The sequence below is a fragment of the Elephantulus edwardii genome, unplaced genomic scaffold (genome assembly GCF_000299155.1).
Source record: "Elephantulus edwardii isolate Elephantulus edwardi_28Jun2011 unplaced genomic scaffold, EleEdw1.0 scaffold00063, whole genome shotgun sequence".
Lineage (NCBI taxonomy): Eukaryota > Metazoa > Chordata > Mammalia > Macroscelidea > Macroscelididae > Elephantulus > Elephantulus edwardii.
Window position 1 is genome coordinate 6,658,646 of NW_006399813.1, and position 64,656 is coordinate 6,723,301.

At 43.1% G+C, this 64,656-nt stretch overlaps 1 protein-coding gene and 1 pseudogene across 1 annotated transcript; one reads left to right on the plus strand and one right to left on the minus strand.

Annotated features, from left to right (window-relative positions):
- The first annotated feature begins 29,482 nt into the window (after positions 1–29,482).
- On the plus strand, positions 29,483–38,334 carry IL19 (interleukin 19). Its single transcript, XM_006887994.1, has 4 exons — positions 29,483–29,626; positions 32,904–33,056; positions 34,339–34,413; positions 38,245–38,334. The coding sequence occupies exons 1-4, from the start codon at positions 29,483–29,485 to the stop codon at positions 38,332–38,334; spliced, it is 462 nt and encodes a 153-aa protein (XP_006888056.1).
- An 11,941-nt stretch (positions 38,335–50,275) lies between these two features.
- On the minus strand, positions 50,276–50,816 carry LOC102845698 (annotated as a pseudogene).
- Between the last annotated feature and the right edge of the window lie 13,840 nt (positions 50,817–64,656).

Genomic DNA, 64,656 nt, shown 5'->3' on the forward strand with positions numbered 1-64,656 from the left:
GCAGGAGGGGAAGGCCCTCTATGAGGTGGATTGATTCAGTGACTGGGATAATTGGGATGGGAGTGTCAGAGACAGTGCGATTGGCACAGCACAGAGCGGAGTTCAGGGCTGTTGTACATAGGGTCGCTATGAGTCGCAGGCGACTCAATGGCACATAACAACAACAACAGCCCACCCTGTAATGCACCTCTTATTCTACATTGTTGTCATATGTATAATATCTAATCATATATTTCTTTTAGATAGTTCTTCCCCTCATCTGATCTAATGTGTTCATTATTTATCCACTTTTCCCCGTTCCCCCCCCCATTTGTGCTATTTTATAACAGTGGTGTTTGCAGTAATTATCCTTTTGTGACAGATATTTCACTCAGCATTATGTCCTCCAGGCTCCCTCATGTTGTGTAACATTTATGAGTTCATTGTTTACTAATGCTGCGTAATATTCTATTGTATGGATGTACCATAGTTTTCCTGTCCATTCATTTGTTGATGGGCATTTAAGTTGCTTACATCTCTTTGCTATTGTGGATAACATAGCAATAAATATGAGTGTGCATACATTTTTTTGAGTCATGCTCTGGTTTCTTTAGGGTATACTTCTATTAGTGGAATTACTGAGTCAAATGGTACTTCTATTTTCAATTTCTTTAGAATGTACCAGGCCACCTTCCGTATTGGCTGTACTATTTTACATTCTTACCAGCAGTAAATAAAAGTTCCAATCTGTCCACAATCTCACCAGCAGTTATTGTTGGCCTGTTGAACTTTGCTATTGTTGCTGGGGCGATATGATATCCCTATCCCTAACCTTAATTTCAATCCCTTTTGCTTTGGCATTTTCCTCCTTTGTTTTAAGTTCTTGACACTGTAGTGGCAATTTTCAAAGTCTCTTCTGATATCCATTTTGGTTTTTTCTTTCTCCTCTGTCTTTGTAATGATATGTTGCTCTCTTCATGGATAATATCCTTGAGATCTTATCACAACTCATCTAGCCTTAGATCATTGGTGTTCAGTGCTTCAAACCTATTCTAAAAATGATTTTGAAATTCAGATGGAATAGATTCAAGATTGTATTTTGGTTCTCATGGACTTGTTTCAGTATTCTTCAGTTTCAAATTGAACTTGCACATGAGTAATTGATGGTCTGACCCACACAGTCCACCCCTGGTCAAGTGTTGACTGCTTCTTCAATGATTCCCTTGGATATACATTCAACACCCTTGGTACCAATAGTCAGGAAATCAGAAGACATGTTGCACTGAGGAAGTGTGCAGTTATGGACCTCTCCAAACTGAGGAGTAATGATGGATGTCAGGTTGAGGACAAGGTGCATCTGATTCAGGCCATGATCTTTCTGATCACTTGCTGTGCATTTGAAAGTGGGAAATGAATGAGGATGACAGAAGCAGAATTGATGCCTTTGAACTCTGGAGTTGAAGAAGAGTAATGAATATCCCATGGACTGCCAAAAGAACAAACGAATATAAGTGCAGCCAGAATGCTCTTTGCAGGCAAAGATAATAAAGCTTTGCCTCACATGGTTTGGGCATGTCTCCTTGGAGAGGGACATAATGTGTGAAAAGGCAGAGGGTCGGCAAAGGAGAGCAAGACCCTCAACCAGGTGGATCGACACAGTGACTGCCGTGAGGGTCTGTAGTGTGTCAGGACGTGTGAGGATGGCACAGGGGTCAGATCTGTTGTTCATAGGGTTTTTCTGAGTTTTATTCGAATCAATGGCACCTAACAACAACAACAGCAACAACAGCATCCCCTTGAATTTGAATGACTGTTTCTTATCTATGTGTAGTTTTCACATAAGCACAATTATGCGCTCTGAAACTCCCATTCTTCTCAATGTTATTAATAATAAACTCTACTACATGTAGTCAACAAAGCACAACTAAACATATTTCTGGTGTTTTCTGCCAAGATCCACAGGACATCATTAAAGATATCTCTGTGTATAGTAGAGTCAACAGGGAGCAAAGTTATGTAGGCTTCTTAGTCATAACTAAACAAACGGAGAGAATAAGTTACTGTTCCTGGGGCCTCAGAACCAGTGTCTTGGGGGACATCAAGGTCAAGTGGCTTAGCAGTGTCCATAAGAGAGTGTATCTTGCTTTGATGTGTAGCAATAGGTTTATTAAATGTTTGTGAGCAGCCGTGTGTTGTCTCTTGTGTACCATCGGGTCTGAAGCTGTCCTGGTGGGTTTTCGGAGGCAGTAAATTGCATGGGAGGAAACTGCCCATCTTTCTCCTCCTGAGCAGCTGGCGGATTCAAACCACTTACCTTTGTAGCGGCAGTACAGTTCCCAAGATGCAGTTATTTGTCTCTTCTTGTTCAAAATAAAGAAGAGGAAAGGAAAAAAAGATGCATAGAAACAGTTAATCTAAAGACTAATGGATCAGTCTCAACATTTGTGGCTTTGAGATCAGAGAGACTAAATGGTTCCTGGACACCATAGCTCACTACTCCAGATGGCATCATAATAGAAGGTTCTAGACAGAGTGTTTGATAAAATGTGGATGAAAAGACATAAAAATTGATAAGATTGAATGGAGACTAGTGGAACCCTTGAACCCATGACCAGACTGTGGCCCATAATCACTCTTTGAACATAGACTAAAATGTACACCTATGGCTTAACTTTTACCTAAACAGTAGACAGATTTCTAGATGGAGCATAACAGCAGTGAAGTGTTTACTCCTCTGAATAATCAGTCATTCAGGATCTGAAGGGCAGCATGTATCCAAGGGCAAAGCTCAGAAGGCAGGAAGGAATAGGAGAGAAGGATTAATAGAAACAAGAATCACAGGGAGGAAGTTGGTATAGTGAGCATTGTAATTAATACAATAAAACAAAAATGTATATGAATGATTGAATGGAATATCCATTTGCTCCATAAACTTTCACTAAAATCACAATAGAAACAGTAATAAAAAAAAGGAAACCCTATGGAGTGTGGTTCTGCTCTAACACCCAGGGAAGCACCATGAGTCACAATTGACTCAGCAGCAAGTAATTTATTTTTTTTAAAACCTCCTCTAATGAATTTTCCTTTTTATTTGTTTGTCTTTCTCAATAGACTTAGCAATTTGAGGGAAGGAGCTGCTAATTTTTTTTTCTTTCTGATCTTTGCATCGTGTCGGGTGTAGCATATAGATGTAGATCCACCGTCTCCTAAGTCGACGACTGATGAGATGGTAAAGCAGATCTTGTAGGTAGAATAGTGCTGTCAAAACGCAAGATAAAAGGAGGTGACCCCTCCGAGACTGCTATTGTTACATGACATCGAGTCAATTATGACTCATTGTGACCCTATGAACAATAGATCCAAGCCTTGCCCTATCCTGTACCAGCCACACCATCCCTGGCATGCTCAAGTTCATTGTCATGGTGAGTGCCTTTCAGCTTGAGAGGCTCATTTCTGTTACTATATGCAGCAGTGTTCTGCTCTTTTCCATAGAGTTTTCAAAGGCTTGTTATTTCAGAAGTACATGGCCAGGCCTGCTTCTTAGTCTGTCTTAATCCAGAAGCTCCATAGAAACCTGGCCACCAAGGGTGACTCTGCTGGTGTTTGAAATAGTGGCATAGCTTCCAGCATCACAGCAACATGCAGGCCGCCACAGGATGACAAACTGATGGGCATTAGTGGATACCAAGCTTAAATGTGTTCAGATATAACAAGTGCTTACAACAGTCCCTTGCACATGGTAAGTACTTTGCAAATGTTTGCTGCTATTATTATTACGTATATAGCTTGCAGAGCTAGAGCTGTCCTTGCCAAAGTTTCTTTTTCTCGTCCCATGCCACAGGTGCCTATCTTCCTCCTTGGACTTTGGGAATTCCCTGGGGTTAGAATTCCCGAAAGAAAAATGAGCTTTAAGAAGAAGTATGATGAAGCTAAACTCAGCCTGGGTGTGACGTTCTCTTGGCAAAGGCTTAATTAATCCCTGTTGCAGCCCATTGGTGTGTGTCCTGCTGTCTTCCATTGTGGCAGGTGGATGCATGTATTGCACCTGCCGACTGTTTGAGCTTCTCTAAGACCTGGCGGAGTTAAGGACACTTGTGCCAGGCTGCTCGGGGATCCTGCCATCTGGGCTCAGCATCTCCTTACCCTTTTACCATGACCCAGAAATTATTTGGAAAATAATGGAGGGAAAGCAAGCCTGCTGAAAGTAGAAGGAATTACACTTTAGAGAAGGTTTGGTCTAACTTTACCTCAGAGGAAGCCACGTTCTCCAAGTTCCCTCAGGTCCTGCTCCTGCCTGGCTGTCTCAGGTGACCTGGAGCTAAGAAGTCTCAGATTTCTCATCACACCCTTGCCCTTCCCTGCCTGGAATTTGAACACAGCAGTTTTAGCCTGAATTGTGATTAATATTTGGTGCTGGGAAAACCAGCGTTCTGGGCTAATCTTGAAGAAGGAAAAAAAATTGGAGAGGATGAAGGGAGAAAGGGACTTTCCAGGATTTCCCTAAAAGAATGAGGTAAGGCAGCATCCTGGGTGAGACGCTTAGGTGCCGTGAGGAAGTGGAGAAGGGTCAGTGAGGAAGTACCTGGGGACAGACCGGCTAGAAGGGAGAGCTGCACGGTCACACTGAGTAAACACAGCTGTGGGTAAAGTTAGGGCGAGGTTCCTGGAGGAACCCTGGCGTTTCTGGGACTACCTGGAGCAGAGTGGCATTCTGAGCTTCCATTTGTCCTCCTCTCCCACGGTCACTTCCTCTGGAAGGCCTGCCTTGTGCTGTGGACTGACCAGGTTGGCTCATCCCCGAATGTTCCCATGAGCAGTGATGCTAGAGCCCTCACTCCACTTGGGAGTCAGGATCTGTGGGCCCACGTAGCAGATTTTCACTTACTAGTCCTATGACCTTGTCCAAATAATCTTGCTCTACCTCAGTTTCCTCATTCTGTACAGTGTGGCTCAAGTACAGGACCTTCTCACTGTAAAGATTAAGCGTACTGGGAGAGACAGTTGGGAGGGGAGAAAAATGCAACAATGAATGAATGGACATCCAAAGTCTCTGTAAATTTTTATTGAAATTAATAATAATTAAAAAAAGATTTAGTGAAATAATCTCTCTAAAGTGCTTGGAACCCTTTGGTGATGCATATGGTTAATCTACTTGGGATCTAATCAAAAGGTTGTGGTTTGAGTCTGACCAGCAGTAGGTATATGATTCAAAGAAATAAGACCTGTAAGACATGCACGTACACATCTCTGTTCATTGCAGCATTATTTACAGAGAAAAGAGATGAAAACCCCAGGTGTTCATCAATGATGAATGATTAAAGAAACTATGGTACATTCATAGGGTGCTTTCATAAGGAATTGTACCGCAAACCCAAAGACACAGAGTTTGAATCCACCAGCTGCTACATCAGAGAAAGATAGGGAGTCTCCTCTGCAATTTAATGTCTTTGAAACCTCACTAGAGGGTCAGCTATGAGTAAGCTCCGAATTGAAAGTAAACAACATCTACAAACAATAGTACATCCACACAATGGAGTATTATGCAACATTAAATAAGGATAAAGGATTAATGAAACAATATGGATGAATCTAGAACAAATTATGCTAAGTGACACAAATCAGTCACTAGAAGACAATTACGGTATAAGACCACTATTATAAATGAAGAAAGGTTTACCCACAGCTATATCTTCTTAGATGGTTATCAGGGACAGAAAAGAGAAAGAGGAAGGGATAAGATTAGTAAATAGATGAGTTGGATGAAGGGAAAGGCAATATACAACAAGCTCTTGGTCAGATATTACAATTCTTTATACTAGTCAATTGTAATTAACACTAGAAAACAAAATGTGTATGAATGATTGGATGAAAAAAACAATATGAAAAAATTGTAAACATTCATTTAGAAATGAGGGGAGGGGCCTGTGATGACCCACTTTGAAAAATGAGCCTTTAGAAGCTCTGTAAGATCCCATTTCTACTCTAAAATAGGAGGGCTTGCTGTGAGTTGGAATCAGCTTGTGATGAGTTTGTAGGTGGTGACGTGTTTAGCAGAGTCCCGTGGTAAGGCCAGTCCTGGGAGTGGTGACTGGTTAGTGCTCTCTCTATTAAATGTGAGATCTTGGAGGGCTCTGGACTGTTTCTCTCCACTACTTTGTTCCCAGAACTCAGCAGCATGCCTGGCATGATGTAGAGGACAAGCAAGTGTTTGTTGAATGAACATATGTATAAGTGACAATGGTCGGCTTGGCTTAGGGCTCTTACAGGGGCTCCATTTCACTGTGTGGACCCTCTGAACATTTTTCTCTAGGATATACACCGAAAAAAGTCACACAGTAAAAAAATGACACCACGGTTATTCTTGGATAGAATGACTATGGGTGAACATTTTTCTTTTGCTTCTGGGGTTTTGGTTTTATATTTTTGTTTTTCTGTGTGTTTTCGTGGTTTTTCTATATCAAAGCAAACATTACTGTTTTAAAAGATAAAAGAAGAATGTGCTCTAAGCAAACATAATACTCTGTGTTGTCTGGAAGAAGGAAGCTATCCCTGGAGGAGAAGGATGAAAGGTAACATAAGGAACAGCTCTGCCCCTGTCCTCTCTCCTCTCAGCCTCCTCAGTCCTCCAGGGCCCTTTGGACATTATGGGTAGTTCCTGCTGAAGGAGTCCTCAAAGTACAGAGCCATGAGTTGATACTCGTGCTTTCCTTTACTTTAATATGGGTCCGATAGGAACAAATTTGAGTTCTAACAGGGGTTTCATGTCCTCAGTGGGAAGGAAATTTCTCCACCCTGAATCGTGTAGTGCCAGGAGACAGGTGGGTGTAGTAAGAAACTTCTTCCCTTAATAACCTCTCTGACGTGTCACCTTGTCTCGGTGGTTCATCTCTAGACACTTGAGGTTCTCAAGGTTGGGAGAGGGAGAACTAGCAGCTAGGATAAGGAGGGAGAAGATTCTTGAGGAGCGATCTGAAGTGAAAGCAAGAAACTGAGTTTCTAGTCTTACCCTCCTGATTGTGATCCTTCCAATCCTTCCAGTTTTGAGAAGTGGGATGAGAACACCTTCTCTCATTACTTAGAATTTGGAGTGTAAAACAGTACCGTATGCGACAGTGCTCTGGAGGACTAGTCGCATCTGCATGGTGGGAGTCAGTGAAGCGCAGGAAAGCACAGATTCTGCTCAGCAAGTTGTGTTTATGTTGCTTACATTATCAGGTTGAGAAACACTTCCTGAGTTTCAGTGTTAGCTAAGAGCCGTTGTTGTTTTGTACCGTAGAGTCAGAACCGACCCATAGCTGACCCTCCAGCGGGTTTTCAGAGGCAGTTTATTGCATGGGAGGATTGCCCATCCTTCTCCCATAGAGCACCTGGTGGCCTCAGACTGTATGTCTTCGGGATTGTGATGCAACTTCTTGCCACTAGGGCCACCAGTGCTCCCTAAGTGCCATTGTCGTTGTGTACTGTCGAGTTGGAACTGACTCATAGCTGACCCTCTGGTGGGTTTTCAGAGGCTGTTTATTGCATGGGAGGAGATTACCCATCCTTCTCCCACAGAGCAGATGGTGGCCTCGAACCTCATGCTTTCAGGATTGCAATGCAGCTTCTTGCCACTAGGCCATCAGGGCTCAGTTAGATATAATTGTCCGATTTTTCGTTTATTTCATCCTATAGAATATAATATAGCTTTGTATGACTTGTACAAGGTCAGACACAACCAGGAAGAAATACAGCCATCACTTAAACTCAGCTCTTCTCCTCTTGGTCTGTTTAAAGTGACTTACCCATTTTGCCCAAGAGTTTCCTGGCTTTAGGACTGAAATCCTTTGGTCCTGGGGAAAATAGGATGGTTGGTCACTCTTAAATCTAATGTTCATTTTAGAATTCAGCATCATTTGGCTTTGCCAGCCACGGTGAGGAGTCTTGCAGGAGTAAATCAGAGGTCTCCTCTCAATAGCACGTGCCTCTCTGAGGTGACTTGAGCTGCCTCTCAGGAGGTGCTTTTGTGATATGTGTATCCTGGCAGGTGGGAGGAGGGCAATAAATATGTGTCTAAGGAGTGCTACAAAGGTTTACATTTTTATCTTTCATGTATTGAGATGATAACATCGAAACAAGGGGTTAAGAAATAGCAGTCTGCATGATCTTTAGAAATATGGAGGACAATTAACAGAAGAGGCAGCTGGAAATGCAGAGTTGTTGCCTACCAGGCATTGGGCTTAAGGAGAACTTGCACAACTGACTCTTCATTTTTTGTTACGTGCCTTCCACTGCCATTTGACTGTTAAGATGATGTCCTTGGGAATCTTTGATTAAAACCAAAAACTTATAAGGGTGATGGAAAATTTGGGAAATGGATAATGACAATGGTTGCATAACTTGAAGAACATAATTAATGTGACTGAATTGTTTATGTTGAAAATGCTAGCCTTTCTTCCTAAGAAAGGAATGATTAGCCTCAACCCCGACGCCGAACCCTGAGAAGATGTCTGCAGGCACGTCTGGCACGAAAAAACTTAGATGGAAGGGCAGGCCAACAGTTTCCTTAGAACAATCTCACTGCTTCTGAGGATTCCCTCACTGGGGCAGGAATGGTTGAGCATTACAACCTCCCGTTAGGTAACTAGGTGCCCTGGTGGCCTAGTGGCAAGTAGCTGCGCTGCAATCCTGAAGACACAAGGTTCCAGACCACTAGCAGTTCTGCAGGAGAAGGATGGGCAGTCTCCTCCTGAGTGATTAACTGCCTGCTGGAGGGTCAGCTACGAGCAGGCACAGGCACAGAGAGATTAATTGAATTGTTCAAAGTCACACAGTCAGCAAGTGTTAAAGTTAAATCCAAAATCCAAGTTCTTCGAGGTTCTTAATTTAGGGTTCATGGATTCTGGATACATTTATAAACGAGCATCAGATGAAAAATGTGTGCTTGGTTGGTGAGAGGTGGAGATTTCATCAGTTTTTCTAAAAGGTACTAACCAGGCATCTTGGACTGAAATTCGTTTATGTTTAATTTTATTCTGTGTGTAAAACCTTGGTTATGCTACAAGGAGGTCTATGGTAAGGGCAAGCTACTCTGGCACTTAAAAGTGTATTTGTTTATTACTAAGCTTCAAGGCCATTAGAGAAAATGACGAGTTTTATGTTAATAACGTGTAGTTAACACGTTTACTTTGGATAGCATGCTGTTTCAATCCTCAACCTTAGCGTGCACATTCAGAGAAAAGGCTCATATAATTCAGATCTACAGCAGCTTAGGCTGCCTGCCTCCCAGATTTTCTGGATGTGCTTAGTTTGAAACATTGAGAGAGAAGCTTCCACAGTCTTAGGACCTGATCTCTCTGGTTCTTTCCTGGAAGGGCTTGACTTAAGGGATGATTGTTTTTGTTGTTAAGTGCCATCGACTTGTAGAAGACTCATAGCGACCCTATTAAAGAAAAACCTTAACACTTGTATAACTTTAATAGTTTCTCCAGGTCCATAGGATTTCCAGAGGCAACCTGTTTCGGAGGTGGATGCCACACTTGCTTCCAAGCTTGTTTTAATCAGGGAGCTCCCCAAACACTGCCCACCATGGATAACCATTATCACATTTGACACATGACTTAAGGGGTAAGGAAGAATACTATGTCTACAGCATGAATCCAAGTGCCCCTCCCACCAGGATGTTAGTATAAATTCAATACCAACAATTGCCAAATTCAGGCAAAACCCTTTCTAGGTGGCCAGAGGGAAATACTAGACAATCTCATGCTTCTAAGCACAAGGACTAAGAATGATAGAAAAAGAATCAATGCCTTTGAGCAGTGGTGCTGGAGAAGAGTACTGAATATACCATGGACTACGAGGAGAACAAACAGGTCCATCCCAGAGAGGTGAAACCGGGCTTGGAGGCAAGTATTCCAAAGCTTTGCCTGACATACTTTGAACATATTGCAAGAACGGACCAGTCCTTGGAGTGGAGTGTCATGTTTGGGAGGGTGGAGGGACAGTGCAAGAGAGGAAGACTCTGAAAGAGGTGGATTGATTGACTGGGGTAATGGGGGTAGGTATGTCAAAGATGATAAGGTTGGCTCAGGATAGAGCAGGGTTCAGGGCTGTTGTACATATAGGTTGTTATGAGTTGGAGTCTATTCGACAGCACATACCAATAACAACATCAACACGGCATGATCTGTAGAGAGTAGCACTGCTGAGCCAAAGGTGGCACTTCTCAGGCAGATCTGAGAAAGAAAGATGGACAGTTTCCTCCTGTGTCATTTACAGACTTGGAAACCTGCTAGAGTCAGCTATGAGTCGAAACCAACTCAACAGCAGTGAGGAAGGGAGTAAGATTTCCTGTCATACTCAAACGTTTATGAAGGCCTACTGCTGTATTTTGAGGATACGGTAATGAGCCAGACCTTTGAGATAAGACCTTTGCCACCATGGAATTTATATCCTTAGATTCACAAGGTGAAAGGCTGATTTAGCAAAGGAGCCATTTGGTTATGTGGAATGTGCTGTCTGATGGAGGAGACACGGTGTTTTCCTAGAGCTTCAGGTCTGAAGGGAGGGCAACCTTACAACAGCTCAAACAACCAAAAATGAAAATGAACAGAGCTCCAAAATAGCTGTACAAATGATCAAGGTGGGTGGGTGAGGAAGTGCAGCGCAGGCAGGAAGATAGGGATCCCTGGACAAATTGAGTGTTGCTTTAAATTTGAATCCAAAGCTGAAATTGCAGCCAATAGCTGGCTATTTTTCTGACAGAAACATTGAGTAAATATCTACCTGAAATGTGGGGAAAACTCAGGGATGAACAGCGTCTAGGAAAGGAAGTTAAAGCTACAATTCTGGCGTTTCCAGCAGACTGAGTTTCAACAACTGGAAGATAACCATGGGAGGATGTTGCTGGTGTGGTTTCCTCCACAGGAAGCAATGTGGATGCAAGATGTTGTCTTCATGCCTGACCTGCGCTGACACCTCAAGTGTCTCAGATTCGGTCAGCCCGTGCTCCACCACCCACTTACTGTAATTAATGCACTTGGCCAACAGCCTCCAGCTTCTTTCTCTCACAAGGACTTTGGAGGTGAGCCCTCCCCTGAAGATCCCTGCGAGAGCAGTGCTTCTAAAGGACTCAGTTTATTTTACTAAGAAGGGGGAAAACCACATTGGATTTCCACAGAATCCTCATTTCTCCTGGCATGCCTGGGCTTGTTGGTGGGGAAGGGAGGTCTCACCCTATCCTCTCTACCTTTTCTATTCTGCTTTTCCTTTGGCTGGAGGAAAGAGATGTCTTTGTTTCATTAGGAGGAAGACTAGAAATCAGAAGAGGTGATTGGGCCTGTGAATGGAGGGGGCATGAGATGGAGAACTTAAGGGTTTGAGCTTGTGTCTAACTTCCACTGCTGTCCAGCTGCGTGGCTTTGGGCAAAGCCTTCTCCCTGAGATTCATCTGAAGGCTAGTGGAGGTGATTTTCATGCCCAGTGCAGGTTAACAGTTAAAATGTAGGCTCTGGAATCCATCTCCCTAGAATTGTGCCCAGCTCTTCCACTTACTCCTTGAACGAGCTCGATGCTTAGCAGCTCTCATTTTTGTTTCTTCATCTGAAAGTAGACATCATAGTAGTGTCTGCCTCCTGCAGTAATAAGCTCAAGAAGATCCAGCGTCCATGCACACAGTGCTGGGCCTGGTAAGTGTGTTCAGTACCTCCAGAGTTGTTGAGTACTGACCTTTTTGAGTTAGAACTGACCCATCGCTGACCCTCCAGTGGATTTTCAGAGGCAGTTAATAGCAAGGGAGAAGATTGCCCACCCTTCTCCACAGAGCAGCTGACATGTTTGAACCGCTCACTTTCAGAAATGAAGCATAGGTTCTTACCACAGGGCCACCAGAGCTCCCAGTACCTTTTAACTTTTTTTTTTTAAACACTCTTAATAGTTTTATTAACAAATATGTAATGCATATATTGCTTACTGTATATGTGGGAGAAAGATGGACAGTCTCATTCTGTGCAATTAACTGCCTTTGAAAACCCACTGGAGGGTCAGCTATGGGTCAGTTCAACTGCAGTGTACAAATTTATGTTCACAGTTTGACATGACAGAATGTCATTACTGAATTCCCATTGGACTACAGAGTAGAAACAACGAAGGTACATTAAACATTCAGCAAGCAGGAGCAATGATTTTGTAAAGTATTAGCTAACTTGAAAGGGACTGGAGAGCATTATGCTGAGTGAACTAACTCAGTCCCACAAGGATAAATATTGTATAAAACCATTACTGTAGAAGGTGTATAAGGATCCAAGAAGGGTGGGAGAGGTGGAAGCAGAGGAATGTGGATGTGCAGGGGAAGGGGAGGGTTAATCATGGGGTTGTACAATTTGATGGGAAAGAATGAGGGAAATTGAAAGAAATTGTTCTTTAAAACAATGTATTAGAATTTTGTAGAAATTTTTTATAAAAAGCCCAAGAACATTCACATCTTTAGCGAGAAAGATTGCCGAAATGTATCAGTATTTGCAAGTATACTAACTCATGCTAAAATCCTTTATCCATTCAGTCTTATTAGCTTATAAAATATATTATACTTTATAAAAATTTCTGCATAGTTTCTATAAGTATTAAAGTACTACAAATGTAATAATCCTGCTACACTTACAGAGTTGGCTTAAGAGATGCTAAGCAATAAAGATTATTTTTTATCCTCTTATGCTAAGTCATGGGAGTTCTGGGGGCCTAGTGGCAAAAAGCTGTGCTGCAATCCCGAAGGCATGTGGTTTGAGGCTCTGTGGGAAAAGGACGGACAATCTCCTCCCGTGTGATTATCTGCCTCTGAAAACCCACTGGAGGGTCAGCTATGGGTCGGTTCCAACTCAATGGTACACAACAACAATATTAAGTACATAATAGCAAAAAAAGGTATTTACTTATAAAATATAGTATTGATGTAGCTCTCATTTGATGCATGTGCAATGGCTTTGTAAATGTATTAAAGGAGTTTGCAATCATTTCAGAATTTCAACTTCACATCTGACAGGAATTCCTTCAAGACACATTTCCAAATCAATCGCTATCAAACCTTACCCCTTTGGAGATTGTCTTTACAACAATCTAATAGGGAATGATGTGCAAATACAGTATCAGTTAGCTTTTACTGCTAGTTCAGATCTTCAAGTTTATAAGTTTTTAGTTCGTACCTGTGAGAAATGTAATGTACCAGAAGGAGAGGCACAGAAAACACTTGGGCCTCTGGTGGTCTAATCTGTAGGGAGTTACACTGCCAACCCATAGGCCCACCTTCTCTTTGAGAAAAGATAGGCAGTCCCCTTCCATGTGATTTTATGGTCTTGGAAAATCCACTGAAGGATCAGCAGTGAGCGTGACCCTAAAGCAAGGACAGTGAGAGTGAGAATCGTTCTGTTGTTCTGCTGGGTCTCCCAGGTGTGAGTGAGAGGTCAGGACCTGGGTTTCTTTCAATGACGCTTGTCTCCCTAGGCTGACCTGAGTGACATGGTGCCGCTCAAGAGGCACTATTGAGATCTGTTTACATTGGCCAGATGGAAGAAAGTGGTGACCAGATTAGAAAGGAGAGTTAGAAAAGGATTACACCTTTGTCTTCCAGTGTACTGAGATGCTCGATAGGTTACAAAACAAAGAGTTAAAAAATAGCAACCTGCATATTCTTTAAGAATATGGGAGAAAGAAGCAGAAGCAGCAGCTGAAAGTGGAAGGTTGTCACCAACCAGGATTTTGGAATGGGGAGAACTTGCACAACTGACTGTTGCTTTTCATCACATGCCTCGCGCTGCCATTTATTTGACTTTGAAGATGATGTCCTTGGGAATCCTTTGATTAAAAACAAAAACTAAGGATGTTGGAAAATTTTAGAACTGGATAATGATTATGGTTGCATAACTCCACAATGTAATTAATGTCACTAAATTGTTCATGGAGAAAATGCTGAAACCACAAATATTTATACACACACACATAATAAATTACTTTCTTAAATAATCTAAGAAATATTTTTCAACGTATTTTTTAAGTAAAAGCACCTCATAACACACTGTATGAATTGCAGGCCCCCATACTTGCGTCAAGCCCAGCAAGGATAGAAGGCCACAGATGGTCCAGGGTGAAGTTGTAGCATTGTTATTAGGTGCTCTGGAATTGACTGTGACTCACAGTAAGCCGAGACTACACCAGAACCTTGCTCTATTCTGCAGTCCCCACAGTCTCTGCCATGCTCAAGCCCAATGTTAAAGTCACCATGTCAGTACATCTTGAAGGATGTTGTCTTCTCTGCTGATCCTCTTACCTCTTCTAGAATGGTAACTTTTTTCAAGAACTGGTACCTCCTGATGACATGCTCAACGTGACAGAGAAGGAATTGATGCGTTTGAGCTGTGGTGTTGGAGACGAGTGCTGACCATCTAATGGACAGCCAGGAGAACAAACACCTATATCTTGGGGGTGCAATTGGAGTGCTCCTTGGAGGCAAGAATGATGAGGCTTCACCTCACATACTTTGGGCGTGTTGCTTAGAGGGGCTATTCCTTGGAGAGGGACATGATGCTGGGAAGGGTAGAGAGGTGATGGAGGAGAAGAAGACCCTCAGCCAGGTAGGTTGACAGGAAGACTGCCCCAACAGGCTCTAATGTGTCAGGAAGTGTGATGATGGCATAGGATAGAATGGGGTTCAGCTCTGTTATTCAGACTGTCGCTATGGATCATACTCGACTCAATGGCATCTAACAACAACAACAGGCTACTATGGGTGTTACTTGTGGATCCAAGTCAAAGGAAATCCTTGACAACTTTAATCTTTTTCGTCATCCTGTTGCTTATTCATCTAGCTACAAAGTTGGTTCCGCCCCAACCCCCATGGTTGAGATGTAATCCATGTTGAAGGCATCTTTGGTTGTCTTCGGACAGTTCTTGAAGTCTTCTTCACTTTTTTGGCAAGTAAGGTTTTGTCATCTGCATAGTCCAAGTTGATGATGAGTCTTGAACCAATTCTTATGCTGAATTCTATTTGTATATAGTTCAGCTTCTCTAATGATTTACCGAGTATACACACTGATTAGGTATGGAGTACAACTCTGTGCCACACTTTCCCTGATTTAAAACCATACGGTGTTCCTATGTTCTGTTCAGAAAACTGATTCTAGCCATAGATTTCACATAAGCACAGTTGAGTGTTCTGAGATTCCAGTTCTCAATGTTATCCATCATTTGTTATGATCCACACAGTCAAACACCATACCTTTGCATTTTCAGTAAAACACTATCATTTGGTATTCTTTGCTTTCAGGCCAACATCCATCTGACATCAGCAATGATAACCCTTTAACAGCTTTTTCTGAGTCCAGCTTAGATTTCTGACAGTCCCCTAACAATGCATTCTACATTTCAATAATTTCCACATTCTGTTGGATCATCTTTTTTTGAAAATGGAAACAAATATGACTCTCTTCTAGTCAGTACACCAGGTATTGGTACTCTTCCAGATTTCTTGATGTAGACTAGTTAGCATGTCCACGACTGGAACTCTTTGTTGAAATCAGTCTTCCATAGATTCCTGGGGTCTTGTTTTTTGCCAGTGCCTTCACTGATAGTTAGAATTCTTACTCCAGTATGAATAGTTCTTGACCATACACTACTACTTTCTGAGATGGTTCCGTGTCAACCAATTATTTTTGGTATAGTGACTCTGTATTCCTCCCATTTCCTTTTGATGCTTCCTGCATCATTCATATTGCAACTTGAGGCTTGAATTTATTCTTTAGTTCTTTCAACTTGAGAAATGCTGAGTGCATTCTTACCCTTTGGGCTATCTAACTTCATCTCTTTGTGCATATTTCATTATTCTTGAGCTGCCCTTGGAAATCCTCTATCCAGCTCTTTGATATTCGCCTGCTCCCCATTTTTTGCTTCTTTCCATTCTACTGCAAATTTCAGACTTTCTTCTGACACCCATGTGGTCTTCTTTCCTGTCATTACTGTGGTCTTTTGGTTTCTTCATGGATGATGTTGTCCAACTCACTTGGTTTTCAATCATTAGTGTCCACTTTTCTTGAGATGGTTTTTAAGATCATTTGGGATAGACTTAAGGTTCCATCTTGGTTCTTGTGGTCTTGTTATTTTCTTCACCTTCAGTTTGAGCTTTAATATAAATAATTGATGATTTGTTCCACAGTCAAAACCTCGCTGTCTTTTACCTGCTGATATTAACCTCACTATTAACCCCACTGGTTGTAGACAATCTTGTTCCTATTCAGCATTTCAGAGTTAATAGGGAACCAACTAACTTTGAAATGCTAAAATAAGTATACACCCTTCTCCATGCACATATACACCACATATATGGCAGAGGCAAGCCTCTTTTTATTGCATTTTGCAGATACTGTGGTTTTCAGAAATTGAAGGCTGTGACAACCATTTCTCTAGCCATATGCTTACTTGGTATTTGTGTATCATATTTTGGTAATCTCACAATATTTCCAACTTTTAATCAATGCTGTTGTTGACTCACTAGTGTAAACAACTTTTATATGCACTGGAAAACAGAAACACATGTGTGACTCACTTTATTGTGATTCTCACTTGATTACAGTCGCCTGCATCTGTACCTTTAATGTCTGCTTATGTATACTTATGTATACTGTGTATATGCTTATATAGATTTTTTTTTCTCAAGTCCTCCAGAGAGATCCTGGAAATGCCATCAATTCTTAGATTTTACAAGTCTCATGTCAGGTAACATTAGAGTGGCCACAGTATTTCTGAGGGCACATGACTAAGGAGTAGCCGTTGTGGGGATGCATTTGGATTTCAGCGGAGACCATACAGGTTCATTGTTTGTTATTACATGTGTAAAGTTAAGATACATCTAGTCTTCCTGGTGAGAAAATGACATCCAGAAATATTCTTCCTACTTACTGTGCCTACTCTTACCACTGGAAACATGTAGAGAATGGGAGAAAAACAAGGTTTGAAGTGCATGAAACAAGAAGCAAATCTGTTAGAAAATTCTTCCAGTTACCAGCTATATTATATTGTAAGCCAAAGATTAGGTTTTTATTAAAATCTAGGGGAAAAAATGGGAAGACTGACTTAATAATTTAATATCTATAATTATAAATATAAGTTTTTATCCACTGATGGAATCTCATGAAGAATTGTTTAGAAACCTAGGAACAAAGACCAGTTTTGATTATTCATCCAGAAAAAAAATACTGGTTTATCTATTTACTCTCGCTAGAGAAAATAATAGTTAAAAGCCATTATCATGCAAGAAATCCACAAAGATGTGTCAGGCAACCAATTAATAAAATTGTGAGGATATTCTTTTATATTTTGTGGTGTTTATTAGCTATTTAAAATTTGTCGTTTGTTGTGTTTTCTTTTCTCATTCCAAATAAATGTTAACTTTTGTCTCTAATGTCATACTTCTCATTTTGAATTATTTTCTTAAAAAGCACTCCACCCCATGTTGTGTGAATTGCAGACTCATAACAATGTGCATCTGGCCCAACTAAGGGAGAAATCGATACAGGGTTTATGTGAAGTTTCCAGATTTAGCAGATGAAAATACAGAAAACTCAGTTAATGCTGGATCACTAAAATAAAGTCCTCAGCTGACACAAAAGATTTGCGGTTGGCTGTTAACCTAAAGGCTAGTGGCTTGAATCGACCCAATGAAGATGGGAAAGAAAAGACCTGACAGTCAATTTCTGGTAAATGTTAAGAAATCCCAATAGAGCACTGGAATTTCCATTCTGTAACAGGTGGGGGTCGACATGAGTTGGAATAAACTCATGACAGATAACACTCGATGGTAGACACTAAAGTGGGTTGATCTGACATTCCTAGTTAATTGAGTGCCCTGTCCTCTGTGGGACTATGGAAGAAGCAGCAGTCAGTTTGAACAGAGTGGGGCGGGGGGAGAAAGTCTCCCAAAAGGAGTCTCATTGGAGCCATGTCTTAAATTGGGTCAACATTTGCAATGTTGAAAAGCAAGGAGACAACTGTCTAGAGTCGAGGAGGCAGTGACTTCCTGGCTTAGTCAAGAGAGATGAGGGTGGAGAGATGTAGGCAGGGCCTTTATGCTGACAGGTGCCATGAAGTGGGGAGGGGGCACTCATTATCCTGGAGGGCCTGGGGAGTCATGCTGAGAATTCAGGCTTGGGGGAGAAAGACTAGGTTTGTATTTTAAAAAGTCTAACTGCTGTTGGGAGAATCTTTGAGTTGGTGCGGATGGTTACTGCACTTGGCTGCTAGATGAAAATTTGGAGGTTTGCATCCACTCAGAGGTTCCTCAGAGGAAAGGCCTGGTTATTTATGTCTCCCTAAAATCAGCCACTGAAAACTCTGTAGAATGTAGTTTTATTATGAAACGTATGGTGACACTATGAGTTGGAGTCAACTTGATGGGAACTGGTTCTTCTGGAAGGATGTTGGGAGTAAGATTGAGTCAGTGATCCAGGTGAAAGATGGACACCACTTGGGCTGCTTCATACTTTCCTCTACCTGATCACTGGGCTTTTCATGGGATCTGAGTCACAGAACCCAGTAACAGGAGGTGCCAAACAGTATCTAAAACTGTAGATCAGCAGGCCATGAACAATAACCCTGTGGGGAAAACAGGAAAGTCAAGTCCAGGTTGATGAAATTAGATGCCTGAGGGGGATTTATTCTTCCAGCATGTTGTTGATTGTTGTTGAGTTGAGCACGACTCATAACGACCCTATGAAAAAAAGACCTGAAGCCTTTCTACTATTATAGTTTCTCAAAGTTCATAGTTTCAGAGGCATGCTGTTTAGGAAAAGGATGCCACTTCTGCATAGGAGTGGCCAATTTCAATCTCCTTAGGGCAGCTTGGCTTGGGAGAGTTCCATCACCTCTCTTGGCTCCTTGCTGCCCCACTGTCCTTGATTCTAAGGTGAGAAGGTAGGATGGGGTTAGGGAGGGCACTGGGCCAGAAGTCAGGAGATGGACATTCCTAACAGTTATCCCACTTCCTTGCTGTGTGACTGAAGGCTGATTGATTTATCCCATCATTTGCTTGGCATTGGCATGGCAAAACCGAACTGGAGGCTGGCTGCCATATCTTTTTTTTTTCTATAATTATATTTTATTAATTTTCATAAACATTTACAGAGATTTTGGGTTTCCATTCATTCACCACTGCACCATTCTCTCTACCCTCCTCCCAGTTTGTTCTTGTCCAAATGCCACAGTGCTTGTCAAAGCCAGTTCTGATTAATCTTCTTTGTTAGTGTGTCCTTTGCCATTCCCTATCACTCCTCCCTGAGAGAGACTTCACCCTGAGTCATAAGGAAAAGGGGATGGCGTATTCGCTTAGCTACTTCCTGCTGAAAAGGGACGCTGTGGGTTTCAGGGTGAAGATCTTCTCTCACTACTCTAAAGGGCCCCTTTGGCAGTAGGAAACACATAGACTATTATGGAGATTGATTTTGGAATTTAGATGCACTCTTATTGATTGTGCTTGGCCATACATGTTCATATACTTGAAGATGTATCATGGGGGTGTTGTAACCTAGAAGACACAAATTTGACTAACAAGTTATAAGTACATGAGTCAAAAATTATGGAAAAGTAAAAGAAAAGATTCTTTCATTGTTCCACAACCCCCCCCCCCCCCAGGTCCCCTCCACCATGCAGCCCTCGCTCTAGACTCCTGTGATGACTGGCTGCCATCTCTTTTGATTCTCAGTTTTAAATTCTATATAGAGGAGAAAGTTTTTAGGTTTAGAGTCTCCAGAACTGGATGATTGATTACTTTATTCAAAGTTATACACAGTGTCAAACAAATCAGGATCCATAATTACGAAGACGTTTCAATATTTACAGTCAATTTTTAAATGGCCTAGGGTTGGGAATTGCATTGCCATCCCAAAGGTGTGAAGTTCAAATCTACTAACAATGCCATGGGAGAAACATGGGCATTCTTCTCTCACGTGATTTACAGCCTCTGGACACTGTCAGAAGAGTTAGTTATGGGCTGGGTTGATTCAACAATAATGAGTCGAGTTTGGACTTTCCCAGGCAGTTCTGGTGGTGTGTAGTCCATATGGAGTCGAGCTGTTCCTCTCTGGTGGTTCGAATCCACTCGCAGCTCCACAGAAGATGACCTCTTCCCAATTCAATTTACGGCCTTGGAAATCCATGAAGTGTCGGCTATGAGTCAGTTCCGAATCTGTAGCAATGAATTTTGGTTTTTGTTGACTTCCCAATTGAAATACTAAACTATCCATACAATATTTCTTTCTTCAACAAGTATTTCTTCTGCTATTCTTTCCAGTGTCTTATAGTCTTCACAGAAAGGGCCCCGGTGGCACAATGTGTGAAATGCTGGGCTGCTAACCCATAGGGCGACTCTTAGAAACCACCTGGACTTGGGGGACAAAGATGAAATGATCTGCTCCAGGATTTACAACTGTGGAAACCCAATACAACAGTTCTCCTGTCCCACAGAGCTGCTGTGAGTTGGAAGTGACTTGGTGGCAGTGTGTCGGATTTGGTTTATAGTCTGCACAGAGCTTCCTAGGTGGTATTAATGGTTAGCGCTGGACTGCTAACATGATTGACCATCAAAGGAACGATCAGATCTGACTTGGAGAGGGTGAAGCTAGGCTTCCTTGCTCCTTGGAAGCAAGGATTTTGAAATTGTCTCACATACTTTGAACATATTCTTAGAAGGGACCAGTGCTTGGAGAATGACATATTTCTTGGAAGGGTAGAGGGTCAGCACAGAAGAGGAAGACCCTGGACGAGACAAACTGATACAGTGACTGTGGCCTTGGGGTCAAGTGTGCCAGAGACAGTGAGGTTGGCCCAGGACAGGGCATGGTTCAGAAACATTGATCAAAGGCTTGCTTTGAGTTGTAGTTAACTCAGTGGTATCTAACAACAACAATAAAAGCAACAGCAGAGGAATTGTGGGAGAAATGTCAGGGAATGTGATTCCTATGGAGCAGTTCTGTTCTGACACTCTTGGAGTTGTGCCAAGTGGGAACAGAGAAAGTTTGGTTCTTGGGCTTTTTGAAATCCTCACAGCAGTTGTTGCTTTCTAGAACTTACTGAAAGCCATTGTATTGGACCTAATGTACTTTATCCAGGTCACTCAGAACATTATTCAGCTGTGTGGAGCCTCACTCCTTTAGAATGCAGTGGGAAAGATGCCTTTGGACCTTGTGCAATGCCATAGCTGATATTGTTACTCAAGTCCGTGCATTTAGGAGTGGGCAAGCTCAACTCTTATGGAGAAGAAATTGGCCTGGCACTGCTGTGAACAATTATTTTTTTTTCTCCCTTGTCTTTCTTTCTTTCATTACTGTTGAAGATGTACAAAGCAAAACATACACAAATTCAGTCTTTTCTATTTGTATAAATTCGGTGACACTGATTAAATAATTTGATTATATCATCTGAGTATTATCATTGTGCGACCATTTGTCTTGTCCTTTTCTGAATTGTTCCTTCTCCGTTAATACAGAATTGATGCCTTTGAGCTGTGGTGTTGGAGAAGAGCACATTCCATTGGCAGCCCAGAAAACAGATATGTCTTGGAGATGGTGCAGCGTAGTGCCCTCTGGGGACAAGAATGATGAGACTTCACCTCACATCCTTTGGGCATGTTGCTAGAAGGTGCTATTGCTTGGAGAAGAACATGATGCTAGAAAGGGTGGAGGGTCGGCGAAGTAGAGAAAGACCCTCAACCAGGTGGATTGGCACAGTGACTGCTGCAGTGTGTCAGGAAGTGTGAGGATGGTGCAGGATAGAACTGGGTTCAGATCTTTTGTTCATAGGGTCACTATGGGTTGTACTTGACTCAATGGCACCTAACAACAACAACAACAACCTTGACATTCACATAAACTCACTGCTCCCTAAGGCTCTTCCCTAATTTTTAGAGTTGCTGCCGTCATTTTTGTCATATGTAAATAGTTCTTTAAAAAGTATAATGCTGTAAGCATACTTTTCTCCCCGTTGTTTAGCAAAACTATATCCGGGTTTTTAAGACTAATTTATGGGACAGCAGTAGTGTCATAGTTATTCTAACTCCCTTGACTCCAGACACTGTGGAGATTATTAGACTTTGAGATTCTGTTCTTCTTCATTCCTTCTCTTCCCCCCTCCCCTGCCCTTTTGGTTGGGATTCTTCTGTAGAGGCTTGAATCAAAATGTATGAACGATATTTTTGTTTGTTTTTTTAAAAAATGATTCTTGATATTGGAATAGATCAAGAGGCCAGGGACTGGGAGATATGAGAGCTGTATCCCCCAAGTATTGAACTTGGAGCCTTCCTCATCCTGTTCTTTCTGGTCTCCCTTCACATTTTTCAGATTTCCTATTTAATAGTGGGGAAAATTGAGCTCTCACATCCCAGTGGTGGGTCAACTGGTTGATGAAGCCCTGCCTTCTTAGACATTACTCAGAGTTTAGAGACGAACTTAGTCTGGCTGCAGTACTGCCTTGATCAAATCAAGTTAGGTTGTAGTCTTGGGAGGGAGAAAAATTCCATTTCAAGCTACACTGTTAGCATTTGCATGAAGTGCTAAGGAGGCAGAGCTTAGGGTGAAGAAAACTAATTTCTTATTGTTTCCCCTTCCTTATGTTTCTTCTTATTATTGTTGTTGTTATGTGCTGTCGAGTCACCTGCGACTCATAGCAACCCTATGTACAACAGCCCTAAAACCTGCTCTATGCTGAGCCAATCTTATTGTCTCTAACACACCTACCCCCATTACTCCAGTCACTGAATCAGTCCATCTCATTGAGGTTCTTCCTATCCTGTGCCGTCCCTCCACTCTCCCAAGCATGATGTCCCTCTCCAAGGACTTGTCCCTCCTTGCAACATGTCCAAAGTATGTCAGATGGGGCTTCAGAATCTTTGCCTCCAAGGAGCAGCCTAGCTTCACCCTCTCCGGGACAAACCTGTTCTTTCTCTTAGCAGCCCATGGTATATTCAATACTCTCTCTAGCACCACAGCTCAAAGGCCTCAACTCTCCTTCTATCCTCTCTAGTCATTGTCCAACTCTCTGATGCATAGCAAGTGATTGCAAAGACCATGGCCTGTATCAGGCACACCTTAGTCTCCAGACTGATATCGTTGCTCTTCAGTACTTTAGAGAGGTCTCTAACCACATACTTTAGCATCGCAATACATCTTTTAATTTCCTTACGCTTGGACTGGGAATGCGAAAGGAGGCTATCAAATGAACAATAAAACTTTATCTCATGATTGTTTACTATTGCTAAGCACTGAGCTGAAAACTTTAATTCTTGGCTTTTCACACCATCCCAGATGATGAGCATTCAGTAGACAAAATTAGTGCCTTTTTACAGTTGAAGAAATAGACCCCCAGGAGATTACAGGATTTACCTTAGGGCTGGTGGTCACAGGGATCAGGAGTCCGCACTGGCCCACCTGCAGAGCTGTGGCTCCGGCCATCATGATACTCTGGCTGCTGGAGAGGAGCACTACCCACGTCACACGTTTCCCTTCTGTTACGACGTATTTTCCCGGAAATGAGAGCTGTGTCAGAACATATGGTTTGAGTACCAGGGGACTCAAATGAATGAGATAAAAGTCATCAGTCAGTGTTGCAATCCTCTTAACATGTGGGGCTGGGCCACCATCCATGAGTGAGGAGCAAGTTAAGTTCAAGGCTGCTACGGGGAAATAGCAATCCTGGGCACTGGAGTAGCACTGTAGGACCCCTCCCAAGCCAAGAGCAGCTCGCTCTCCCTTTTCCAGAAGGAACTGAGGGATCCCACTAACTCCTAACTTAGGTGTCTTACCCTTTTGCAAGTGCCTGACATACAGCATCCTTTAGCTGCCCCATGGGAAGAAGATAGCCAGTTTCTCCTGCTAAGATTTACAACCTTGGAAACCCTGAATTGGAATTGACTCAATGACAGTGAGTACAGAGTACAGAGGCATACACCCATGATAAATAACCACTTACTGTCAATTAGGTGTATGTCAGCTCCTTCAAGCCTTTACCTTTTATTTGATTTTCTCAGCTTCAGAAATGTCTTCAGCAGGAAGTCCAGTGTCTCACAGAGATGCAGTAGAACCAGGGTTTGAATCTAGAACTAGATTATGAACTGAGGCAACCTTCAATACTTGTTATTTCATTGTGTCTATTATGATGTCAATTTATAAGCAGAACAAATTATCTGGGAGCCTGGGCTTTATGAGGAGAAATGTGGCATCAGGATTGGAGGAAGACTCATTAACAATCTGTTATGCAGATGACCCAACCCTGCTTCTTGAAACTGAGAAGGATCTGAAGCTCTTGTTGCAGAGGGTCAAGGACTGCAGCCTTCAATATGGATTGAAGCTCAACATCAAGAAGACAAAGATTCTCACCACTGGGCCGATTGGCAGCGTCATGATGGATGGTGAAGAGACTGATTGTTAACAGCTTTAGTTTGCTTGGTTCCACAATCAATACTCTTGGTATTAGCAGCCAGGACATTAAAAGACGAAACGCATTGGAAAAGTCTGCTGTTAGAGACCTCTCAAAAGTACTGAAAAGCAACGCTGTCAATCTGGAGACTAAGGTGCATGCCTCATATAGGCCATAATCTTTGCAGTTACTTGCTACGCATCAGAAAGCTGGACACGGACTAGGGATGATAGAAGAGAGTTGAGGCCTTTGAGCTGTGGTGCTGAAGAAGAGTATTAAATATACCATGGACTGCTAGGAGAACAGACAAGTTTGTCCTGAAGAGGGTGAAGCCAGGCTACTCCTTGGAGACAAGGATTCTGAAGCTCCATCTGACATACTTTGGACATGTCACAAGGAGGGACCAGTCCTTGGAGGGGGACGTGATGCTTAGGAAGTTGGAGGGACAGCACAAGAAAGGAAGACCCAAAGGATTGTTTCAGTGACTGGTGTAATAGGGGTAGGTGTGTCAGAGACAATAAGACTGGCACAGGATAGAGGAGGGTTCAGAGCTGTTGTACACAGGGTTGCTGTGAATTTCAGGCAACTCGATGACACATAACAACAACAACAACAACAACAACAACAACAACAACAACTACTACTACTACTACTACTACTATTACTACTACTATTTTGATGACAAGGATTCTCAGCCTTTGGGGCTTCTCTCTTGAAACTTTCCCATTTAAAAAGGCTCCAATTTTGGGTGGTTTTTTTTCTGCATACACCCCCCTCTATCTCCCTGTGTGGCTGTGAAGCCAAGGTTGGTGCAACCTTTTGTAGCAGCCTTGCAGCCGTAGACCATCAGAGTCGCTGGCATCTTATCAATCAAAGTTACTTCATTTGGTAAAGTAAGTAAGCCCTGTTTCTTCTTGGAGATCATGTTCAGGGAGGGTGCTCTCTTTCCAGCACTTGGAATCCTCCTGATCCCGTGGAGAACTCATGGTGTAGAGTGTGCATGTAAAGAAGTCATTTAGATAGGTCATCTGGCCCATGAACCCTATTATTGATTTCTGCAACTGATTACTCTTCAGCTTTTTTACGTTTTGTTTTCATGTTCTCACTCTTCATTAGTTAAGAATGAAAGGACCCTCCAGGGGACGAGATAATGTTTAAAGAGGTCTTTGCATTCCTGACAGAACACATGTTTCTCTCAAACGGAACAAAATAATATGCATATAAAACACTTAGCCAGTGCCTGGTGCATGGTGGGTGCTCCAGGCAATATGAGCCATCAGGGATATGGCTGTGGCCCGCGTCAGCATCTTGTGGGGCTGGCTGAGGGGAGCGGGAGGCTTGCAGGAGAAAGCATTTCTGAATTTGCATGCAGACGAAAGTTGGTGACATACTCCAGCTCTCAGGAAAGTGACCCAACTTGGCTTGTTTTCTGAATGGACACAGCATTGCAAGAAAAATCTCATTTGCATAAAGATGGGGAGTTAGTTTTTCCTAGAAGCTGCATGTCAGGACCCAGAAGAAAGAGGCATTTCTTACTAATGATTAATCAGCAGTATCTCAAAGAAGCAAGAAATTAATTCAGGAAATGAGATCCTAATAAAACAAGGGGAACGCAGACGTCCAAAAGTGGTCCCACCCAGTGAACACTGACAGCATTTCCTCTTAACCACCTGCATAAAAGTGACCGGCCCTCTCCACATGGTGCAGAGGCTCCAGAGAGGAGACAGGGAGACACCAGGGGCACTTGGCAGACACCCCATACTCTGAACTGCTCTCCTGGCTTCAGCCTTAGTAGCTGCAGGTGAGTGACTAGCTTGCTTTGTGTATGTCTTTGGTCTTCCAGGTTGCTGGGTGTTTTGTAGGATGGGGAGTTGTACGCCACGCAGGGATGGGCTTTCTGCTATCTTATGTTCTATCAGAAGAGATGGGAGAGTGAGAAGGAAGAGAACAGTGAAGAGGGAGAGAAGGAAAGAAAAATCTAATGTTAGTTAGATTAGTTCTGTTTACTTGGTTAATGTTAGGGAGTTCTGGTGGCTTACTGGTAAGGAGTTGCACTCTCAACCCAAAGGCATGCAGTTCAAATCCATCAGCTGCTCTATGGGAGAAAGAGAGACCATCTCTTCCAATGTGATTTCCTGTCTCTGGAAATCTGGTGGAGGGTTAGCTATGGGTTAGTTCCGATGCCAGGGTGTATAACAACAACAACAATGAATGGTACTTTTTTGTTCTGGAAACTGTGCTGGGTGTTACCTTTTAAAAGCCTCACAGTTCTTTGCATTATTACATCTCTCTTTCAATGTAGGGAACACCATTTTTGCAAACCCACTGCTGTGAAGTCAGTTCTGACTGGTAACGACCCAGAGATCGAGAAGGCTGTGGATCTTTAGGGAAGCGGATCACAACATCTCTCCCTCTTGGAACTCCTGGTGAGTTAATCACTGGCCTTTTGGCTAGCAGCCACTTGTTTTAACTACTGCACCACCAGGACACCTCAGCTGATTCAGGAGACCCCCAGAAAGGAGTGGTTTCCAGTCTGGCTGGTGTTGCCGGGACCTCCAGTTGTGAGGCCAGAGAGCATTACCACCTGGTTCCAGGGGAGTGTGTCACAAGTGGGTGCTTGTGTACTGGCCGGGGACTTGGGCTCCATTAGCCTCAGCCGCTGGCTGCTCAAGCATGCTGGGCGGGTTATTGAACATCTTGTTAGTTCCTTCATTACTTAAATGAGCCTCAAAACAGAACAGAACTGCAGGCCTGAAATGAAGTATCTGGCGCAAAGGGCGGGTTTGATAAATGTCAGCTACTCTTATCTGAAACAGCCAAAATTTCTGAACTCTTCTCCCCTCTGCAAATGCCTGAGAGGCTCCTGGCATAGGGTGACAACCCTTACAAGGAATTTCACTCTATTTGAAAAAGAAATCAAGGGTGAGTATCAAGAGGCAGTTTCCCTCTGCTTCTGTGGTAAAGGGCTCTCTTCCTACTCACTCCTCGAAGCTGCGCTGACCTCTGTGAGGAGGACAAAGCACCGAGAGACTTCCTACAGATAGGCCAGTGGGAGATATTGGCTTGCCAGGCCAGACAGAGAAGGGCTTACAAAAGGGAAATCGGTCTTTTTGATAGACAGATACTCATTGAGAGGGAATGATGCTAAGTAGAAATGAGGCAAAATCCTTTTCTAAATGGAATCTGGAAACTTTGGGCAATACATGGGGTTAACGTGTGTGGGGCTGCTAACCAAGTCCCCCTGGAAATTCTGTAGAACAAAGGGCTGATAATCTGTTTCTTTCTTTCTTTTTTCTTTTTTTAAATTTTAATGAAAGTTACAGAGACTTAGGGTTTCCATTCATTCATTTTTGCACTTTTCTCCCTGTCCACCCCCCCCCATTCACTCTTCTCCTTGAAAAGTAAAAGAAAAACTCTTTTGTTGCTATGTAATCTCCCCCCCCGTCCCCCAAGTCCATTCCACTAATCAGCCTTCACTCTGGACTCCTGTCATGATAATAATACCCAATTATATGTCCCTTTTAAACAGTTCTTTCCCTCATCTGTTTCAATGCAGTACATCATTCATCCCCTCCTGCTCTGTCTTCCCTCAACCCTGATGTTAGTTCCATTTTACAACAGTGGTACTGTGCAATAGTTGTCCCTTTGTGACAGATACTTCACTCAGCATAATGTCCTCCAGGGTCACCCATTTTGCAGAATATTTCGTGATAATCTATTTCTTAAAAACTCAACCACTGAGAACCCCGTGAAGCTCTGTTTACTGACACACACTATGGGGTCACCGGAGGGTCCCCATGAGCCAGAATCAACTAAAGAATAACTGGTGAATGGGTTAATTTTTGATCTCCTGATAAAGGAGCCTGGACATCCTAAGGACAATTTGGGGAGTAGGGTAGGTTCACATTCTCAACTCTCTGTTCTTTATTGTCACACTCTGAAGCCCCCTCATCTGTTTGGTGTCACTCTCCGCACCCTTTGTCCCTCCACACACACTGCTGGCTGACACGAGCTCGCTCGTGTGGGGGGAAGAGGCTCCAGCAGAGAGGCATTTGTGTCATGTGTTAGCACAGGCTTTACCTTGTAAGGCTCAGCTCTGTGGGTGAAACTTGCACTGATGTTGGCAAGAGCCAAGGCAAAATGGCTCCATGACCTGCACAGTTATGTTTGGTGCATTCTCCTGAGTGTGCATTATGTAACTTGAATTGGTGAAAAATGAAAAGGAGGGAAGGGGAGAGAGAGAGAGAGAGAGAGTGCAAGAGTGTATGCTAAAAGAGGCAGAAAGCAGCTCTGGGGACTACATACAAGCATGGTGCTCTACTCCTTAGACTCCTTACTCACTCACTGGGGGGGAAGCCCCCCACAGGGGCTGCTGTCAAGGGACATGTGTTGCCTCCCTTTCTCTTCTCCTCTAGAAGGCATGATCTGCAAAGTCAGAAGTGGTCTGAAGCAGATGCACATTAGAGGTAGATAAAAAGGATGGAATAAAGAATGCTGTCTGTTTCAGGGACAAATAAACAAACCAACCAAAGGAACTGGAATGCAATTTTGTGGTTTTTAAAATCGGTTGCGTAAACTCCTCGGTGTTTTACCAGCCCAGTTTTTCTCCTCTGCTTCATTTATTTAAAAACTGGGTTTCCCCCACCCCCCACTCCTGTCTCCCAGTTGAAGAAGGGAGCTGTGTTGAGTCACATGGACACAAACATGCATCCCATGATGGGCTGTATCATGCGAAGGGTGGAAATGAGAACATGGAGAGAAGGGGAGCGCAAATTAAACTGATGTAGCAAGGCCAGAAGAGAAGGCACAGAGCCCTGAAAGGCCCCCCTGGCTGAAGCTGAGGTGTTGAGCCTCGTCTCTTGACTGTAGCCTTATGTATCTTGAAGTAAGTTAAACTGATGTAGCAAAGGCAGAAGAGGAGGCCCAGAGCCCAGAAAGACCCCTGGCTGAGGTGCAGAGGCTGCTCTCTTGGTTGCAGCCTTCTGCACCATGACGTGTGAAGGAGACCCAGGCAGGGTCTTCTCTTCCCTTGCTGTTTGTTGGCTGGGCAGCTAGCTGACTTCCCTACCTCCTGCAGGACATGAAGGCACAGCATGGCTTCCTCTACCTCCTGGGTGCGATGCTCTTTCTGTGCTCACTGCATGCCCGAAGTCTCAAGAGATGTCCCCTTTCCATGGACACGAACACCGTGAAGAAGAGTTTCCAAGAAATCAAAAGCACCATTGTGAGTATGAGTTTGGGGTGAAGATTTCAGCAATGGACTGTGCCTTTCCCAAAATCTTAGTTGCCATACACAGCAAGTCTTTTGTGTCTCAGAACAGTGAGTACTCATCACTTGTGTCTGTTCTTGTGTTTCCTTCTACAGCAAGCGAACGACACTTTAAAGAATGTCACTATCCTATTTGATCTGCACAGCATTAAGGTATTGTTCATTCTTGACTTTTTTTGGTCTTATTGCAGTGACCCTGAGCTGAGAATCCCCACTCTTCCTTCTTGAATCTTTCTGTCGGCTCCAGAGTTCTCCTCTGTCACCTGGTATGCCTCAAGGCACACTGAGATTCCAAGACTTGAGATGGTATTAAAAGAGGTGTTACTTATCCTGAGAGTGCCTGGAAGAGCTAGAGACTCAGAGGACAGGGTTTCTGTGACTTGGGGTGCCTCTTGAAGGTTTCATCAGGGAAGTAAGAAATGGACAAGTGACTTTAAAGTCGACTAAGTTGACTGTCTCACATACTTTGGGCATCTGGCCAGGAAAGACTGGTCTTTGGAGAAGGATATCATGCTTGGAAGGGTGGAGGGACAGCTCAGGAGAGGAAGACCCAGGATGAGATAGATTGATACAGTAACTGGGGCAACGGAATTAGTGTGTTGGAATTCGTGAGACTGGCTCAGGACACGGCAGGGTTTAGAACTGCTGTATATAGGGTCTCTATGCGTCACAGGCAACTTGATGGGACGTAAGAACAGCAGCAACAACAATATATTATATTAGTTGTTTTTTATTTAAGCTTCTTGTTTAGAGTCAACAAGACCTCATGGAGGGCCTGTATTTCAATGCTGATTGTTATATTTTGGAGGAACATTCTTCTTAGTAGTACAGCATTCTTCTGTCAGTTTGCTATACTGAGGTAACCTGGGGTTGCTGTGATGTTGAACCTGTGCCATTGGGGTGTCAAATGTCATAAGGATTGCCCATGGAGGACAGTGTTTTGTGAAGCTCCCAGTTTAAGACAGGTTTGGAAGCAGGAGTGACATCCACTTCCTAAACAACATGCCTCCATAAACTCTGAGCTTTGAGAAACGACGGTAGTTATAGAAAGGCTTCAGGCCTTTTGTTCAGAGGGTTGCTATGAGTCATGCTCGACTTGACGGCAATGAACAACAACAACAAGGTTCCAGGATTGTGCAAAAAGAGAGGAAAGGTTTTGGGGAGCATTAGAGGATGGGAACAAGGCCAGCCTTGCAGTGAGGAGTGTAAAGAAGCCTGGTGGGGGATGCCGAGGGGGTCATTTTCACAAGGACATTGAAGAGCAGGCCGAGCCTCAGTCTTATATTATAGACAACAGGGAGCTTCTGAAGGTGTAGAAGCTAAGACATTGTATGACCACAGAATGTTTTAAAAAGACTGTCCGGTAAGGTTTTTGGACAGCTTGAGGCAAGAAAGACAGTGAGGTCTAGTCTAGTGAGTCCAATAGTCTAGATAAAAGACTATGAGACTATGTGCTACTAAGCAGTTGGCTATGAGGTGATAATTCACCCTACAAAAGGGACCCCGAGAGAGATGCTCTTTAAAGTGAGACCAGACATAACACTGGTGCTGTACCACCAGCTACACAGCGTGTCTGTGACGAGTTAATTCCTCCTCAGTCTTCTCTGCGGGTGTGCGCGATGGACACCTTCATGTTTCTAGAGCAGTGTTCAGCCTGGTTTATTTGTGGCAAACAGATGTAGCCACTTAGTCAACAGTCTTCCAGCCAGCTCTGTTACAGCCTTATGGGAAGGGACAGAAGGAAGGGACCCAAAAGATGATTTCTTCCAAAGCCCATAATTTTCAAATGAGAAAATTGAGACCCGGAATGGGAAAATACGTCGTGAGTGACCGAACCAGTAATGGACGCCCCCAGGTCTGGTGCCTGAGCTCAAGGTTCTTCCCCTCTCAAGTTCTCCAAACAGCTGATGCACAGTAAGGAAAAAGGATAGCCAAGGATTGAGATCTTCATCACATTTGCGGCTCACTGCCCTTCTTGGCTTCTTTTAACTGTTCCTTTTCTCCTCCTACCATAATATTTGAGGAAACAAATGTGTAATGTGCTGTTCCTTTTGTTAAGAAGGCAACAGCAGGAGCAGAACTTTTTATGTTACAAGTTGTTTGCCCCGTAGGAAAACTTGGCTGTGGAGCCTGAGAAGCCTTTCTCTTTTAATGCTAATGAAGATAGAAGTGCTATATACTGTCGACCATGTCCTAGACAGACTTTTTTAAAAGCTGTAACTCATCCATGCAATCCCTCTTAGGCACTCAGAGCAGGCTGTGAGCTGCTAGAAGGAACACCTGGGGCCTCCCCTGAGGGGTCCTACGCACTACAGTCAGGGCCCTACCTCACTGATGATCTGATTTCTGCAGCTGTCAGTGTCCATTCTTACAGATCTCAGAGTTAGTCAGATGATGCCTGCTGCCCAAAATCTCTGTAAATTTTCATTAACATTAATAATAATAATAATAATCACACACGGAAGGGGGCCAACTGGGTGGCCTGGATGGCTGCACGGAGCACCCTTGGCAACTGAGGGAAGACATGCCTTGCGCCACAGCTGGTATGCAATAGTTATTGAATAAGTGTGTGTTTGCTGGAGATGGTGCAGAGAAGCAGATTTCAGTGTGATTTAAAAGAAATACTTTATGAGGAAGCTGTTCAGCCATTTGTCCTCTCAGAACCAGGGTGTTAAATTGATAGGTTTGTGCTTTTTTTTTTTTTAAAAAAAAAAAGGCAACACACAGAACTGAGAAGCCTGATTCCTGGAAGGATTTAAGCGGAAGTCAGTGGTGACAAGCTGCTGTAGGACTTTACCTTGTGATTGGACTCTGGGCCGCAGCCCTTGTTGATTTAGAAGGATTTAGAAGGAATGACCTCTGTAACATAGTGTGTAACAGGCTGTGCTGCTCACCAGAAGGTCAGGGGTTCAAATCCACCAGTTGCTCCAAGTAGAGTAAATTAGGCAGTCTCCTCCCATAAAGATTCACAGCCTCAGAAGCCTGATGGAGAATCAGTGGAGTCAGATCCTGTTAGCGCCAGTGGTGTGCAGAGAGAGGGCTCTCATCCCAGCACCCTCCTCAGACAGCTCTGATGTGGCAAAGGGCGTGATCACTCTGACACCATTACTGTTTTCAGAAAAGGACATTCAATTCTCTTGCTCCTTGCTGCCCCTAACCCCATAGGCTGTTTTGGTCTTGAAGATAACCAAAGAAGGGGGCCTCTGCGCACTTCTCTAATCTGTGTCTGTAGCCTGTAGACATGTGCTGTGTGACCTGGGAGCTCCTGGAATTCTACGTGAAGAGAGTGTTCCCCTTCCGTGAGGAGCTAGATCTCCACATCTCGAGAGAAGTCAGCAGCATTTCCAACTCCTTCCTTCCCCTGCAGAGGACTGTGAAGCCCTGCGTGAGTCACCCCCTCAGAAGGCCAACCATCTGCTCCCCGTCTGCCCCGGGAGGCTCAGGACATGCAGGTCCCAGCCAGCCTCTGACCCGGCTGCTAGAGTCAGACAGAGTTCTCACTGCTGGTGCAGTCTGTAGAGAGGGACGCTGCAAACTCAGAGGCCCCACTTACCTGGCAGCTTGAATCCACCTCAGGAGACAGACAGACTTCTCCTGTGCGATTGACAGCTTCGGAAACCCAGTGGAAGATCAGCTAGGGGCCAGGTTCCAACTTGATAGGAGTGAGTCTTTTGAGTTGTAGCTGAGAGTACTCTCAGAAACCAGCTCCATGGATTATCCTCCTAGGGTGACCAATTATATCAGGGTATCCTTTAAATGACTTTAACCATGGCAGGACTGAGATGGGAGAAAGGCTATCAGTGACCCCAAGCTTAGCATAAACATACAAGGTGTTTTGTTTTTCTCCTTACATCCTTTTTAAGAATACAACCTTCTACTTTCTATGTTAGTTAACCTCTCGGTAAGTGAAAACTAGTTGCTATGGAATCACAGCTAGTGGGTGACTCCTAGTAACACCCTGTGTGTTAGTGTGGAGTTGGGTCCCTGGATCTTTCAATGGCTAGTGTTGGGAATTAGATCACCAGACCTTCTCTCTGAGGTGTCTCTGGGCAGACTCAAACCACCAACCTCTTAATGAGTCACATGTGTTAACAATTTATACCACTCAGGGGCTCCAAACTCTTGGTAGTTCCATGATAAAGTTTATTCCTAAGAACTGCATATAAGTACATTGTGATCTAGTAAACAAACATGAGACATAAATCAAAGCAATGGCTAATTAAAAGAACTAATGAACTGAGGAGGAAACCTGGGTTCTATCCCCATCACTGCCAATGAGGTCTTGTGTGACTTTGTGAGTTGGAATTTCACCTCTCTGGGCCTCAGGTTCTAAAGTTTTTAGGAAGAGTAGTGGTTCCAATCAAAGGGGTTCATGAAACCAGTTCTTTAAGCAACTGAGCCAAGAAATATTTGTTGAGCATCCTTGTGCCAACTAACAGGTTCACAGAGTAATGATGGCAGGACAGAGAGGTGGCTGCCTTGTTGGTGCCCATGGTCCTGTGGGCTGTGAATCTGGAGAGTGAAAACTCTGAGCAAACCTAGGGCAGCGTACAAGGAGACCTACTTTCCCTTGGCTGCACCTCCCTAGTTTACGTTGGAGTCCCACCTTGGAGGGAAGGAAGAACCAAGGTGAGAAGTTCTGACCATACTGTCTCCCTTCAACACAGAAGGAGCAGAAGCTGTGTCCTTGCAGCAAGGAAGCCACCAACGTGACCAGAACTATCCACAGCAACTATAATCAGGTACGGGGCCAGGAAGAGGATGAGGAGGACCGGAGGTGGGAGCCTGGTGGGGAAGGTGCCGTCCCTGAGCTTCAGCCCCCATCACTTCATGTCCATTCATTCTCCCCGCAAGGGCTTCCTGCAGCCCTGCCCCACTCTGTCTGCAAAACGTGTGGGTCTCACCTGATTTGCTATTTTCCCAACATCTCCTTCCTCACCACTCTCCCATTTCCTTAAGCTTTAACATATCTGATAAGATGGACTGATGCAGGAAGAGCAAAGAGCTTTGATGAGATTAAGCTACTATGTGTGGAACAGGAGACCCTGTGTGTCAAAATGGTTAAGGGCTCAACTAGTAACCAAAAGGTCAATGATTCAAGTCCACTGCCTACTCCGTGGGAGAAAGATGCATAGCTTACTTCAACGTAATAAAGATTGACAGCTTGGAAATGCCCTGTGGGCAGTTCTAGTCTGTCCTATATGCATCCTTTGAGTTACAACCAACATCACATGACAGTAATTACCTGAGTAGGACAGGTGGGCCTGAGTGACATCGTTGAACACTCCACTGCTAGCCGGAAGGTTGGCCTTTGAAACCCTCAGAGGCTTCTGGAAGCCAGGCCTGCCATCTGCTTCTGTGAAGTTACAATCTTGAAAACCCTCTGAGCGGGTCTGCTGGGGCACGTGGGCCTGCCATTCCCCAGAGTAAATGCTGGAAAAACAGAGAGCATAGCAACGTGTGTGGATCCCGATTCCTGTAAAGTGTGTCCTGCCGTCAGCATTCAGTGGGTTGTGCTCCTAAGACTTCACTGTGCATGTGAATCATGTGACGGTCTTGTGAAAGTGCAGATTCTGATGCAGGAGGGCTCGAGATCCCACATTTCGGCCACACTTTCAAATGATGTAGCACTTTCAAAAACATGGAGGTGGGGGGGTGGGGTCCGTGCAGGGACGTGAGGTCGTGCAGTCCAGAGGGAGTGGTTCTCCCAACCCAAACATCATGCCTTTCTGGAAGTTCAAATCTACTGTCTGCTACTCAGAAGAAAGGTGGGCAGTCTCCTCCCATGGGATTTACAGCCTTTCAAACCCAATGGAGAGCTCTGAGTCAATGGCAGTGAGTGAGGAGTCCCAGAAAGTGCTCGTTCTTGGAGAGGCTCTGTTATTATTGTTGTTGTTATGTGCCATCAAGTTGCTTGTGACCCATAGTGACCCTATGTATATTAGCTCTGAATCCTGCCCTACCCTGAGCCAATCTCATCCTTTCTGACAGATTTAACCTCATTTCTGCAGTCACTGAGTTAATCCATTTCATTCTAGGTCTTCCTTTCCTACACTGTCCTCCAACCTTTCAGGATAATATTAATAATAGCATTGATAAGAACAGCTAGTGGATTCAAACTGCATGCCTTCAGTATTGCAGCACAGCTACTTACCATTAGGCCACCCGACCACCCTCTGGGAGAGGATCTGTAGGATAGTATTAATAACAGTGTCTAAAAGTCACATCATGGCTCTTGCCATGAACCAAGTATTGCTCTAAGCACCCTACATGTTTTAATGTGTTATTTCCTTACAGTGTTGTGACATACCTGTGATTACTGACGTTTTATAAATTAGAACACCTGTTGTCACTGTTAGGTGCTGTTGAGGTGGCTCCTTTGTGTGACAGAATGACAGCTGGCCTGACCCTGACCAACCCTCACAATCTCTGCATGCTTAACCAGTTGTCAAAGCCATTGTGTCAGTTCCTTGCGTTGAAGCTCTTCCTCTCTTTTGCTGACCTTCTTTCTTTCTCAAGCCTGGTGTCTTTCTCCGGGAACTGTCCTGATAGCATGCCCAAACTATGTGAGATGAAGTCCCACCAGCCTTGCTTCTAAGCAGTTGATTTTTCAGAAGTAGCTTGCCAGAACAGTCTTGTAAAGCATCTCTGAGTAGACTTGACGCTCCAGCCTTTAGGTTACCAGCTGAACACAGTAACCGTGTGCACCAGCAGGCACAAACACATCAGGTCTCTTTGCTAAGTTCCCACCTAGGCAAGGATGGTGAGGCTTTGTCCTTGGACGAGGACTTATGCATGGAAGGGCAGAGGGCCAGCAAAGGAGGAGAAGACCCTTAATGGAATGGATTGACATAGTGACCACAACGACAGGCATAAGTATAGAAATCGTGAAGGTGGTACAGGATCTGGTGAGTTTTCATTCTGTTGTTGCTGTGTCAACTGTTAGGATACTTGGGCCTGTTCTGAGCTGAAGAGTTGGAGCTGGCTCACTGGGCCCTAAGCACAACAGAGTTCTCCTAGGTACTGAGTAGTAGAAGTGAGGTTTGATCCCATGCAGTCTAGCTTTGGGGGTTTTCCAGGTCTAGGAGAGGCAATGATGTCTCTCTGGAGATTAAGGTGTGTCTGATACAGGCCATGGTCTTTGCTATAACTTGTTATGCATCAGAGAGTTGGACAATGACTAGGGAGGATAGAAGGAGAAATGATGCCTTTGAGCTGTGGTGCTGGAGAAGAGTATTGAGAGTAACCTGGACTGCTAAGAAAACAAACAGATTCATCCTGGAGAGGGTTAAACCGGGCGGCTCCTTGGAGGCAAGGATGCTGAGGCTTCATCTAACGTATTTTGGACATGCTGTAAGGAGAGACCAGTCCTTGCAGAGGCACATCATGCTTGGGAGGGTGGAGGGACAGTGCAGGAGGGGAAGGCCCTCTATGTGGTGGATTGATTCAGTGACTGGGATGATCAGGATGGGTGTATCAGAGACAGTGTGATTGGCACAGGACAGAGCGGAGTTTAGGGCTGTTGTACATAGGGTCGCTATGAGTCGCAAGTGACTTGATGGCACATAACAGCAACAACAACAACAACAACAACAACAGGAGAGGCTATTCCTTGGACATCATGCTTGGAAAGGTGGAGGAACGACGAAGGAGAGGAAGACCTTCAACCAGGTAGATAGATTGACATAGTAACCACAGCAATGATCTTGGGTGTGTCACACTGTGAGGTTAGCACATGACAGGACAGGGTTCAGAGCTATTGTTTATAGGGTCGCTCTAAGTCACACGCGATGGCATCTAATAATAATAATAGTCTACTCTGGTGGTGTAGTGGTTAACATAGTTGTTAGCCTCATGGTAGGGAGTTTTAGCTGCTTTGAGGGAGAAGGATAGTCTACTCCCATTAAGATTTATATGTTTTGAAACCTTTTGGGGCAGTTCTCCGCTGTCCTACAGGGTCCTGATGAGACAAAATGGACTTGACGGTTTGGAGTTTCTTAGTCTGTTGCGAAAGGAAAGAGGACCAAGCCAGGACACTTGGGTTCTGGTTCCAATTTTGCTGCTAATCATCTGTATGATACTGATTGGTAATCATCTGTGTGATTTCTATCCTTTGGGGTATCAGGGCTTTAATGGCAAATGGGAACAGCACACTCTCTCTCCCCATCACATAGCACCATAGAGATTAACATCTTCTGAGAAAGCAGAAGTAATAAAGGAATTTAGTGGGCAAAAGAAACCCACAGGAGGACCTGATGCCTCAGGCAAACAGGCTGGAAAAGAGAAAGCAGGGTGGGGGTGGGGAAGAAAAGGAATGAGCATTTTTAAATTTTTGTTTATGAGCAGTTGACATGATTTAACTGCCCGTTGGTGGGAGAAAATCCTGTTAGGAAAAGAATTTTGCATCTGCGTGCTCTGTCAACATATGTGACGACAGGGAGCCCTGGTAGCCTAGTGGCAAGAAGCTGCACTGCAGTCCCCCACATAAGTGATGGCGGGAAAGGAAAGCCTTGTGGAAAGATCTAGGGAAGGGCTGTCCAGGTGCGTACTTACGATGATGTCACTGGTTTCAGCTGGAGGTCCGAGCTGCGGCCATCAAGTCCCTGGGAGAGCTGGATGTCTTCCTCGCCTGGATCGACAAGAATTACCACCAAGAAACTTAAACAGTTTGATGCCAAGAGAACAACCCTCGTGGGGTTTCCCGTGAAAGACAGAGCGACTTTGAAGAGGAAGCAGATGGGAAAGACCAGCAAGATGGAGAAGACCACCATTTATAAGCACATAAGAATCTTCTTGAAGAAACCTCTTTAATTTGATCCTCTGGGACTAGGGTGTTGGAGGGAAGGTTCTGGGCTTGAACAGATCTCCCCTTACAACTCACCTCCCTGGCTGATCTCAGACCGTCTCAGTTCTCCTCACCTCCTTACCCCAAATCGTAATAGTCTACTGTTGTATTTATAATAGATGTATCTGTTGATGATCTCTGCTGGCCCTCCTGAGAAGACAGGGCTGACTTCCCCTAATTTATTGTAGGATTGTTTATCCCATGTCTGTGATGTGACCCTGTAGTGCATATTGTACTGACTGATTATTCTGAATAAAATCTGTTTTTTTATCAGTTGGTGGTTGTGTCTTCTGATTTAGGAAGTGTCAGTCAAGGATTCATAGATGGAGACTCCTGGAAAGAAAAGGAACTAATTATGAACATAATTATGCAAATGGGGCAACCAAGGACTAGAAAGGAGTGTGAATTTCCTCAGATGCTCAAAGCAAGTTAATGCACAAAAGGGCTCGAAAGTGGGTTTCTAGATTCTACCTCTACCCTCTCTCCCTCCACACAGTGATGGAGATGAGACTCAGGACTTCTGACCATTGGCTGCTGGATGTTGCTTCACTTCCAACCTGCTTTATCCCTCTATGCATCTGTCTTTCTCTCTTTGCCTCTTGCTGTCATTGCCTTTTCATTCCCCTGCCCCCATTTTAGCTCTGTGACATCACTTGTTTGTTTTATTGGCTTTCTATATTTTTGTGGATTTTTAAAAATCATTCTATTGTGCTTCCAGTGAAAACCTACATAACAAATTTGTTTCCAGTGACTAGTTCACACATTGCTCCACAACAGTGGCTACGGTCCCTGTGATGTGCAAGTCTCCCCATTTCCTTCCTAGGATTCTGGTTTCCGGTTTCTCCCTCCCTTCCAGCCTTCTCACCTTGGTTGTTATTGTTGGGTGCCATTGAGTTGGCTGTAACTCACAGTGACCCTGCATACACCATACACGGAACTGAACCCTGCCCAGTCCTGAGCCAACTCTGCTGTGCCCATTGGTGAAGCTGCTGTGGCAATCCGTGCCACTGAGATGCTTCTTTTTCCCTGACCCTCCACTTATCCAGCCACCAATGTCTTTCTCTGGGGCTTTACCTCTCCTTTTGATACCATGCCTGAAGAATGCTAAAAGTCTCACAATCTTTGCTCCTAAGGAACAGTATGGCTGTACTCCTTCTAAAATTTGTTTGTTCTTTGGGCTACTCATACTACATTCAATTCTTTTCAGTATCACAATACAAAGGCATCAATGCTTTGTTGTTGTTGTTGTTTGCTGTTGAGTCGAGCATGACTCATAGCAACCCTATGAACAAAAGGCCTGAAGTCTTTCTGTAACTATCATCATATTACTGCTGTAGTCTTCCTTATAGCCATTGTCCAACTTCAACATTCAAATAAGGTGATTCAAGATACTAAGGTGTGAACATGCACACCTTATCCCTCAAAGTGATATCCTTGCTCTTTAGCACTTTTTAAAATATTAGTTTATTTACAAAATTCAAATACATTGTTTTTCATGTAGGATATTTCCCATTTCCTCCACCACTATCCCTCCACCCATCAAATTGTGTGACCCTATGCTCTTTAGCACCTTTAAGAGATCATTTGTAGATTTGCCTAATGCAATATGCCATTTGATTCCTTGACTTAGGCTTCTCTGGAGACTGATGGTGGATCCAAGCAAAAGGAAATCCTTACCTTCAGTATTTTCTCCATTTAGCATGAGACTTATCTTTAGTTTCAGTAAATGTTACCATTTCAGTTTGTTATAGTTGGTTGTCAAAGAGGCACATTCTTCACAAGAGTTAGCGCTTATTTATTAGTTGTTGTTTGCCATCAAGTTAGAACCAACCTATAGCTGACCCTCCAGCAGGTTTTCAGAGATAATATTCACATGGGAGGAGACTGTCCATCCTTTTCCCCCAGAGCAGCTGGTAGATTTGAACTGCATGCCTTTGGGATTGCAGCACAGCTTCTCACCACTCTATTATATGCCTGAAACAAGGTCTCAGCAATAGTATTATTAAGGAAAAGAAGACACAGAATGGTACTCAAAAGTTACAGGGGGAAAAAAATAAACTTCACTATGTACACCATCTGGGGCACCCATGGTGGACAGTGTTGGCTGGAGCTTCCCGACTAAATCAAGCCTGGAAGCAGGAGCGGCATCCACTTCCAAAATGGCTTGTCTCTGGAAACTCTATGTACGAACAGTGCTCAGGCTGTTTGCTCATAGGGTCGCTGTGAGTCGTCTATGACTTGACGCATTAAACAACAACAACATGTACACCATCAGGATTATCATTACTAACAGACATCAGTCAATGAGTGGATACTTAGAGCGACAGGCAAGATGAACTGATATACATAAGGGAACGAGATTTATGACCACAACCATAGAGGTTTAGCAATGATATCTCTATGTATGTGTCTCTATGTGCTAGAAATAGAATCATGTATACATTAGAGCTAATGGGGCAAAGTAATGAAAACTGTTTAGTCAGAACCAAATATCTTGAGGGAGTGAGTCACTGAGCCTGGGAACTCAGGACTAAAGTCTTGAGGAACATCAAGGTCAATCACATAACATTGTCCACAAAGGTAATGAGTAGTGTCTGGAGTTTTCAAAGCTTGGGAGCAGCCATCTCAGGTGCACCTCTTGACCTCTCCTTGTTGGAGTGAAGAGGAATGAAGATGATCAAATATTAGTTAATTCAAAATCACAAATTTAAAAAATAAGGAAAAGATGTGCACATTAGTTACAAATAAGTTAAATATTTTTAAAAAAGAATATTAGCTCAAAGGAATCATGTTGTTATTGTTGTTGTTCGATGCCATCAACTCATGTATGAATCATAATAATCTTATGAACAACCTTTCTAAACACTGTCCTACCCCGTGCAGTCCATTGCCACAGTCACCGTGCCAACCTGGTCAAAGGTCTTCCTCCCCTTTGCTGTCCCTCCACCTTCCCAAGCACGATGTCCCTCTCCAAGGAGTAACCTCTCCTAGCAGCGTGGCCAAAGTACGTGAGATGAAGCTTCATCATTTTTGCCTCCAAGGAGCATTCTGGCTGCACCTTCTCCAAGACATATCTGTTTGTTCTTCTGGCAATCCCTGAGACAGTCAGCACTCTTCTCCAACACCACAGTTCAAAGGCACTAATTCTGTCATCCTTAGTCATTGTCCAGCTCTCAGATGCATAGCAAATGACTGAAAAGACCACGGCCTGAATCAGGAGCAGCTTAGTCCTCAAACAGACATCACTCTTCAGTAATTTGGAGAGGCCCTTGACTACAGACTTACCTAGTGCAATACATCTCCTGATTGCTGATACCAAATATATTGATCGTGGATCCAAGTAAGAAGAAGTCATTGACAGTCTCAAGCCTTCCTATGACTGTCAGGAGGTTACCTCTCTGTCCAGAGCTGAGGACTTTTGTTTTCTTGAGGTTGAGATGCAATCCATACTGAAGACTGCAGTGTTTAACCTTCTATAGCAAGTGCTTCAAGGCCTCTTTACTTTTAGCAAGCAAGGCTCATAAGGAATCATACATAGCCCATGTGAATTTTAGTCTCTGAAACCCTGAAACCAGGAAGAACTACATGATGCCTGGATCCCACTGCCTACTGCTCTGAAACGGATTAACTTGATAGAGTGGGAGAAAAATAAGAAACAAAACAAAAAAATCATAAAAAAATATGCTAGGCTTACTGGTCTGATAAGGAGCTCTGGAGGCTTAGTCTTAAGAGACTGCACTGCAATCCTCAAGGCACATAGTTTTAATCCACCAGCTGCTCTGTGAGAGGATGGACAGTCTGATAGAGACCGATGGGAACCCCAAGACTACAATCCTTAGTCACCCTGCAGACCTGGACCTGAAGTGACCGCTGTGGCCCAACATCTGGCCAAAGATTGGACAGTGCTGTAAGGTGATCTAAACATCAGCGACACCTTGCTTAGAACACTCAAGCATGTAAGGCCAAAAGAGAAGCCTTTGTTCAAGGAGAAATCTCTGAAAACAGTAAGGAATAAGGAAGAAGCACAAATTAAAACTGGAAATAAGACTTGAGAAAGAGCTGTGTTACAATGTGGGAATTGTAACCAAAGCCATGAAACAGAATTTATGTGAATTGTTGGTTAGAAAATAAGTTTGCCTAGTAAACTTTCATTGAAATTACAATTTAAAAAGGAAGACGTATTAGAAGAAAAGTGACCAGCTTGGAAATGGTTTCAAAAAATGTTAGAAGATTGCCTCAGGGCAATAATCTTGGGAATTCCCTTGGCCTCTTTCAGTTAAATAAGTCTGGCCCATTTTAAAAATTTTAAGTTTGTTGTGCATTTTTATACATTGTAAGGTGAATTTCTATCACGGTCTTTGTTAAAGTGGTCAGCAGTAACAGCAGAATTGCATCTTATTCTTCTGGTCTCAGGTGAGCAGACACTGCATTTCATTTGAGTCATTAGTCCTTTGGACTAATGCTGCTTTGAATCTACATTTTCTTTATTCTTCTTTACTCCAGGAGGAGGAGCCTAATCATTATTTTTTAGATAGCCATTCAAGATTTTGCTCATAGAATTTTTTTAGTGTTTCAATTTGAGGCTTGAATTTGTTCAATTCTTTCAGCTTGAGAAACGTGGAGTGTGTTCTTCCCTTAGTTTTCTTCCTTTCTTCTTTTTTTAAAAATTTTTTTCCCCCTCTTGGTAACAGCAGCCAGGAAATCAAGAGATGAATTGCATTGGGAAAGTCAGCTGTGAGGGACTTCTCAAGAGTACTGAAGAGCAACGATGTCAGACTGGAGACTAAGGTGTGCCTGATCCAGGCAATTACGTGGTATGCATTAGAGAGTTGGACAATGAATAGGGTTGATAGAAAGAGAATTGATGCCTTTGAGCTGTGTTGCTGGAGAAGAGTATTGAATATATCATGGACTGCTAGGAGAACAAACAGGTTTGTCCTGGAGAGGGTGAAGCCAGAATGTTCCCTGGGGCCAAGGATTCTGAAACATCATCTGAAATATTTTAGGCATGTTGCAAGGAGGGACTGGTCCTTGGAGAGGGACATCATGCTTGGCAGAGTGGAGGGGCGGCGAAGGAGAGGAAGACCTTTGATGAGATGGATCGATTCTATGACTGGAGAGGTGGGAATAAGTGCATTTGAGATGGCTAGGTTGGCACAGGATAGAAGAACATATAGAGCTCTTGTACATAGGGTCGCTGTGAGTCACAAGTGACTCGATGGTACATAATAACAACAACAACTTTTCTAACTCCAGATTCTTGCACATTTCATTATAATGCTTATTTTGTCTTCTTGAGTTACCCTTTGAAATCTTCTGTTCAGCTCTCTTAGATCATTCTTTACCCTTGTCCTGGTTTCTTTTGGTTGCAGTGCAAATTTCAGAGTCTGTTCTGATGTCCATTTGGTCTTTTTGTTTTTTTTGATATTTGTAATGCCATTTACTTCCTTCATGGATAATGATCTTTGATGTTATACCACTACTGGATTGTGGAACAGACTATCAACTACTCATATGCAAGTTCAAATTAAAGTTAAATAAAATTAAAATAAGTCCATAAGAATAAAAATAGGACATTGAGTATAGCCCAACAGAATTTAAAAACCATATTAAGAATAGATTTGTTGCTTTGAACACTTCAGTTACGGAAGATTACAGGAGTTGTGGAATGACATCAAGGACATCATCATAAATTAATGAAAGTGGAACAACTAGAATGGAAACAATGAAAATGCTGAGATGAAGATTCCAACCCATGTCACTGAACATTATGTGCAGAAATTGTTAAATGGGAGCACATTTTGCTGTGTATATGTTCACCAAAATTTCACTGTAATATTTAAAGAATTTATGCTGGTTACTACCTATCATTGTTAGGTGTCAATTATGGTATTGATAATTATTAATGCATCTTGGTTGCATATTTGGTGAATTTCTGACTATAAACCTCAATTTCCTCATATTTAGTCATATTAACAGGTCTTTCTTGTATGCATATAGATCATATCTTATCAGTCACAATGTTGTACTTCATGATAGTTATTAAAACTATCTTTTTAATTATGAGTGCAATGTCAGCCATCTGATTCAAAGTGGCCAATGCCAGCCCATTTCAATTTACTAATGCATGCTAATCTTGCACTCTATCCCTACAGTCTTCATGGTACATATCCTTTTACAGCTTTCAATTTTCCTACTACATACATTCCATACTCCAGTTATTAAAGGATGCTTGTAACTGCTCTCCTCATTTTAAGTGACTTCCAGTTTGGAAGCTCTAATACTATAGCTTTCCATATTCCATTATGGTTCATAGGGTTTTCTGAGGCCTGTTATTTCAGAGGTGGGCAGCCAGTCCTGCTTCCTAGTCTTTACTAATCTGGGAGCTCGCTGAAGCCTTTCTAATGTGGGTGATCCTTCTCGTATTTGGAACACCAGTGATGTGGTTTCCAGCATCACTGCAACTCACAAGTCATTCCAGTACAGCAAACTGACAGACAAGTGCTGTTGTTGTTGTTATGTGCCGTCGAGTCGTTTCCGACTCATAGCGACCCTATGCACAACAGCCCTAACCCTGCTCTATCCTGCGCCAACCGCGCTGCCTCTGACACACCCATCCCGATTACCCCAGTCACTGAATCGATCCATCTCATAGAAGGTCTTCCCCTCCTGCGCCGTCCCTCCACCCTCCCAAGCATGATGTCCCTCTCCAAGGACCCGTCCCTCCTGGCAACATGTCCAAAGTATGTCAGACGAAGCCCCAGAATCCTTGCCTCCAAGGAGTAGCTTGGTTTAATCCTCTCCAAGATGAATCTGTTTGTTTTCCTGGCAGTCCATGGTACATTCAGTACCCTTCTCCAGCACCACAGCTCAAAAGCATCCACTCTCCTTCTGTCCTCAAGTGCTGTACTTAAACAAAATCAAAATTATAAACAAATTAAAAATTAAAAAGCAAATTATAACCAAGCACACATATGCACATCTAAAACAATGAAATATTTACTATCTATAGAAAAAGTCTGTAAATGTTGTAAATTATTAACATTTTTAGAGACACTCATGCCCACCCAATGGTGCCTTGGAAGAAAGTTATGGTAATCGGCCTCTGAGAAAACCAGCCATTGAAACCACCCACAGATGGTGGCCTAGGAAATATCTTCAATGCAACACATTTTTCAATTTCTTGGCTCTGACTGTATGCCAGTTCTACTCTGATGTATATGGAGCTGCTAGTGAGTCAGAAACTGTTTCTTTTTCTGACCTACTGTAGGGAGCTACTGTGGCCCAGTCCATAGGAAGTTGACTTGCTAACACAAAACCATGCTGGCTCTTGTTTCAAATTGAACCAGCCACTCCTCAGGAAAAAGATGGGCCATCTCCTCCCTGGCAATTTACAGCCTCTGAGACCTGACAGAGGGTCAACTGAGGGTTGGTTGCAAGTCAACGACAGTGAGTTTAGTTATTCTTGGCTTTTCAAATCTTACTTCTCATACACTTGATTTTGGAGAGCCACTTTCTTTCCATTTTATTTAATAATCATTGACAGAGTAGTGTGTAGCATGCTACACTACTAATGGAAAAGTTGATGGTTCAAATCCACCAGCTGCTCCTCTGGAGAGGTCATCTCCTCCATTTAAGATTTACAGCCTTGAAAAGTCAAAGGAGGTTCACAAGAAGTTGGAAATGATTTTATGCAGTAGTTTTTGTGTTTTGTTTGTTTGTTTTTGTTTCTTAATGTTACTGCCCAGGACAGGAAGACCATCTTTCCTTTTGGTCTTCACTTTATTTCTACTATCCACATTCAGGCACCCATACATGATGGCCCAGGGAATATCAAATATGTGCCAGCACCCTGCCGGTTGGGAGCTTACTGTCTACTTGGCCAGCCTGGCTGCATGTAGCTTCCCAGACTCTCCTTGCTGTTCATGGACCCTCCTGTGGGCCTGCTCAGTGTTCTGTCCTTCTTCTGGTCTCAATACTTCCCACAGTGTAGGATTATTTCCTCAACTCTGTCTCAAACTTTGCTTCATGCTGAGAACTGCCATGCCTAGAACTGCCCCGGCATATACTTGATATTCCTGTGGCCACATGAGTGGATGGATGCCTGAATGGTAGTAGTAGAAGCAAACAGCTTGTTTTTAGCGATAGATTCAATGCAAGAGATGACGTCTCATATCTGGCCAAGGAAATGTGAGGAAGAATGTTGTTATTGTTACTAGGTGCCATTGAGTCACATATAACTCACAGTGAACCTATAAAACACTGGATCTGAAATTTACCTTAACCTGTACCATCTTCACTATCCCAGATAAACAGATATACAGCCCATTGCTACAGTCATTGTGTAGATACAACTCATTGAGGGTTGTCTTCTCTTTTGTGGACCTTCCAGCTTTCTCAGAGTGATGTCTTTTTCCAAGGTCTTTCCCCTATTAACAGTATACCCAGAGAATGTGAAACAAAGATTCACCATCCTTTCCGATAAGGAGCACCCTGGGTGCACTTTCTCTAATAGATATTTGTTTGCCATTTTGGAAGACCATGAGATAATAATTACTCTTTTCCAAAGGCATTGATTGTTCTTCTGTCATCCTTAGTCATTACCCTACTTTAAGATATGTAAGAAGTAAATGAAAAGGCCATGGCTTGAGTCAAGTGCACCTTGGTCCTTAAACTTACATCACTGCATCACTGGTCCTCAGCTTCTTGGACAGGTCCTTGACAGAAGATATCTCCATGCAAAATATCTTTTGATTTCTGTTACCAGTTGTGTTAATTGTGGACCCAAGTGAGATGAAATTGTTGACAACTTTAGTCTTCTGTAAATGTTACCTATTGGTACAGTGGTGAGGATTTTTGTTTTATTGATCTTGAGGTTAGTCTATATTGAAGGTAGTAGTCTTTGAGCTGCTGCAGCAAGCACCTCAAGCCCTTTTCACTTTCAGCAAGCAAGATCATTCCATCTTCATAGTATAGATTATTGAAGACTCTTCTTCTGATCCTGATGCCACATTTTTCTTCATGCAGTCCAGCTTTTTGAATGATTTGCTTTGCATACAGATTGAATAGGTATCTGCGCTGTATATAGGACAAAAGAATCAGCCCTGACAGACAGACCTTTCTTTATTTTAAACCACGCAGTCTCTCTTGTTTGGTTTGGACAATTCATAGTTTAGGTATAGGCTTCACATGAACACAGTTAAGTGTTCTAAGATTCCTGTTCTTCTTGTTAGTCATAGTTTTTTACGACTCACATAGTCAACTGCCTTTGCATATTTAATAAAACATAAATAAACAAAAATCCTTCAAGATGCCAAGATCAATCTGACATTAATTATGCTATCCCTGGTGTCACAGCCTCTTTTAAATTCACTCTCAATTTCTAATAGTTCGTTGATGTACTTTTTTAGCTATTTAAAAATAATCTTCAGCAAGATTTTACTTGTATGTGCTATTATAATATTTCTACATTGGGTTTCTAAGTGGGTTTCCTTTTTTGGGAATGGGAGTAAATATGAATCTCTTCCAGTCAGTTGGCCAGGTAGCTTTGTTCCAAACTTCATGTCATAGACTAGTGAGCATGTACAGGGCTGAATCTGTTTCTTGAAACATGTCAATTGGTATTCCATCAATCCTGGGCCTTTCCCCACCCCAAAATCTTCACTGCAGGTTGAATGTCTTCTTTCATTACTATTGATTTTTTTTTTATATCATATGCTACTTCCTGAAACAGTTCTATGTCAGCCAATTCTTTTTGGTACAATGGCTCTGTGTTACCTTCATCTTCTTTTGATGCTTCCTGGATCATTCAAGATTTTGCCCATATCATCCTTCAGGATTGCAATACAAGAATTGAATTTGTTCTTTAGTTCTTTCAGGTTGAGAAATGTCAAATTAATACTTCTCCTTTTTTAAAAGATTATGCTTTCCTCCACTTTTTCTATTTTTAAATTGATTTTAATAAAAGCTTATAGAGACTTTGGATTTCGATTTATTCATTGTTGCAATTGTCTCCCTGCCCACCCCTCCCCCAATTTGCTTTTCTTTTTGAAAAGTAGAAGAACAAATCCTTTCACTGTTATTCAATCTCTCCGCCCAAGTCCACTCCACTATGCTACCTTCGTTCTGGATGCATGTCATAACAATAATATCTAAAAGGTATTCTTCCCTTTTTATTGTACAACTCCAGCTCTTTGTACATTTTATTATAATGCTTGGCTTTCCCCCCTCAAGTTGCCTTTTGAAACCTTCTGTTCATCTTCTTTACTTCAGCATTTTCCCCCTTTACTTTGGCTTTTCAATGTTTTAGTGCCGTTTTCAGAGTCCTCTGATATCCATTTTTGTATTTCTTACCTGACTTTGTGTTGACCTTTTGCTTTCTTCATGGATGATGCCCTTTTTTTTTTTTTTTAGGTGTGAACAGCTAACTTTATTCTGCAAGCAATGGAGACTTCATGCAGGTTTTTAAAAAGAACATCTTTTTTTTCTCTTAAAATATATGCATTATAGAAAATGGTAAAGCAGAGAACACAAAAAGCCACCCATAATCATCTTGATTAGTTTATGTCCTTTTACATTTTATGTACATATACACACACACAACGAAGCATACATTTTTATCTGATTGAGGCCATACGTTATGGATTCATGCTTTTCACGCGTCGCAAGTATTTATGAATTCAGAGTCCCAAAGCCATAAGTATTTTTGACAACCAAGAATACACTATACTGATTAAATCAAGGACAAAAAAGCAATTAACCATTCTTGGGGACAAAAATTATATAAAGACAAGAAACGGTGCACACCTCGAGATATTGGCAGAGCTGCAATTAAAATACTGCATTCCTTTAATGAGTAATTTAAAACAAAGCAATAGAGTATAATGTTTCTAAGATAGCTATCAGTTCTCTATTAAAACAATGGATAACAATATGGTTGAGAGTCATACACATGTATCATAGTTACTACAAAAATGCAAATATGGACACACAGGCACACAATGCCTCCTCTCACATGTCTTTCTGACCCTCTGCAGCCAACTAATCAACCTGGATGGACACCACTCAGAAATGGTATAGCAATTCCATGTCCAAGATGCTTTCCTATTAAAGATATTTACAAATTGCTTAACTCACTAGCACTACTTTGTATCATACATTGTCACCTCAAGACATCTAAAAAGCTTAGATGTTGCAAAAAGATTTAAAAAATTGTCCACGGATGATATCCTTGAAGTCATCCCACAGCTCTCTGGTCTTTGATCATTATTGTTCAGTGCCTCAAACTTTTTTCTCTCAGTGCCAGATATTTATTTCCCCTCCACATAAGACAGCTCATACACAATACACACAGGCATTGGTCTCACAGGAGAGGGTAGAACCCCCGGCCTCCGAGGGAAGGACAGGGTTTTCTCATGGTGTCTCGAGAACAGAAAAGGATGCTTTTTCGCTCCTGCACTCTCACTGGAGAGTGAGAGGACCCAAGGACAAGCTCCACCTCTCATACCTCCCATCCGATGAGAAGCCACCTTGGTGACATGTTTCATTCTCACCATTGTAGTAAGTAGAGAAGTGATTGGCCTGGTCCCAACCATTGCAGGGAAGGTGTGAACAGTAAAGGAAGGTATGGTATGGACTCAGCCATAAGAGGGGCCAAGTGACACCGTCAGAAGCATGTGGTGGTGGGGAGGCAGTTGTGGGGCTTCTGGGCTGCCTGGTCTCAGATTCAGCAGAAAGAAGGTAGGAGAGATGGATGGAGCTTATGGTTTGGCATTGAGGAAGTCCAAAAATTCATACCTGAGGGACACCTCACCCACCAGGAAGCCATCCACACGAGGATGGCTTGCCAGCTCCATGCAGATGGCCCCTGTCACAGAACTTCCATAAATGATGCTAGTGCTTTGAGCCGCTGCATCCAAGTTGTTGGACTGGAGCCATCTCTGGAGCTTTTTTTTCATGTCCTTCGTGGACCTGTTGGAGTGTTTCAGTCTTGCCAGTACCAGTGGCCCACACTGGCTCATAAGCCAAGGTGACCTTGCTCCAGACTGTCACATTATCTGTGATGACTTTGGTTTGCTCAAAAACAACTTTCTCAGCGATGCCACATACCCCCTTATCCAGCCTCTCTCCAGTGCAGGCAGTGACTCTTCCTTTGCCAGGGCATGGACTACTTTTTGTCCAGTCAGCTCCTCTGACTCTCCAAAGATGTACCTTCTTCCTGAGTGTCCCAGAACGACCCTAGTGAGTCCTCAGTCTTTTATCACATCAGGGCTGATCGATCTCCCCAGTGAAGGCCCCCATTAGTCACGTGGTAACAGTTCTATGCAGCCACAGCAATCTTGGAATCTAGCTTCTTTTGAGTGAAGTCGATGTAGGCGGTAGGAGTCGCACAGACAACCTCAGGATGGGCCAGCCTTAGCCGAACTCAGAGTAGTGAGTTCTCCAAGACCCTTCATTCGCCTCTCATCTTCCAGTTTCCCCAACAAAGAACGTCCTGAAGGGCGTCGAGGCAGGACTGCCTCAAACTTATTTCTCAGATGGCTTTTAAATTCAGGTGGGATAGACTCCAGATCATATTTTGGTTATAGTCTTTGTTTTGATTTTTTTCAGCTTCAGTTTGAACTTTCATGTGAGAAATTGATGGTCTATCCCGTAGTAAGCACCTGGCCTGGTTTTGACTGCTGATATTGAGCCTCTCCAGTGATTCTTTCCACAAATTTGTTCATACCACTCAGGTTCCAGGAGGGTCAGGTGTTTGTTTGTTTGTTTTTAACTTGTTACACATCAGTGAGCTGGACAATGAATAGAAGAAGAATTGATGCCTTTTGAGTTGTGATGCTGAAAAAAGTATTGACTATACCCATGTGCTGCGGTTGTTGTTGTTATGTGCCGTCAAGTTGCTTGCAACTCATAGCGACCCTATGTACAACAGCCCTAAACCCTGCTCTATCCTGTGCCATTCGCACTGCCTCTGACACACCCATCCCGATTACCCCAGTCACCGAATCAATCCATCTCATAGAGGGTCTTCCCCTCCTGCGTTGTCCCTCAACCCTCCCAAGTATGATGTCCCTCTCCAAGGACCTGTCCCTCCTTCCAACATGCCCAAAATATGTCAGACGAAGCCCCAGAATCCTTGCCTCCAAGGAGTAGCCTGGTTTAGCACTCTCCAGGATTAATCTGTTTGTTTTCTTTGCAGTCCATGGTACATTCAATACTCTTCTCCAGCACCACAGCTCAAAGGCATCAATTCTCCTTCTATCCTCCCTAGTCATTGTCCAACTCTCTGATGCATAACAAGTGATTGCAAAGACCATGGCCTGTATCAGGCGGACCTTAGTCTCCAGAGAGACACCGTTGCTCTTGAGTACTTTAGAGAGGTCCCTAACAGCAGATTTTCCCATCGCAATATGTTTTTTGATTTTCTGGCTGCTGGTGCCAAGAGTGTTGACCGTGGAGCCGAGCAAACTGAAGCTGTGAACAATCTCAATCTCTTCGCCATCCATCCTGATGCTACCAATTGGCCCAGTGGTAAGAATCTTTGTCTTCTTGACATTGAGCCTCAGTCCATACTGAAGGCTGCAGTCCTTGACCCTCTGCAGCAAGTGCATGAAGTCTTCCTCAGTTTCGGCAAGCAGGGTTGTGTCATATCCATAATGCAGATTGTTAATAGATCTTCCAGCAATCCTGACGCCACACTTCTCCTCATAGAGCCCAGCCTCTTGGATAATCTGCTCTGCATACTGGTTGAAAAGGTATGGAGATAGGACACATCCCTGGCATACACTAGGAGAACAAATATGTCCATCCTGGAGAGGGTGAAACCAGGCTGCTTCTTGGAGGCAAGGATTCTGAAGCTCCATCTGACATACTTTGGGCACGGGGCCAGGGAGGACCAGTTCTTGGAGAGGGATATCATGCTTGGAAGGGTAGGGGAAAGAGCAAGAAAGGAAGACCCTGAATGGGATGGATTGACTCAGTGACTGAGGTAATGGAGGTAGGTGTGTCAGAAATGATTAAATTGGCTCAAGAAAGAGCAAGGTTCAGAGTCGTTGTACAAAGGACTGCTATAAGTTGGAGCTGACTCAACAGTACATAACAACAAGAGTTTGGGGACCATGCGGTGATCCCTGTATGACCTACAGGATGGCCATATTGAAAGAGCATGTTTTGTGATGACTCTCAGGATAGATCTTGAAATGTCTTTTATTGTTGTTGTTTTACTCTGAATGCAACACCTACTATCTTCTTCAATTTTTTCATTCCTGGCCTGGTAGCTCATATGAGTATCTCATTCAAAGTGGCCAATGCCAGTTCGTCTCAGCTCACTAATGCCTAGAATGTCCATCTTTATCCATCTAGTCTTTTATAACTTTTCATTTTCCTAGATTCTTATTCCGTGTCTTTCAAGTCCCTAATATAATGGATGTGTGCAACTGTTTCTCTTCATTTTGAATGACCTCCAGTGTGTGGCTCTACCTCCAGTGCTATATACGTAACAATGTGCCTCTGTTGTTCATAGGGTTTTTTTTTTCAAGACCTGTTATTTCAGAAGTGGTTGGCCAGTCCTACTTCTTAGTCTGCCTTAATGAGGCAGCTCTGCTGAGTTCCATCTGCCTGGCTGGTACTTATTTGACATACTAGTGGCAAAGTTTCCAACATCACAGCAAACTGTGAGTGACTCCAGCACAGCAAACTGATACACAAGTGCTATATTGGTATGAATACATAATAATCAAGCAAGTATATGCATGGTTAAACTATAAAATAAGCAGGAAACAGGCAAATAGCCCCCCTAGTACAACAAACTGACGAATAAGGGTTGTATCTGTAAGAGTAACTATCAATATAAGCAGGTACACAAAAGACATTACAGGGGGTGGTTCTTTCCCATTTCGGCTGCCACTCTGGGAAGACAAGGCCCTGGCTCACATGAGGGAGAGTGGATTCTTTAAAAGTAATGACTGGTTCGTCCAAGCCATAGCAAAATGTTCAGAAAAGAACTTATGAGCACTAATACTCTGGTGATAGTCTTTCTTTCATGACTGAAAGTCATCACATGTAAGACATCTGCCAAGGGACCATCAGTGAAGATTTGGTTCTTGTAAAAAGGTCCTGTCTTCTGTGCATGCATGAAGCTTAATGCAGGCTCAGGGGCCCGGGAGAGGCCCAGAACGCAGTGTTCCTGGCAGGCGATGCCTCTGACCCTGCCCTCTCTTCCTTTGGGTGTCTCCGTGTGGTCCCTTTCTTAGGTACTCCTACAAGATTCTGTGCTGGGTCACATGGAATTTGAGAACTGACCACAAACTGAGATTTGTAAACCAATGTTCAAAGCAACATTATTCACCATAGCAAGAACATGGAAACAGCCCAAATGTCCAACCACAAATGAATGTATTGAGAAATTATGGTACATTCACACAATGGAATATTATGCAGCACGCAGGAGCAATAACTTTGTAAATTATTACCTAACTTGGGAGGGACTGGAGAGCATTACGCTGAGTGAACTAACTCAGTCCCACAAGGATAAATATTGTATAAGACTGTTATTGTAGGATGAGTATAAGGATCCAGGAGGGCTGGGAGAGGCTGGAAGCAGAGGGATGTGGATGTATAGGGGGTAGAGGGGATTAATCATTGTACAATTTGATGGGTGGGAATGAGGGAAATCAAAAGAATTTGTTCAAATTTGTATTTAAGTTTTGTAAATAAACTAGTAGAAAAATAAAAAAGTAATAATTTTTTTAAAAAAAAGAATTCAAACTCTGAGGAAAAAAAAAAGATTCCTGGCTTTAGTTTTCTGAGCTGGGAAAGGAAGGAAGTTAGCCTGCTACCTCATAGGGTCACATGAGGCTGAAATGAACTGATATTTTCTAAATTACCCGGTGTCTGGCACGCATTAAGTGCTATGAACAAATGAAGAGCCCATTTTCGCATTCTGGTGCCCTACCATCTCTACCCCCATCCTTGTTTGACTTCTCCAGATCCAGCACCTCACTCCCAGGGCAGAAAGCAGTCTTCTCCATCCTCCACTCCTGTTTTGTGTTTCTTGGAACCTAAAGTGGCTTTCCAGCTTTTGATGAGTCAAAGATATCTCCGCAGCCATCTCTTATCACCAGACTCTGAGCTCCTGGGGGCACAGCTACCTGGTGAACAGCTGTATTCAGTAAATACATGCTCACTGATCTGGTTGTTCACTGAATAAGTGAATGCATACACCCTTGGAGCAAAGACAACCCAGCTGCCTAAGCAGTTCTCTCTTAGATGAAGCCTGTAACTTGGTATTTGAGGATAAGAGTCTTTCTTTTTGGGGATCAAGTTTTCTCTTATAATTCTCTTGCAATCTGTACATCTTGTTCAATGGGTCTAGCCCATGGTAAGGAGTTGGTTTTCTGCTCTGATGTGCTTGTCTTTGCTTTCATTTAATGTTTTTTTTCTTGTACCTCTTAGGAATCTCTGGAAGGTACAAGCACTTAATGCAATTGGCTGCTAGCCAAAGGGTTGGAATATTAGAGTACCCAGAGGCACTCCAAAAATAAGTGTTTCTAAAAGGTTACAGACATGGATATCCTATGGAGCAGTTTTAGTTTGTACATTCAGTCAAAATCTGTGCAACAGCAACTGAACAACAGATAGTCTTTAGGAGTTTCTGGGTGGGGCAAGTGTTTAATCCTTTAGGTTGCTAATTAAAAAGGCTGGCATGAAAGTCCACACAGAGGCACCTGGTAGGAAGACAATCTACTTCTAAGTAATGAGTCCTTGAAACCCCTATGGGACAGTTTAATTCAGACACACATGGGCCACCAGGAGTCCAAGTGGACTTGACAACATGATTGTATAACATAGTCCTTAACTCAGCATCCTGAAGGCTGAAAGTTAGTGTCACCACCCAAAGTCCTGGGCTGACCCAAGCCCTTGCTTACCTGATGGCTCCCATCTTTTATAAGATTCCGAAGTACAAGTTACAAGTGCAGTTCCTTTTCTTACAAGGCCAATATTAGCAGTAGCACTTCTCCACATCACAGTTGTCCAGGAGTGAGGAGAAAGAAGTCAAGAAGTATGACTTCATTTTTTAATCCTCAAAACCTCTAAGATAACTCCTATCCTTACCTCATGGAGTGTGTCTTAGTTATTCTAGTGCCACTTTTAACAGAAATATCACAGATGTATGGCTTTAACAAACATCCATTTATTCTCACACGGTTTAGAGGGTCTGGTAGCATAGAGTCCACAGAGACCTTACCTGCTAACCCAAAATCGAATCCATCAGTCACTCTTCAGGGGAAAGAAGGGCAATTCCTCTTATGTAGTTACGTTGTTGTTGCTGTTGTTGTTGTGTGCCACTGAGTCAGAACTGACCCATGGCAGACTCCCCAGTGGTTTTTCAGAGGAAGTAAATCACAATTACCCATCCTTCTCCTGCAAAGCAGCTGGTAGATTCAAACTGCTTGCCTTTGGGATTGTAGCATTGCTTCTTACCACTAGACCACCAGAGCTTCCCTGTGTAGTTTATAGCTTATAGAAACCCACTGAAAGGTCAGCTGTGCGTCAATTCCAATTCAACACAAATTACTTTGACCTTTTGGGTTGTTTTTGTTTTTAAAGTAAGGGAACACTTTATTTGTTGCAGTTGAAGAAAGGTTTTTGTGTCTCCTGTTAACATCTGTGGATCTGATGTCCTTTGGAGATCTATATGTGTCTTGGAATAAACCTTCCCCTGGATCTAGTGTTCTGGCAGAAAGGCAAGGTTTTAAACACTCAGCCAATACTGGAGCTCAACAAAGTTCTTTATTGCCTGTGGCCAAGAAAGTCAGCTAAAGCTCAAACCATACTGACCTTGAGAGGAAGCAAAGGTGAGGTTTGTACACAGAGATTGGGCATGGGGTGTGTGTGTTACAAAAAGTTCATTGTGGTTGGCAGCTGAGATATCTTCACATTTAGGAATTGTTATTGTTTCTAACTTCTTATCGGTATCCAGGCCCTGGACCAGGTACAGAGGGAGTGGTAATCAAGCTGGGTCAGCTTGTACTAGAACATAAAGCTTAGTAAAACATGTTATGGCCAAAATTATTGAGGCATACATTTCTTAAAATGAGTGTCAGGACAAAATGGCTTAGCTAATGTTTATCACATAAGCTTCTACTGAACTAGGAAGTTTTCAGTGTAAGGCCCTGAGTCCAAAGGCGTTCCTGGATAGTCGTCCTTTTTTTAAAAAAAAAAGTTAAAATAAATGGTTTTTTATGGGTTTGCTTACAAAGTTCATATATATTGTGTTTCACACTATTCCTCATTCACATTGTGTTTCATACAATCATTCCCATGCATTAATCTGGTTCTTCTTTCTTGGTGATGGCCACATTCCTCTTCCTCTGCTCACATCTTTCTTAGCCCTTGTGAGATATAATGGAAAGCAGATCATAGCCAAGGTAAATTCTCTTTCATTGGTATATGGCTATGCCTAGAGTCAGGTGCTGCATCCCACCCTAAATCTTCTCGTAACTGACTGATCACATCAGATTATTACATAACTGCCAAGCACTGGCAATCACAGCTTTGCCAAGTTGACATTCTTTGTTTTTGTTATGTGCCATCAAGTTGAGTATAACTTGTAGTAGCTACCCTATAAACAACAGATCAGAACTCTGTCCTAACTGCCAAGCACTGGCAATCACAGCTTTGCCAAGTTGACATTCTTTGTTTTTGTTATGTGCCATCAAGTTGAGTATAACTTGTAGCTACCCTATAAACAACAGATCAGAACCCTGTCCTATCCTGTGCCATCTTCATAATTTCTGACATGCTCGAGCAGATTGCTCCAATCATTATGTTGATCCTTCTTGTTGAGAGTTTTTTTCTCTTTTACTTACCTTCTACCTTTCCTAGCATGATGTCCCTTTCCAAGGAATAGCTTCTTCTAGAAACATGCCCAAAATATGAGACAAAACTTCATGATCAATTTCTCTAAGAAGCACTCTGGCTTCACCTTCTCCAAGACAGATATGTTTGTCTTTTTGGCAATCCATAGGATGTTCAGAACTCTTCTCTAACACCACAGCTCAAAGGTATCAATTCTTCCTCTGTCATATTTAGTCATTGTCTGGCTCTCAAACCATAGCAAGAATTGGAAAGATCATGGCTTGAATCAGGCACACCTTAGTCTTCAAACTGACATTGTAGCTCCTCAGCACTTTGGAGAGATCCCTGATCTCTTAACTGCTGGTGTCAAGCATGTAGATTGTGGATCCAGGTAAGATGAAGTTGTTGACAATTTCAATCTTTTCTCCATCATACTGTTGACTATTGGCCTAGGGGTGAGGATTTTAGGGAGACATAAATCAATCTCTGACAGGGAGCATGGTTCAGTTAGAGATGAGATACCTCTGAGACAAAGACCTGCCAGCACCCTGCTGTGGTAACTAACCCTAAGGCAGTCATCCTGTAGCGGCGGGATTGTGCCCTGGTGACTAGAAATCATGTCTAACATTAGACTTATTGAGCATTATTGAGCCCAGTCTCTCTGCAGTGACTCAGTGAATGAAAAAGGACTTAGAATTGAGTTGGGAAATACATCTATGAGCAAATCTGTTGAGTTCCTCTGCTGTGTGTGATGTTGATCTAGATTCTGAAAAAGTTACCAAAGGAAGGCATTGATTGTGACTCATCAATTCTCAGAAATGGAAAGTTTCAGAGTTGTTGTTGTTGTTGATATTATGTGCTATTGAGTCAGGTCTGACTCATAGCAACTTTATGAACAACAGATCTGAACCCTGCCATACCCTGAGCCATCCTCATCATCTCTCACACACTTGAGCCCATTGCTGGAGTCACCATGTCACTTCATGTCATTGAGAGCTTCCCCTCTTTCACCAACCCTCTGCCTTCCCAAGCATGATGCCCCTTTCCAAGGAATAGCCTCTCCTAGCAACCTGCCCAAAGTATGTGAGACAAAGCTTCATCATCTTTGCCTCCAAACAGCATTTTGGTTCCACTTTTTCTAGCACATCTTCTCCATTTTCTCTTTTAGAAGTCCATGGGATACTTCAAAACCACATGGGTTTCTTTAAAATCACACTCAAAGGCATCCATTTTTCTTCTAACATCCTTATTTATTGTCCATATCTCAGATGCATAGCCAGTGATAGAGAAGACCGTGACTTGAGTTAGACACACCTTAGTCTTCAAATTAAAATCATTGCTCTTCAATACTTTGTAGAGATCCCTGACAGCAGACTTGCCCAAAGCAATAAGCTCAAACACAATACTTTACCTGATGTCTTGACTGCTGGTACCAAGGGTGTTGATTGTGGATCTAAGTAAGGTAAAATTGTTCACAATTTTAATCTTTTCTCCATCTATCATCATATTTCTTATTGGTCCGTTGGTGAAGATATTTGTCTTCTTGATGTTGGGATGCAATCCATACTGAAGGCTGTAGTCTGATCTTCTGCAGCAAGCATTTCAAGTCATCACTTTCAGCAAGCAAGGTTGTGTCATCTGCATAACCCAGGTTGCTAAGGACTCTTTCTCCAATCTTGATACCTCAGTCTTCTTCATAGAATTCAGCCTCTTGAATAGTTTGCTCAGTGTATAGATTGAATGTTGTTGTTGTTGCTATGTGCCATTGAGTCACTGGCAACTCATAGCAACCCTATGTACAAGATACCTAAATGCCGTTCTATCCTGTGCCAGCCTCACCGTCTCAAACACACTCATTCCCACCACTCCACTCACAGAATCGATCCATCTCATTGAGGGTCTTCCTCTCCTGCGCCGTCACTCCACTCTCCCAAACATGACGTCCCTCTCCAAGGACCAATCCCTCCTTGCAACATGCCCAAAGTATGTCAGATAAGCTTCAGAATCCTTGATTCCAAGGAGTATTCTGGCTTCACCCTCTCCAGGACAAACCTATTTGTTATCCTAGCAGTCCATGGTATATTCAACACTATTCTCCAGCACCACAGCTCAAAGGCATTAATTCTCTTTTTATCATCCCTATTCACTGTCCAACTCCCCGATGCATAGCACATAATTGCAAAGACTATAGCCTGGATCAGGTGCACCTTAGTCTCCAGCCTGACGTCGTTGCTCTTCAGTACTCTTGAGAGGTCCCTCACAGCTGACTTTCCCAATGCAATTTGTCTCCTCATTTCCTGGCTGCTGTTACCAAGAGTGTTGACAGTGGAACCAAGAAAACGAAAACTGTTAACTGTCTCAATCTCTTCACCATCCATACTGATGTTGCCAATTGGCCCAGTGGTGAGAATCTTTGTTTTCTTGATGTTGAGATCAATCCATATTGAAGACTGCAGTCCTTGACCCTTTGCAGCAAGAGTTTTAGGTCCTCCTCAGTTTCAGCAAGAAGGGTTGTGTCATCTGTGTAACACAGGTTGTTGATGATTCTTCCACCATTCCTGAGGCCACATTCCTCCTCGTACAGCCCAGAGTCTCGGATGATCTGTTCTGCATACAGACTGAAAAGGTACGGAGACAAAATACAACCCTGACGGACCCCTTTCTTGATTTTGAACCATCCAGTGTCTCCCTGCTCTGTTGTGACAACTGCCTCTTGGTCCAAGGATAGGTTTCTCATTAGCACAATCAAATGTTCTGGGATTCCCATTCTTCTCAGACTCAGCCATAGCTTGTTGTGATCCACACAGTCAAAAGCCTTTGCATAGTCAATGAAGCACAGATAGACATTCTTCTGGTATTCCCTGCTTTCTGCCGAGATCCATCTGATATTAGCTATAATATCCCTAGTACCACGACCTCTTCTAAATCCAGCCTGCACATCTGGCAGTTCTCTGTTGACATATTGTTTCAAACATTTTTGGATAATTTTCAGCAGAATCTTGCTTGTAGAACTTCTTCACACTGGCATTCATAGTTCTTTGAAACCTAGGTCTTTTTCTATCCCCAAACTCCTTACTCAATCTGCTTGCCACAGGAACACCACCCACAGGGACAAGAGCTAGACTTGCTCTCTGTTCTCAGAAAAGCTACTCAAGCTTTTCCCACTACAAGTCACCAGGACCCTTCTACCCTTGTCATAGATCCATCTATTCAAACAGCTCACAAAACTCTGTGTTCACGTTAAACTTTCTCCAAGAAATCTTTCCAGATACCCTTCTTCACCTACCAGAAGTAATCTCAACTCTCCTGTCTCCTCAAATATTTTTCAGGAATTTGAAGAAATCATTCCTCATTATTATCTGCACAAGCAGCCTCAACTTGCTTCAACTACCTGTCACAGTACGTCATTGTACCCCAGGCCTTTGTTCCTGCCCTTAGAACTAAGAGTCTTATTTTTCTGTACTAGGGAGCACTTCTGTGTACCAGTCAAGCTTATGGACCCTACTCAAGGTACTGTTTCTAAGAGCACAAAAGATACAAGATTACAGAGAAATAAAATTATATTGAAATTAAATTCTAAAAATAGGGGGGGAATAAATGTGCTTCTTTATTACTATATTAATGAACAAGATGTAACAGTAGCTACAAACTAGAGCCCTGTGTAAGTACTGATGAATGTTAGTGATATTTGAAGACAACTGGGATGTGACACCAAAATAACTATTGTATTAATTTACAAAATGTACAAAATAACTATTGTAGTGAAAAAGTCACAGGCACCGGGAAAACTATTGTGATTTGTATCTGTTGCTTACTCTCATGATTAAAGAAGATGCTACATATTGGTTAAAGGCTAAGGGGAAGAAATGCTGTTGGTTCCCATTTACTTCCCCCCACCCCAAAAAACCCCTGCCTTACAGAGTCTATCCCCTCATAATGGTCTGAGGACCCACTGGGAACCCAACTGTCCCTGACCTTCATATCTGTATGTCAAAGTCTCTGGGTGGTGCAGCTTGCTAAATGATAAACTGTGATTTGAGCCCACTGAGATGGTGATCTACTGTAAAATTCAGTGGGAAACCAAACCCTGGGAACATAGTTCTACTCTAACAACCATGGGGTCCCCAGGAGTCAGTGTTGCTTGGCAACCGGTTGCTTGCTTGGTTGTTTGATACCCTGGTGTCCCGAAACTCTGGGCTCACACTGGAGATTGTATGTGGACCTTAGTGGAAAATAACTGAGTATAGGCCCATTTTCCCAGATGAGGAAACTCTCTTAATTCAAAGCTTTGTCTGGAGTTTTATTCTTCAACTCCATGCCTGTGAAGGATATTCCCAGCAACTCCTCCTCTGCAGGATGGAAGGATTAGCCGGCTGCGTCAGAGGAAGTCTCCAGGGACAGCATGGCAGCGAGCTGGCTGGTTCAGCGAGCAGGAGGGCAAGATGCTGGAAGGGAAATGACGTCCCTCAGGCTGTCAGCTCTGAAGACGGGGAACTGAAAATGTGCTTCAGGTTGCCAGCTGCTCCTCCCATTCCCACTCCACCTTCCTTTCTCCTGGAAGGATGCTAGAGCTCCAGATGGGGTGAAGCTCTCAACCTCCCCTTGGCTGGGTGTGGAGAAGGCCTCCACCTGTCCATCCAGTTAACCAAGGTCCTTCCTCCCCAGAACCTGGAGGGCTGTGTGTTTCCCTGCAAATGATGCAACTGGGCAGGCAGCCCAGATACCAGCAGCTGTGACGTCGTCGCAGACAGGGAAAACCCTGAACTGCAATCTCTCAGTATGCTGTGTGAAGGAAGGAGGGGCTGGATTTTCTTCCTGGTTTCTAAATAATCATTTCCTGCCCCAAAATGGCTTGGTTAGGAAGCTCAGTTTATTTCCAAACAGACTCTGTGGTCATTGTAATTAATGTTATGGAACAAAATATGTGTGAATGATTGAGTGGGAAAAACCGCTCCACAATAGGATTTGTAAACTTTCACTTAAGTCACTGTGTTGTTTTGGTTTTTTTTAATTGCCTCATAGGACTAAAACTTCAACTACAAACACACTGCACTAAACTGATTCCAACTCAAAGAGACTTTTGCTGGGCTTTTCCAAGGCTGTAAATCTATTGGAGGAAAGATCCTTGGAGTGGCTGGTAAATTTGAACTATTGACCTTTTGGAATGTTGTTAGGTGCCATCGAGTTGACTACAAGTCATAGTGACCCTGTGAACAAAATATCTGAACCTCGTCCTGTCCTGTGCCATCCTCACACTTACTGACACACACTTGCAGCAGTCACCGTGTCAATCCACCTGTTTGAGGGTCTTCCTCTCCTTTGCCTTTTGACCTTTCAGAATAGGTGTTGCAAAAGGTAGGCAGGTAAAAGCTACCAGACATCCCCCAGGACAAAGATGAGAAAGAATCTTCCTGTAAAGATTTACAACCTCAGAAATCTGAGAGGGGCTCAGAATGAGTCAAAGTGGGGTTTACATGAGTCATCAATAGCTTCATAGGCCAAAGGTATGCACAAATATGGATCTGTATTAATAATCTTTCTGCCAACTCAATGTGCCAGACAGGAAAGGTAGGCTTTATCTGCATTTTACTCATGAAATTTTGAATGTCTGAAAGATGTAAGGACCAGTCTTGGGTTACAAGGTCACCTTGAAAGTTGGTGATGAAAAAGTATTAGAAAACATGTCTCTCGTCTCCTAGTTCCTTGTTATCTGCAGCATTCGCACGCTTAATGTTCTTCCTATTAAGGCTCAGTTTTTTCTTCTAGATTTGGAGGTGAGGACAGGGAAAGCATCTGTCTCCCTCAGTGGGAGAAATATGGGTAATCTCCTCCCACGTGTTTTGTTGTTGTTCTTAGGTGCTGTTGAGTTGAGCAGCCCTCATAGTGAGCCTATCAACAGCAGATCTGAACCCTGTTCTATCCTGTGCCATCCTCATCATCTCCATCACGCGTAAGCCCATTGCTGCAATTTCTGTGATGATCCATATTGTTCTGAAGGTTCCTCTCTTTGCCCTTTCTCTCTCTCCCTGTCTGATCATGATATACTTTTCCAAGGAATAGTCTCTCCTAGCAACATATCCAAAATATGAGATGAAGTTTTGTCATCCTTGCCTCCAAGGAAGGCTGCACTTTTTTCCAAGACATATCTTTTTGGTTTTTTGATAGTCCATGAGATTTTCAGTGCTGTTCTCCAACACCACGACTCAAAGACGTCAATTCTTCTTCTGGCATCTTTATTCATTGTCTGGCCCTCAGACGCATATAAAGTGGTTGAAAAGACCATGGTCTGAACCAGGCACCTTAGTTTTCAAACTGACATTGTTGCTCCTCAGATTCCTGACAATGGACTTGCTCAATGCAATGCATCTCCTGATCTTCTGACTGGTACCAAGGGTATTGGAGTGGGTCTAAGTAAAATGAAGTCTGACAGTTTCAGTCTTTCCCCCATTTATCGTTGCCTATCAGTCCAGTGGTGAGGATTTTTGTCTTCTTGAGGTTGAGGTTGAGATCTGTATTGAAAGCTGTGGTCTTTGATCTTCTGTAGTAAGTGTTTCAAGTCCTCACTTTTCACAAGCAAGGTTGAATCATCTGCACAGCACAGGTTGTTGATGGGTGTTCCTCCAATCTTGATGCCAAATCCTTCTTCAAAGAAGCCAGCTTCTCAAATGGTTTGCTTAACATGCCGATTGGATATATATGGAGAAAGGATATAACCCTAATGTACATCTTTCCCAATTTTAAACCTTGCAGTCTTCATTAAGAGCACTGAATATCCCATGGCCAGCGAAGAGGGAGCGCAGCTGGAGTGCTCTTTGGAGGCAAGAATGAGGTGGCTTTGCCTCACACGCTTTGGGCATGTTGCTAAGAAGGTTCTATTCCTTGGAGAAGGACGTGATGCTGTGAAGGTGGTGGGCCGGGGAAGGAAAGGAAGATTCTCAGCCAAGTGGACTGATACAGTGACTGCTGCAATGGGCTCTCGTGTGTCAGGAAGTGTGAGGATGGTGCAGGACAGAACAGGGTGCAGATATTGTGTTCATAGGGTCATTGTGAGTCGTGCTCAACTAGATGACACCTTACAACAACAGTGTTTCCTTGCTTTATTCAGACAATAGCTTCTTGGTCTATGCATAGTTTTTGCGTGAGAACAATTAAGTGTTCTGAGATTCCTGTTCTTCTCCATGTTAGCCATGTTGTTGTTGTTATGTGCTGTCGAGTCGCCTGCAACTCATAGCGACCCTATGTACAACAGCCCTAAACTCCGCTCTGTCCTGTGCCAATCACA

What these genes read in the sequence shown, in the direction of transcription:
- IL19 (XM_006887994.1), top strand. Translation starts at nt 29,483, where the DNA reads ATGAAGGCACAGCATGGCTTCCTCTACCTCCTGGGTGCGATGCTCTTT. An exon ending in AAGAAATCAAAAGCACCATT is followed by an intron (nt 29,627 to 32,903) that starts GTGAGTATGAGT and finishes CTGTGTCTGTAG; the next exon opens with CCTGTAGACATGTGCTGTGT. An exon ending in AGAGGACTGTGAAGCCCTGC is followed by an intron (nt 33,057 to 34,338) that starts GTGAGTCACCCC and finishes CCTTCAACACAG; the next exon opens with AAGGAGCAGAAGCTGTGTCC.